The following is a 64,912-nucleotide window of genomic DNA, read 5'->3' as shown; positions in this document are numbered from 1 at the left end:
GCGAAGGCTCTTCTGGCCAGGACTCGACCAGTCCGCAGTGAACACAACCTGCCTCTGAACGGGCCGGCTATTTTTGACAGGGCTCGGTTTCATATTTCAGCTCTGTTGGCAGGTTGTGAATCACTCAAGCAGGTTCAGATGACATTTAGAGGGAGAGAGAGCCCATTTACCCTGCATCATTGCCTAAAGTGGGATTGGGATTCCCTCCTGCCTAAGGCTATGGGTGATCTTTGACAGGTGAAGGGTCACACTGGCTCCGTGTCAGAACCTCGGATTATGCTGGTCATTGACACATATGACCCATTTCACAGTATAATCTGTGGCCACTCCTGTAGTTAATAAAATAGCATATGCCTGTGGCCTTCAAACCACCCCATCTGGCACCGACAATCATTCCATGGTCAAGGTCACTTAGATCACATTTCTTCCCCATTCTGATGTTTGGGGAACAACTGGACCTCTTGACCATGTCTGCATGCTGTTATGCATTGAGTTGCTGCCACATGATTGGCTGATTAGATACTTACATTGACAAGCAGCAGATGTACCTAATAAAGTGGCCACTGAGTGTATGTTTCCATGTTTTGACAGATGAAGGTAACCTAATCTAAATCCTTAGCTGTCAAGTGGGGCAAAATACGAGTGATGTTTTGGTGGGGGTGGTTTGGGGTGGAGGAAGGTTGGGGACCGATGGAAGATGTATAACCTCCTCATTAGGGCAGCAGAAGACAGGTTTGGAAACTGTGAAAATCGACCTGTGGAAACTGGGAACCCGAATTCCTCAAAGGCTCAGATCCCTGACTCTACCGAGAGAGAACCACAGCAGAACAGACACCTTTCCAGACATCAGTACCGAATCAGAATCAGGTTTATTATCACCGGCATGTGACGTGAAATTTGTTAACTTAGCAGCAGCAGTTCAATGCAATACATAATCTAGCAGAGAGACAGAAAAATAATAAATAAATAAGTAAATAAATCAATTGCAGTATAGGTATATTGAATAGATTAAAAATCAGGCAAAAAAACAGAAATACCAGTTTCCTGGTTACATCGGAAACACTGATCCGATAAATTTGGATTTAATTTATTTATTTTTTGTGGTGTAATATATAATTGATGTAGAAAATTATACTGCACTAATCTTAACCGAACATTTATTGTATTTGTCATACTATCAAGACATAGTCTTGACCAATTTGTTTCTTCAATTTTAATATTCAAATCACTTTCCCATTTTTGTCTTGACTTATGGACTCCTTGTTTAATTGCCTGTTTTTGAATCAAATTATACATGCAAGATATAATTTTTTAATATTTCCTTTTTGAATTAAAATTTCTATTTCATTAGATTTCGGCAATAACATTGTTTGACCTAATTTTTCTCTTAAATAAGCCCTTAATTGAAAGTAACAAAATAAAGTGTTATTTGATACTTTATATTTATTCTTTAATTGATCAAATGACATTAATATACCTCCTTCAAAACAATCTCCTATATATCTAATCCCTTTTTGAATCCAATTATATAAAAGTTGATTGTCCATTGTGAAAGGAATAAGTCTATTTTGAATTAAAGATCTCTTTGCTAATAAAGATTTTTTTGTTTTTGTTTGATATGTCTGGAGTGTATTATATTTTAACTTCTTATTAATAAGTTGTCTTCGTTTTTCTTCTGTCATATTTCTTTGAGATTCTTTTTCTAATTTTATAATCTCTTTTTCCAATTGATCTATTTCTATCATATATTCCTTCTTAATTTTAGAAGTATAACTTATTATCTGGCCTCTCAAATATGCTTTCATTGCTTCCCATAATATAAATTTATCATCAACTGAATGTAAATTTGTATCTAAAAAGAACTGAATCTGCTTTTTCATAAAATCACAAAAATCTTGGTGTTTTAGTAGAATTGAATTAAATCTCCATCTATAAATTAATTCTATAAATAAAAAATACTTTTTTACATTCTACATGGTCTTGCTCTAAAATTCAACCTTTTTGGACATATTTAAGACTTTTATTGGAACAAATTACAGGAACACAATTTCCTCATAATCCAATACTACTCTTACTAGGTGATATTGAAGGGATAAAACCTAAATAAAACCTAATAAATTTATTTAGATCAAACTAAATAAATACCAGAAAGAATTCATAAAAATTGCACTGGCAGTAGCCAAAAAAGCTATTGCAATTACTTGGAAATTGGATACATATTTAAGTATAGACTCTTGGAAGAAAGAAATCGATGGTTGTATTCCATTAGAAAAAATTACTTATAATTTAAGAGATAAATATGAAACATTTCTGAAAATTTGGAGCCCTTATTTACAAAAGACAGGGCTAAATATATAGATGCTCTGAAGATGAAACAATTGGTTATTTGGGGAAAGAAATAAATATACATATTAAAGTTATTACGAACTCTGTGGAGCATGTGGGGATCTTCTAACAACCAGGCACTCTTTCTTTCTTTCTTTTTTTTCTCTTTCTTTCTCTTTTTTTTCTATAGGGTAGTCAGGGGGGAGGGGTTAAGGGGAGGGGGGAAGGGTTATATACATATTTTTTTCATATTTCACTCTGTAATTACTTAAAAATGCAATAAAAAAGTTTAAAAAAACCAGAAATAATAGGTATTTAAAAAGTGAGGCAGCATTCAAGGGTTCAATATCCATTTAGGAATCGGATGGCAGAGGGGAAGAAGCTGTCTCTGAATCGCTGGGTGTGTGCCTTCAGGCTTCTGTATCTCCTGCCTGATGGTAACAGTGAGACAAGAGCATGTCCTGGGTGCTGGAGGTCCTTAAAAATGGATGCTGCCTTTCTGAGACACCGCTCCCTGAACATGTCCTGGGTACTTTGTAGGCTGGTGCCCAAGATGGAGCTGACTAGATTTACAACCTTCTGCAGTTTCTTTTGGTCCTGTGCAGTAGCCCCTCCATACCAGACTGTGATGCAGCCTGTCAGAATGCTCTCCACAGTACATCTATAGAGGTTTTTGAGTGTATTTGTTGACATATCAAATCACTTCAAACTCCTAATGAAGTATAGTCACTGTCTTACCTTCTATCTAACTGCATTGATACGTTGGGACCAGGTTAGGTCCTCAGAGATCTTGACACCCAGGAACTTGAAACTGCTCACTCTCTCCACTTCTGATCCCTCTATGAGGATTGGCATGTGTTCCTTCATCTTACCCTTCCTGAAGTCCACAATCAGCTCTTTCTCTTACTGACGTTGTGCCAGGTTGTTGCTGTGGCACCACTCCACTAGTTGGCATATCTCACTCCTGTACGCCCTCTCGTCACCACCTGAGATTCTACCAACAACGGTTGTTTCATCAGCAAATTTATAGATGGTATTTGAGCTGTGCCTAGTCACGCAGTCATGGGTATATCCTAAGCACACACCCCTGAGGTGCACCAGTGTTGATCGTCAGCGAGGAGGAGTTATTATCACCAATCTGCACCGATTGTGGTCTTCCGGTTAGGAAGTCAAGGATCCAATTGCTGAGGGAGTTACAGAGGCCCAGATTCTGCAACTTCTCAATCAGGATTGTGGGAATGATGGTATTAAATGCTGAGCTATAGTCAATGAACAACATCCCGATAGGTGTTTGTGTTGTCCAGGTGGTCGAAAGCCATGTGAAGAGCCATTGATGTTGTGTCTGCCGTTGACCTATTGTGGCGATAGGAAAATTGCAATGGGTCCAGGTCCTTGCTGAGGCAGGAGTTCAGTCTAGTCATGACCAACATCTCAAAGCATTTCATCATTGTAGATGTGAGTGCTACCGGGCGATAGTCATTAAGGCAGCCCATGTTATTCTTCTTAGGCACTGGTATAATTGTTACCTTTTTGAAGCAAGTGGGAACTTCTGCCCGTAGCAATGAGAGGTTGAAAATGTATTTGAATGCTCTCACTAGTTGGTCGGCACAGGTTTTCAGAGCCTGACCAGGTACTCCATTGGGACCTTCTGCCTTGTGAGGGTTCACTCTCTTTAAAGAGACTAACATCAGCTCTGAGACAGAGATCATCAGGGATCAGGGATCATCAGGGATCTTCACAGCTGTAGTTGTGTTCTCCCTTTCAAAGTGAGCATAGATGTTGAGTTTATCTGGTAGTGAAGCATTGCTGTTGGGTTTTGCTTTGTAGAAAATAATGTCTTGCAGACCCTACCAGAGTTGTCGTGCATCTGATGTTGCCTCCAACCTCATTCAAAATTGTCCTTTTGCCCTTGAAATAGCCCTCCGCAAATCATACCTGGTTTTCTAGTACAGGCCTGGGTTGCCAAACTCAATTAACCGAAGTTTCATGGAAGTGGTTAAAAAGATAAACTACCATTTAACTGAGAAACAAATTATATATTTAAATGAAGTGCAGAACAAATTGGAACACTATCAATACTGTACTATAAAACTGTGTACAGTTCCTAATAGTTATCGATGGAGGAATTCATCCAGTGTACGCTGCCATGTTCTGTTGATTGACTGTAAATGAACAAAATCTGTGCACTCAGTGGACTGTCTTCACACAACGGTTTTGCTATTTGCATCCTTCAAATCTTCATTTTCAATGTAACATTCAAGATGGTTGTAGATACCTTCAAATTCTTCATAGTTTCGAACTGGAGTATTTGTGGTTTGGGGCCTGTACTGGCTGGCACAGACTCCCCCACTGTTGGAAGCATCCTGTCATGCAACCCTTTCTGTCTATCTATACTCTGTTTATTTATTTGTAACCCTCAGATTCTGTCAGCGGCGTCAGTCTGGGGAAGACCGTCTCTGGCCCCACCAAACGTGTGAAGGCTGGGGTGTAAAATCTCCTGCTTGTGTGGATGCTATGGGATGTGTTCCCGTTACAATTCAGTACCACACAATAACAGACAGTACACCGTATGCAATTAAACGATTTAGCTTTATAATTTGTAATTTGACTAGAGTTAGTAAAATAAAACAAAAAGAAAAGTGCCCATTTTAATGAAAGTCTAACGTGCACAAGTTGGAGCTCACAGTTTCCCTTCCGCTGCTCCTCCATCAATTTTCCTGGGCTTTGTCGACCCCTGGCCCCACTCCAAGTCCACTTCGTCCTGCTGTCTATGACCCTCCTTTCTGGCATCTCCTCTCTCCATCTTCCGCCGAGCAAAAGACCCAGATCACCCTGGTGCAGCAGACAGCATGAAAAAACTCTCCCGTTCCAAAGCCCCCGTTCTCTCTGGCCATGACCCAAACACTGCTGCTACAGAAAGACCATGACGTCAGCAGTGGAACCTCTCCCAGGGGTCACATATCGATTGAGATACAGTGCGGATTTGGCCCTTTGAGCCTCACCACCCAAGTAACCCTAATCGATCATGGGACAATTTACAGTAACCAATTAACGGGTGTCTTTGGGCTGTGGGAAGGAACTGGAGCACCTGGAGAAAACTCGACGCATTCCACGGAGAGGATGTACAGTTATCCTTACAGAGGGCGCCCGATTTGAACTCTGAGCTGTAATTCCACCGTGCTAACCGTTCCTCCACCATGGTGCCTGATCTACTGGGGTAACGATGTGACTGCAGGACCCTGCTGGACGTGGGTAACGTGGAATCCTTCCTCATCGGTGAGACCGACTGCTGGGGAGGTGTGTGGCCTTCGCTCCTCCCCGGACCAGGGCCTGGTGCCACGGTGTTGCCCATTGCAGCCGCCCAGGGAAGGAGACGCTGTGTGAGGGGGTGGGTTGGGGGATGGTCCCCCCTTTCGGTGCTTCTCTCCAGCAGTTGCTGGGTGGAAGAGGAGTTCGACTGCATTCAGCTGTGGCTGCAGTAGCATGTGATGTGGAAATGCTGCTCAATTGATCTGCAGGCCATGCTGCTCAGGGACCGGACTCCCTGGTATCGTAATTGTATGTGCTGTGTGCTGTTGGCACTGGGTTTTGCAGCTTGGCCTCAGAGAAACGGTGTTTTGTTTGGCTGTGTGCGGTTGAATGACAATTAAACTTAAACTTGTACCTAAAGGACTAATCCTCTCCCAATCCAGACACAGGCTTGCTCCAGTTAGTATCCAGAAAGGGGTTGGGGGGGGGGGGAGATTGGGATTTGTGACCTGGGTGAATGTCTCCCAGAGTTGCTAGCTCTCATTCCTCTCAGGTAACCAACCCCCTCAAACAGATCCCAGGTCTGTAACACTCAGAAACCCCTCCACAGCCTCTGCTGGTCTCTCCTGAGTCTCTAGGCTCTGCATTTCTCTTCTGCAGTTGAATGAGACTCTTCTGGGTCAAAACTCAGTATATGACCTCCATCGCTCCGCTCATAGTGATACTTATAGTTATATAATATTTCAAAAACAAGATTATTACAGAGTAAAACAGGCACAAAATGCTGGGGAACTTGTCAGGTCAGGCAGCATCTAAGGAGAGGAATAAACAGATGACGTTCCAGGCCGAGACCCTTCTTCAGGACTGGAAAGGAAGGGGGAGATGTCGGAATAATGCAGGGGTGGGGAAGGAGGACAAACTAGAAGCTAACAGGTGAAGCTAGTTGGGTGGGTCGGGGGGGATGAAGGGGGATTAGAGAGAAAGGCAAAGGGCTAGAGAGGAAAGAATCTAATAGGAAAGCAAAGTGGCCCACGGGAGAAGGGTCACCAGGGAGAGGCGAAGGGCAGGGGAGGGGAATAGGTAGGAGGCCAGAGTAGGGAATAGAGGAAGAGGGAAGGTGGAGGAGAAAAAAGAAATTACTTGAAGTTGGAGAGGTCAATGTTCATGCCATCAGGTCACTGGTTACCCAGATGGAACATGAGAGTGGCCTTGTTGTGGTAGGAGAGAAAGTTATGGACTGACATGTTGGAATGGGGATCTGATACAATATGGTTGGCCACCAGGAAATTTCACTCTTTGCAGATGAACAAGGAATTGATGGTGGACTTCAAAAAGGGGAGAGTCTATTTTTTGGGGGAAGACACACCAGTCCTCACTGAGGGGTCAGTAATGGAAAGGGTGATGCATCATCCGTCCTGTGACCCGTGACCCGTCCCGTGACCTGTGACCTGTCCCGTGACCTGTGACCTGTCCTGCGATGTGTCGCCTGTGCCGTGACCTGTGACCTGTCCTGCGATGTGTCGCCTGTGCCGTGACCTGTGACCCGTCCTGCGATTCCTCACGCCTGTTTGATCCCCATGAACATGTGGATCCACCAGTTGGCCTGCACGGTCCAGCCCAGGTTCTCACAGATACTGATCTGGTTGAGAAAGTGCTGCCGTGCCTCCTGCTCCCCGCTCCCCACCGCCAGTGCTTCCCGCAGGTAGCCGATGTCCCGTGTGCAGCTCAGCTCCGGAATCCCTGTCAGGAGCATCAGGGAGAAGAGGTTGATCAGGAGCTGGGAGTGGGTCCACAGACTCATGTAGGCCTGGAGACAGGTTTCCTGGAAAAAAAGGTCAGAGGTTACAGTGCCACTGTCCACAACAGGTAAACCACTACTGTTAAACTGACTCAGGACACAGTCATCGAGCACAACACAGAAACAGGCTACAAACAAGCTGGATGAACTCAGCAGGTCGGGCGGCATCCGTTGAAACGAGCAGTCAACGTTTCGGGCCGAGACCCTTCTTCAGGACGAAGTCTGACACATCACGGGACGGGTCACAGGTCACAGCACAGGCTTACTCCTGACGAAGGGTCTCGGCCCGAAACGTTGACTGCTCATTTCAACGGATGCTGCCCGACCTGCTGAGTTCATCCAGCTTGTTTGTACGTGTTGATTTGACCACAGCATCTGCAGTGTTCTTTATGTTTACAGAAACAGGCTGTTCAGCCCATCACATCCATGCTAATCATTTTGCCTATCTACACTAATCCTGTTTGCCCAAATTAAAACCACGCATAAGACCATTTTCTAAATGAGAACAAAATTCAAAAATCAGAGCTGCAAAGGGACTTGGGAGTCCTTGTGCAGGATCTCCCGAAGGTTAGTTTGCAGGTTGAGTCTATGGTGAGGAAGGCAAATGCAATGTTCGCATACGCTTTGAAGGGACTAAAATATAAAAGCAAGGGTATAATGCTGAGGCTTTATAAGGTGCTGGTGAGGCCTCACGGAGTATTGTCTGAGAAAAGATGTGTTGACATTGGAGAAGAACAAGCAGGTTCATGAGAATGATTCTGGGAGTGAAAAGGTTAACATAAGAGGAGCCCTTGACGGCTCTAGGCCTGTTCTTGCTGAAGTTTAGAAGAATACGAGGGATCTCATCGAAACCTAAAGGCCTAGTTAGAGTGGATGTGGAGAGGATGTTTCCTATAGTGGGGGAGTCTAGGACCAGAGGACACAGATAGAGTGGATGTGGAGAGGATGTTTCCTATAGTGGGGGTCTAGGACCAGAGGACACAGATAGTGGATGTGGAGAGGATGTTTCCTATAGTGGGGGAGTCTAGGACCAGAGGACACAGATAGAGTGGATGTGGAGAGGATGTTTCCTACAGTAGGGGAGTCTAGGACCAGAGGGCACAGTCTCAGAATAGAGGGGCATCCACTTAGAACAGAGACAATGTGGAATTTCTTCAGCCAAAGGGTAGTGAATACGTGGAATTCATTGCCACAGACACTTATGCAGTCCAAATCATTCAGTATTTTTAAAGCAGAGGTTGATAGGTTCTTGATTAGTCAGGGTGTCAAAGGTTACAGGGAGAAAGCAGGAGAATAGGCTAGAGACAGATAAAAATGGAATAAAGGGGCAGACTCGATGGGCTGAATGGCCTATTTCTGCTCCTATGTTTTATAGTCTTACATTTTTCAATACTTTGCCTATTTTTAGTGTCTGCCTAAGTGTCTCTTAAACGCAGAACCTCAGCCCTGATCTTTTAGAGTCACAGAGTATGACAGCACAGGAACAGGCCCTTCAGCCCATCTAGGCTGTGCTGGACTGCTAGTCTGCTGAGTATTGTGGGCTACCATTCAGTATCGAGGGTGGGACAGTCATCTGACTTGGAAACAGGCCATTCCGCTTGACTCGTCGTTGCTGGCCAACAGTTTGAGGAGATTCAGTACGTCATCAAACGTTGGAAATGTCTACAGACGAGGAGCTGAGAGTCGTTACGGTTGAGATTGGTTGCATCACCATCTGGTATGACGGCTCAAAGACCGAGAATTGAAAGAAACTGCAGAGGGTAGCAAACCCAGTTTCCCCAGCCTCGAGGACATCTTCAAAAGGCCGAGCCTCAAGAAGACCGCATCCTCACTATCCAGGACAGGCTTACTACCAGCAAGGAGGAGGCACAGGACCCTGATAACACAAACTCAGCAAGGTCCCACTTGAAGGCTGCTCAAGAGCATTTAGATGCCTGACAACCAGGATGAGTGAGAGAGACGGTTGCCCCTCTGACTGGAAATTTTTGACCAGTAGTGTGTGGGAGGGATCAGTGTTGTTTGTCAATGACCTGGATGACAATCTGGTTAACTGGATCAGCAAATTTGCAGATGATACCAAGGTTGGGTGTGCAGTGGATAGCGAGGAATATCTTGTAGGAGTATCTGCATCAGCTGGAATAATGGGCTGAAAAATGGCAGAAGAAATTTGATGTGGACAAGAGGGAAGTGCTGCACTTCGCTGGGACCAACCAGGGTAGATTCGACACTGAGGAAGCTGGTAGAACACAACAGGCTTTTTGCCTTTTCCACCTACAGCTGTTCAGAATCATCCCCGGATATCGAGGGAGTCGGTGAGTGGGGGTGATGGGGTGGGAAACTCCCTCCCGACGTCCTGGCACCCGCTACCGTGGCTCGCTCACCTTGAACCTCTGGAAGTACAGACTCGGTCTCCTGTTCACCCGTCCCATCACGTAGAGGAAGTCCGGAGTCAGGACGAAAGGTACCCGCTCCCGGTTTACCCCCAGAATCTGCTTCCTGTTGCCCAGGATGTGACCAAAGTCAATGTGGAATAAATTCCCTGTGGCAGGAGGAACAATGAAAGAAAAATAGATGTTTGCTTTTGAATCTCCTCCCAAATCTCTTTCAGGGCATCCCAACGCACCTGGTGACTGAGAACGTAGAATGCAGAACACAGATCAGGAATGGGTCCCTCAGCCCACTTTGTAACAAATTAAGCTAATCATGGCCAATTTTTATTATCCTCAATATTATTTATTTACTTATTTTGTTGTATTTGCATAGTTTGTCTTCTTTTGCATGTTGGTAGTTTGTCAGACTTTGTGTGTGGTTTTTCATTGATTATACTGTATTTCTTTATTTTCCTGAGAGTTCCTGCAAGAAAATGAATCTAAGGGTTTTTTATGGTGAAAAATATGTACTTTGATAATAAATTTACTTTGAACTTTAATTTTAAAAAATCTCTTCTGTCTGTACATGGCCCATATCCCTCCCTTCCCTGTGTGTTTAAGTGCCTGTGTAGGAGCTACATAAATCCAAACAGTCGAAGTACATTTATTATCAAAGCATGTATATCGTATACAGCCCTGAGATATGTCTTCCACAGACAGCCTCTATTGTATTTGCCTCCTCCATCAGGGCATTCCAGGCCCCAAACACTCTCTGAATAAAAAAATTTGCTCTGGACATCTCACCTTAAATGCTTGCCCTCTGGAGTGGGACATCTAGACTCTGGGGAAAGATACCAGACCTCCATCCTACCTCTGCTACTCGTAATCTTATAGAATTCCATCAGGTCTTCCCTCAGCCTCCAACACTCGAGAGAAAGCAACCCAACCTCTCGAGTGGTGAACGTCTTCTGTGCCCTCTCCAAAGCCTCCAGGTTCTTCCTGTAACAGGGCAAACCAGAACTGAAAGCGTTACTCTAGATCTGGTCCAACTAGAGTTTTACAGAGCTCTAGACGTGGTCCAACTAGAGTTTTACAGAGCTCTAGACGTGGTCCAACTAGAGTTTTATAAAGCTCTAGACGTGGTCCAACTAGAGTTTTATAGAGCTCTAGACGTGGTCCAAGTAGAGTTTTATAGAGCTCTAGACATGGTCCCACTAGAGTTTTATAGAGCTCTAGACGTGGTCCCACTAGAGTTTTATAGAGCTCTAGACGTGGTCCAACTAGAGTTTTACAGAGCTCTAGACGTGGTCCAACTAGAGTTTTATAAAGCTCTAGACGTGGTCCAACTAGAGTTTTATAGAGCTCTAGACGTGGTCCAACTAGAGTTTTATAAAGCTCTAGGCGTGGTCCAACTAGAGTTTTATAGAGCTCTAGACGTGGTCCAACTAGAGTTTTATAAAGCTCTAGGCGTGGTTCAACTAGAGTTTTACAGAGCTCTAGACGTGGTCCAACTAGAGTTTTACAGAGCTCTAGACGTGGTCCAACTAGAGTTTTATAGAGCTCTAGACGTGGTCCAACTAGAGTTTTATAAAGCTCTAGACGTGGTCCAACTAGAGTTTTATAGAGCTCTAGACGTGGTCCAACTAGAGTTTTATAAAGCTCTAGACATGGTCCAACTAGAGTTTTATAGAGCTCTAGACTGGTCCAACTAGAGTTTTATAGAGCTCTAGACGTGGTCCAAGTAGAGTTTTATAGAGCTCTAGACATGGTCCCACTAGAGTTTTATAGAGCTCTAGACGTGGTCCCACTAGAGTTTTATAGAGCTCTAGACGTGGTCCCACTAGAGTTTTACAGAGCTCTAGACGTGGTCCAACTAGAGTTTTACAGAGCTCTAGACGTGGTCCCACTAGAGTTTTATAGAGCTCTAGACGTGGTCCAACTAGAGTTTTATAGAGCTCTAGACGTGGTCCAACTAGAGTTTTACAGAGCTCTAGACGTGGTCCCACTAGAGTTTTATAGAGCTCTAGACGTGCTCCAACTAGAGTTTTATAGAGCTCTAGACCTGGTCCAACTAGAGTTTTATAGAGCTCTAGACGTGGTCCAACTAGAGTTTTATAGAGCTCTAGACGTGGTCCAACTAGAGTTTTATAGAGCTCTAGACGTGGTCCAACTAGAGTTTTATAGAGCTCTAGCCGTTGTCCAACCCAACTAGAGTTTTATAGAGCTCTAGACGTGGTCCAACTAGAGTTTTATAGAGCTCTAGACGTGGTCCAACTAGAGTTTTATAGAGCTCTAGACGTGGTCCAACTAGAGTTTTATAGAGCTCTAGACGTGGTCCAACTAGAGTTTTATAGAGCTCTAGACCTGGTCCAACTAGAGTTTTATAGAGCTCTAGACGTGGTCCAACTAGAGTTTTATAGAGATCTAGACGTGGTCCAACTAGAGTTTTATAGAGCTCTAGACATGGTCCAACTAGAGTTTTATAGAGCTCTAGACGTGGTCCCACTAGAGTTTTATAAAGCTCTAGACATGGTCCAACTAGAGTTTTATAGAGCTCTAGACTGGTCCAACTAGAGTTTTATAGAGCTCTAGACGTGGTCCAAGTAGAGTTTTATAGAGCTCTAGACGTGGTCCCACTAGAGTTTTATAGTGCTCTAGACGTTGTCCAACCCAACTAGAGTTTTATAAAGCTCTAGATGTGGTCCAACTGGAGTTTTATAAAGCTCTAGAACTGGCCAAACTAGAGTTTTATAGAGCTCTAGACGTGGTCCAACTAGAGTTTTATAGAGCTCTAGACGTGGTCCAACTAGAGTTTTATAGAGCTCTAGACGTGGTCCAACTAGAGTTTTATAGAGCTCTAGACCTGGTCCAACTAGAGTTTTATAGAGCTCTAGACGTGGTCCAACTAGAGTTTTATAGAGCTCTAGACGTGGTCCAACTAGAGTTTTATAGAGCTCTAGACGTGGTCCAACTAGAGTTTTATAGAGCTCTAGACCTGGTCCAACTAGAGTTTTATAGAGCTCTAGACGTGGTCCAACTAGAGTTTTATAGAGCTCTAGACGTGGTCCAACTAGAGTTTTATAGAGCTCTAGACGTGGTCCAACTAGAGTTTTATAGAGCTCTAGACCTGGTCCAACTAGAGCTTTATAGAGCTCTAGACGTGGTCCAACTAGAGTTTTATAGAGCTCTAGACCTGGTCCAACTAGAGTTTTATAGAGCTCTAGACGTGGTCCAACTAGAGTTTTATAGAGATCTAGACGTGGTCCAACTAGAGTTTTATAGAGCTCTAGACGTGGTCCAACTAGAGTTTTATAGAGCTCTAGACGTGGTCCAACTAGAGTTTTATAGAGCTCTAGACGTGGTCCAACTAGAGTTTTATAGAGCTCTAGACGTGGTCCAACTAGAGTTTTATAGAGCTCTAGACGTGGTCCAACTAGAGTTTTATAGAGCTCTAGACGTGGTCCAACTAGAGTTTTATAAAGCTCTAGACGTGGTCCAACTAGGAAGTTTTAAAACACAACTTCCTGACTCTTCACCTCAATGCTTTGGTAACAGTGCAAGCATGCCATATTCCTTCTTCAGCACCCTATCACCCTGTGCAACAAATACAAACACAGGTCAGGTGACAGCTGTTTCTGCAGCGTGCCGTGCGAAAACGTCCCACAAGCTGCTTTATGATTACAACCAATTCAGCTGCCTCTGTGAATGATCTTGGCCAAAGGATAATTATTGCAAAGAACTAGTCTGTCCGGGGAGTGGGTGGGGGCACAGGGCTTCACTGGGACATAGCAGTTGGCATAAAACTATTACTGCACCAGCGACCCGTGTTCAATTCCGGTAAGGAGTTTGTACTGTGACTGTGTGTGTTTCCTCTGGGTGCTCCGGTTCCCTCCCACAGTCCAAAGGCATTTGGGTGAGTGTTTCTGAGTTGTGGGCTTGCTGTGCTGGTACTGGAAGTGTGGACTGTGTTGGTCGTTTTTGTTTTACTGTATGTGTGACGAAGCAAGCTGATCTTTACACCTTTTACAACTTTCATTTTTAAGAAGGCATAGGAAGCCCGAGGTGATGGCTGACTGTGGAATGCCTGGGAGGTGGGACTGAGTTGGGGAGGTGTGTGGGTAGGCGTACCACCAGCAGATTAGCCCATCCACTCAACCAACCAACTTATCCACCAGCCCAAAAACCAAATCAACACATCTGTTTACCAACTAACCGGCTGATCAACCATCCATTCCAATTAACCAACTGATCAACTAACCAACCAATCAACTGACCACTCCACCAACTAACTAACTGAACAACTGACCACTCCACCAACTAACCAACCAATCAACTGACCACTCCACCAAATAACCAACCGATCAACTGACCACTCCACCAAATAACCAACCGATCAACTGACCACTCCACCAACTAACCAACTGATCAGCTGACCACTCCACCAACTGACCGCTCCACCAACTAACCAACCGATCAACTGCCCATTCCACCAACTAACCAACCGATCAGCTGCCCATTCCACCAACTAACCAACCGATCAGCTGACCACTCCACCAACTAACCAACTGACCGCTCCACCAACTAACCAACTGACCGCTCCACCAACTAACCAACCGAACAACTGACCACTCCACCAACTAACCAACTGAACAACTGACCACTCCATCAACTAACCAACCGATCAACTGACCACTCCACCAACTAACCAACCGATCAGCTGACCACTCCACCAACTAACCAACCGATCAGCTGACCACTCCACCAACTAACCAACTGAACAACTGACCACTTCACCTACTAACCGACTGACGGACCAACCACTCCAGCAACTAACGAGCCCACTGATTTATTTATTGAAGCAGAGGGCGAGTTGGCCTTTGAGCCACAGCACCCGACCTGGTCACAACAACCGATACGTCCCTGGACTGTGGAAGGAAGCCAGAGTACCCGGGGAAAATCCATGCACTCCAGGGGCAGGATGGGCAGAGGACACCAGAAACTCCAATGCCCCGAACCTTGCACTAAGCACCCCATTACGGTGGCACCCTCACAGCCACCCACAAACCCAGCCAACCATCAACCAATCCAGACATCTGAGTGGTACAATTAGACAGACCCTCAATCTCGTTATGACTTCACACCTTGTTGTCTGCCTGCACTGCACTCTCTCTGTGACTGTAACACTTTGTTCTGCATTCTGTTGCTGTTTCACAGCCCCTCAGTGCTGTGTGTAATGATCTGATCTGTATGAACAGCTTCTCACTGTATCTTGGTAGTTCAATTCCATTCTCAGAGACCCAGGCTGGAGGGTCTGTTGCCAATGTCAAAGGTCATAGGTTGTACCTTTCTCCGTGATCATAATGTTGTCGTTGTGTCGGTCACCGATGCCCAGGACGTAAGTAGCCACACAGTAGCCAGCACAGGAGGTGACAAAGGTCTCCATTGCACGGTGGTACTGAGGAGCAGAGGTAGTCAGAATGGGCAGCACAAAACCCCCACCAAACCCTGCAAATTACCCTGGGATCTGCCCTCGATCTGCTCCATGGGAGGGGCGGTACCGAGGGAGAATCATACTGTGCGAGGGGCAGTACTGAGGGAGAATCACACTGTGAGGGGTGGTACTGAAGGAGGGTCACACTGTGGGGGGGGGGTGGTACTGAGGGAGGGTCACACTGTGGGAGGGGTGGTACCGAGGGAGGGTCACACTGTGGGGGGGGGGATGGTACGAGGGAGAATCACACTGTGGGAGGGGTGGTGCTGAGGGAGGGTCACACTGTGGGAGGGGTGGTACTGAGGGAGGGTCACTCTGTGGGAGGGGTGGTACCGAGGGAGGGTCACACTGTGGGAGGGATGGTACTGAGGGAGGGTCACACTGTGGGAGGGGTGGTACTGAGGGAGGGTCACACTGTGGGAGGGGTGGTACTGAGGGAGAGTCACACTGTGGGAGGGGACGTAGTGAGGGAGGGTCACACTGTGGGAGGTGGTAGTGAGGGAGGGTCACACTGTGGGAGGGGTGGTACTGAGAGAGTCAAACTTTGGGAAGGGCAGTATTGAGGTACAGTCGCACTGTGGAGGGGCGGTACCGAGGGAAGGTCAACCTGTGGGAGGGGCGGTAGTGAGGGAGAGTCACACTGTGGGAGGGAGGGTCACACTGTGGGGGGGGGTGGTACCGAGGGAGAATCACACTGTGGGAGGGGTGGTGCTGAGGGAGGGTCACACTGTGGGAGGGATGGTACTGAGGGAGGGTCACACTGTGGGAGGGGTGATACTGAGGGAGAGTCACACCGTGGGAGGGGCGGTACTGAGGGAGAGTCACACCGTGGGAGGGGTGATACCGAGGGAGGGTCACACTGTGGGAGGGGTGGTACCGAGGGAGGGTCACACTGTGGGAGGGGTGGTACTGAGGGAGGGTCACACTGTGGGAGGGGTGGTACTGAGGGAGTGTCACACTGTGGGAGGGGTGGTACTGAGGGAGGGTCACACTGTGGGAGGGGTGGTACCGAGGGAGGGTCACACTGTGGGAGGGGTGGTACTGAGAGAGTCAAACTTTGGGAAGGGCAGTATTGAGGTACAGTCGCACTGTGGGAGGGGCGGTACCGAGGGAAGGTCAACCTGTGGGAGGGGCGGTAGTAAGGGAGAGTCACACTGTGGGAGGGGTGGTACTGAGGGAAGGTCACACTGTGGGAGGGGCGGTAGTGAGGGAAGGTCACATTGTGGGAGGGGTGGTACTGAGGGAGAGTCACAGTGTGGGAGGGGCGGTACTGAGGGAGAGACATGGATGAGCAGAGGGTATGATGGAATGAGAGGGGATGATAATACGAGGGGGTTGGAGGGTGAGGTAATGAGAGACTTACATCTTCCTCCACCGGCAGCTTGTCCTTCAGCCAGTCGTGCAGTGCATCGTTTTTGAATGCTCCGCTGTTGCCGCCCTTCATCCTCTGTACGGCTGCGATGGTGGCTGCATCTCTCACAGCCTCGATCATCCCTGCATCACACATGCAGCCACGTGTGGTGGGACAACAGTACCCCCAGCTTCTCCCCCACCCCAATGCATCGGCACCAAAAGCAGCTGGAACCACTCGCGATGCATTAGCACCAATGCATCTGGTGCAACTGAACAACATTAGCAATAATGCAAAGTGCACAGACTTCATCAGCTCAATTGCATTGCATGCACAAGCACTAATGCAGTTGGAAGCATGCATCAATGCATGAGCTCTGCTGAGGCTGAAACCACAAAACCATGCACTAGCAGTAACAAATCATCAACAACATTGCTGGAATTAAGCAGCAACACCTCAGCACATGCAATTCAAATTACACTGCAGGGATCAGCACCAGTGGTCCAATGGGACAACCGAGCGGCTGAGTACATTCTGTCCCAGTGAGGGACAGTGTCCGAAACCCGTCCAGCAGGGGACAGTGTCCGAAACCCGCCCAGTGAGGGACAGTGTCTGAAACCCGTCCAGTGGGGGACAGTGTCTGAAACCCGCCCAGTGAGGTACAGTGTCTGAAACCCGTCCAGTGAGGGACAGTGTCCGAAACCCGTCCAGTGAGGGACAGTGTCCGAAACCCGTCCAGTGAGGGACAGTGTCTGAAACCCGTCCAGTGAGGGACAGTGTCCGAAACCCGTCCAGTGAGGGACAGTGTCCGAAACCCGTCCAGTGAGGGACAGTGTCCGAAACCCATCCAGTGAGGTACAGTGTCCGAAACCCGTCCAGCAGGGGACAGTGTCCGAAACCCGTCCAGTGAGGGACAGTGTCTGAAACCTGTCCAGTGAGGGACAGTGTCTGAAACCCTCCCAGTGAGGTACAGTGTCCGAAACCCGTCCAGTGAGGTACAGTGTCTGAAACCCGTCCAGTGAGGGACAGTGTCTGAAACCCGTCCAGCAGGGGACAGTGTCCGAAACCCGTCCAGTGAGGTACAGTGTCTGAAACCTGTCCAGCAGGGGACAGTGTCCGAAACCCGTCCAGTGAGGGACAGTGTCTGAAACCTGTCCAGTGAGGGACAGTGTCTGAAACCCTCCCAGTGAGGTACAGTGTCCGAAACCCGTCCAGTGAGGTACAGTGTCTGAAACCCGTCCAGTGGGGGACAGTGTCTGAAACCCGTCCAGCAGGGGACAGTGTCCGAAAACCTCCCAGTGAGGTACAGTGTCCGAAACCCGTCCAGTGAGGGACAGTGTCCGAAACCCGTCCAGCAGGGGACAGTGTCCGAAACCCTCCCAGTGAGGGACAGTGTCTGAAACCCGTCCAGTGAGGGACAGTGTCTGAAATCCGTCCAGTTAGGGACAGTGTCTGAAACCCGTCCAGTGAGGGACAGTGTCTGAAATCCGTCCAGTTAGGGACAGTGTCTGAAACCCGTCCAGCAGGGGACAGTGTCCGAAACCCGCCCAGTGAGGTACAGTGTCCGAAACCCGTCCAGTGAGGGACAGTGTCTGAAACCTGTCCAGTGAGGGACAGTGTCTGAAACCCTCCCAGTGAGGGACAGTGTCCGAAACCCGTCCAGTGAGGGACAGTGTCCGAAACCCGTCCAGTGAGGTACAGTGTCTGAAACCCGTCCCAGTGAGGGACAGTGTCTGAAATCTGTCCAGTTAGGGACAGTGTTTGAAACCCGTCCAGCAGGGGACAGTGTCCGAAACCCGTCCCAGTGAGGGAGAGTGTCTGAAACCCGTCCAGTGGGGGACAGTGTCTGAAACCCGTCCCAGTGAGGTACAGTGTCTGAAACCCGTCCAGCAGGGGACAGTGTCCGAAACCCGTCCCAGTGAGGGACAGTGTCTGAAACCCGTCCCAGTGAGGGACAGTGTCCGAAACCAGTCCAGTGAGGTACAGTGTCTGAAACCCGTCCCAGTGAGGGACAGTGTCCGAAACCCGTCCCAGTGAGGGACAGTGTCTGAAACCCGTCCCAGTGAGGGACAGTGTCCGAAACCCACCCAGTGAGGGACAGTGTCCGAAACCCGTCCCAGTGAGGGACAGTGTCCGAAACCCGTCCCAGTGAGGGTCAGTGTCTGAAACCCGTCCAGCAGGGTACAGTGTCTGAAACCCGTCCCAGTGAGGGACAGTGTCCGAAACCCGTCCCAGTGAGGGACAGTGTCTGAAACCCGTCCCAGTGAGGGACAGTGTCCGAAACCCGTCCCAGTGAGGGACAGTGTCCGAAACCAGTCCAGTGAGGTACAGTGTCTGAAGCCCGTCCAGTGAGGGACAGTGTCCGAAACCCGTCCAGTGAGGTACAGTGTCTGAAACCCGTCCAGTGAGGTACAGTGTCCGAAACCCGTCCAGTGAGGGACAGTGTCCGAAACCCGTCCAGTGAGGGACAGTGTCTGAAACCCGTCCAGTGAGGGACAGTGTCCGAAACCCGTCCAGTGAATGACAGTGTCCGAAACCCGTCCAGTGAGGGACAGTGTCCGAAACCCATCCAGTGAGGTACAGTGTCCGAAACCCGTCCAGCAGGGGACAGTGTCTGAAGCCCGTCCAGTGAGGGACAGTGTCTGAAATCCGTCCAGTGGGGGACAGTGTCTGAAACCCGTCCAGCAGGGGACAGTGTCCGAAACCCGTCCAGTGAGGTACAGTGTCTGAAACCCGTCCAGCAGGGGACAGTGTCCGAAACCCGTCCAGTGAGGGACAGTGTCTGAAACCTGTCCAGTGAGGGACAGTGTCTGAAACCCTCCCAGTGAGGTACAGTGTCCGAAACCCGTCCAGTGAGGTACAGTGTCTGAAACCTGTCCAGTGAGGGACAGTGTCTGAAACCCGTCCAGCAGGGGACAGTGTCCGAAACCCGTCCAGTGAGGTACAGTGTCTGAAACCTGTCCAGCAGGGGACAGTGTCCGAAACCCGTCCAGTGAGGGACAGTGTCTGAAACCTGTCCAGTGAGGGACAGTGTCTGAAACCCTCCCAGTGAGGTACAGTGTCCGAAACCCGTCCAGTGAGGTACAGTGTCTGAAACCCGTCCAGTGGGGGACAGTGTCTGAAACCCGTCCAGCAGGGGACAGTGTCCGAAAACCTCCCAGTGAGGTACAGTGTCCGAAACCCGTCCAGTGAGGGACAGTGTCCGAAACCCGTCCAGCAGGGGACAGTGTCCGAAACCCTCCCAGTGAGGGACAGTGTCTGAAACCCGTCCAGTGAGGGACAGTGTCTGAAATCCGTCCAGTTAGGGACAGTGTCTGAAACCCGTCCAGTGAGGGACAGTGTCTGAAATCCGTCCAGTTAGGGACAGTGTCTGAAACCCGTCCAGCAGGGGACAGTGTCCGAAACCCGCCCAGTGAGGTACAGTGTCCGAAACCCGTCCAGTGAGGGACAGTGTCTGAAACCTGTCCAGTGAGGGACAGTGTCTGAAACCCTCCCAGTGAGGGACAGTGTCCGAAACCCGTCCAGTGAGGGACAGTGTCCGAAACCCGTCCAGTGAGGTACAGTGTCTGAAACCCGTCCCAGTGAGGGACAGTGTCTGAAATCTGTCCAGTTAGGGACAGTGTTTGAAACCCGTCCAGCAGGGGACAGTGTCCGAAACCCGTCCCAGTGAGGGACAGTGTCTGAAACCCGTCCAGTGGGGGACAGTGTCTGAAACCCGTCCCAGTGAGGTACAGTGTCTGAAACCCGTCCAGCAGGGGACAGTGTCCGAAACCCGTCCCAGTGAGGGACAGTGTCTGAAACCTGTCCCAGTGAGGGACAGTGTCCGAAACCAGTCCAGTGAGGTACAGTGTCTGAAACCCGTCCCAGTGAGGGACAGTGTCCGAAACCCGTCCCAGTGAGGGACAGTGTCTGAAACCCGTCCCAGTGAGGGACAGTGTCCGAAACCCACCCAGTGAGGGACAGTGTCCGAAACCCGTCCCAGTGAGGGACAGTGTCCGAAACCCGTCCCAGTGAGGGTCAGTGTCTGAAACCCGTCCAGCAGGGTACAGTGTCTGAAACCCGTCCCAGTGAGGGACAGTGTCCGAAACCCGTCCCAGTGAGGGACAGTGTCTGAAACCCGTCCCAGTGAGGGACAGTGTCCGAAACCCGTCCCAGTGAGGGACAGTGTCCGAAACCAGTCCAGTGAGGTACAGTGTCTGAAGCCCGTCCAGTGAGGGACAGTGTCCGAAACCCGTCCAGTGAGGTACAGTGTCTGAAACCCGTCCAGTGAGGTACAGTGTTTGAAACCCGTCCCAGTGAGGGACAGTGTCCGAAACCCGTCCAGCAGGGGACAGTGTCCGAAACCCGTCCCAGTGAGGGACAGTGTCTGAAACCCGTCCCAGTGAGGGACAGTGTCTGAAATCCGTCCAGTTAGGGACAGTGTCTGAAGCCCGTCCAGTGAGGGACAGTCTGAAACCCGTCCAGTGAGGTACAGTGTCCGAAACCCCCCCAGTGAGGTACAGTGTCCGAAACCCGTCCAGTGAGGGACAGTGTCCGAAACCCGTCCAGTGAGGGACAGTGTCCGAAACCCGTCCAGTGAGGTACAGTGTCTGAAATCCGTCCAGTTAGGGACAGTGTCTGAAACCCGTCCAGCAGGGTACAGTGTCTGAAACCCGTCCAGTGAGGGACAGTGTCTGAAACCCGTCCAGTGGGGGACAGTGTCTGAAGCCCGTCCAGTGAGGGACAGTCTGAAACCCGTCCAGTGAGGTACAGTGTCCGAAACCCGCCCAGTGAGGTACAGTGTCCGAAACCCGTCCAGTGAGGTACAGTGTCTGAAATCCGTCCAGTGAGGTACAGTGTCCGAAACCCGTCCAGTGAGGTACAGTGTCTGAAATCCGTCCAGTGAGGTACAGTGTCCGAAACCCGTCCAGTGAGGTACAGTGTCTGAAACCCGTCCAGCAGGGGACAGTGTCCGAAACCCTCCCAGTGAGGGACAGTGTCTGAAACCCGTCCAGTGAGGGACAGTGTCTGAAACCCGTCCAGTTAGGGACAGTGTCTGAAACCCGTCCAGTTAGGGACAGTGTCTGAAACCCGTCCAGTGAGGTACAGTGTCCGAAACCCGCCCAGTGAGGTACAGTGTCTGAAACCCTCCCAGTGAGGGACAGTGTCTGAAACCCGTCCCAGTGAGGGACAGTGTCTGAAACCCGTCCAGTGAGGTACAGTGTCCGAAACCCGTCCAGTGAGGTACAGTGTCTGAAACCCGTCCCAGTGAGGGACAGTGTCTGAAACCCGTCCAGTGGGGGACAGTGTCTGAAACCCGTCCAGTGAGGTACAGTGTCTGAAACCCGTCCAGTGAGGTACAGTGTCCGAAACCCGTCCAGTGAGGGACAGTGTCTGAAACCCGTCCAGTGGGGGACAGTGTCTGAAACCCGTCCAGTTAGGGACAGTGTCTGAAACCCGTCCAGTGAGGTACAGTGTCCGAAACCCGCCCAGTGAGGTACAGTGTCCGAAACCCGTCCAGTGGGGGACAGTGTCTGAAACCCGTCCAGTGAGGGACAGTGTCCGAAACCCGTCCAGTGAGGTACAGTGTCTGAAACCCGTCCAGCAGGGGACAGTGTCCGAAACCCGTCCAGTGAGGTACAGTGTCTGAAACCCGTCCAGTGGGGGACAGTGTCTGAAACCCGTCCAGTGAGGTACAGTGTCTGAAACCCGTCCAGTGAGGTACAGTGTCCGAAACCCGTCCAGTGAGGGACAGTGTCTGAAACCCGTCCAGTGGGGGACAGTGTCTGAAACCCGTCCAGTTAGGGACAGTGTCTGAAACCCGTCCAGTGAGGTACAGTGTCCGAAACCCGCCCAGTGAGGTACAGTGTCCGAAACCCGTCCAGTGGGGGACAGTGTCTGAAACCCGTCCAGTGAGGGACAGTGTCCGAAACCCGTCCAGTGAGGTACAGTGTCTGAAACCCGTCCAGCAGGGGACAGTGTCCGAAACCCGTCCAGTGAGGTACAGTGTCTGAAATCCGTCCAGTGGGGGACAGTGTCTGAAACCCGCCCAGTGAGGGACAGTGTCTGAAACCCGTCCAGTGGGGGACAGTGTCTGAAACCCGTCCCAGTGAGGGACAGTGTCTGAAACCCGTCCCAGTGAGGGACAGTCTGAAATCCGTCCAGTGAGGTACAGTGTCTGAAACCCGTCCAGTGGGGGACAGTGTCTGAAACCCGTCCCAGTGAGGGACAGTGTCCGAAACCCGTCCAGTGAGGTACAGTGTCTGAAATCCGTCCAGTGGGGGACAGTGTCTGAAACCCGCCCAGTGAGGGACAGTGTCTGAAACCCGTCCCAGTGAGGGACAGTGTCTGAAATCCGTCCAGTGAGGTACAGTGTCTGAAACCCGTCCAGTGGGGGACAGTGTCTGAAACCCGTCCCAGTGAGGGACAGTGTCTGAAACCCGTCCCAGTGAGGGACAGTGTCTGAAATCCGTCCAGTGGGGGACAGTGTCCGAAACCCGTCCAGTGAGGTACAGTGTCTGAAATCCGTCCAGTGAGGGACAGTGTCTGAAACCCGTCCCAGTGAGGGACAGTGTCTGAAACCCGTCCAGTAGGGGACAGTGTCCGAAACCCGTCCAGTGAGGTACAGTGTCTGAAATCCGTCCAGTGGGGGACAGTGTCTGAAACCCGCCCAGTGAGGGACAGTGTCTGAAACCCGTCCCAGTGAGGGACAGTGTCTGAAACCCGTCCCAGTGAGGGACAGTGTCTGAAATCCGTCCAGTGAGGTACAGTGTCTGAAACCCGTCCAGTGGGGGACAGTGTCTGAAACCCGTCCCAGTGAGGGACAGTGTCTGAAACCCGTCCCAGTGAGGGACAGTGTCTGAAATCCGTCCAGTGAGGTACAGTGTCTGAAACCCGTCCAGTGGGGGACAGTGTCTGAAACCCGTCCCAGTGAGGGACAGTGTCTGAAATCCTTCCAGTGAGGTACAGTGTCTGAAACCCGTCCAGTGGGGGACAGTGTCTGAAACCCGTCCCAGTGAGGGACAGTGTCTGAAATCCGTCCAGTTAGGGACAGTGTTTGAAACCCGTCCAGCAGGGGACAGTGTCCGAAACCCGTCCCAGTGAGGGACAGTGTCTGAAACCCGTCCCAGTGAGGGACAGTGTCCGAAACCTGTCCAGTGAGGGACAGTGTCCGAAACCCGTCCAGTGAGGGACAGTGTCTGAAACCCGTCCCAGTGAGGGACAGTGTCTGAAATCCGTCCAGTGAGGGACAGTGTCTGAAACCCGTCCAGTGAGGGACAGTGTCTGAAACCCGTCCAGTGAGGTACAGTGTCTGAAATCCGTCCAGTTAGGGACAGTGTCTGAAACCCGTCCCAGTGAGGTACAGTGTCTGAAATCCGTCCAGTTAGGGACAGTGTCTGAAACCCGTCCCAGTGAGGGACAGTGTCTGAAATCCGTCCAGTTAGGGACAGTGTCTGAAATCCGTCCAGTTAGGGACAGTGTCTGAAGCCCGTCCAGTGAGGGACAGTCTGAAACCCGTCCAGTGAGGTACAGTGTCCGAAACCCGCCCAGTGAGGTACAGTGTCCGAAACCCGTCCCGGTGAGGTACAGTGTCCGAAACCCGTCCAGTGGGGGACAGTGTCTGAAACCCGTCCAGTGAGGGACAGTGTCCGAAACCCGTCCAGTGGGGGACAGTGTCTGAAACCCGTCCAGTGAGGTACAGTGTCTGAAACCCGTCCAGCAGGGGACAGTGTCCGAAACCCGTCCAGTGAGGGACAGTGTCTGAAACCTGTCCAGTGAGGGACAGTGTCCGAAACCCGTCCAGTGAGGTACAGTGTCTGAAACCCGTCCAGCAGGGGACAGTGTCCGAAACCCGTCCAGTGAGGGACAGTGTCTGAAACCTGTCCAGTGAGGGACAGTGTCCGAAACCCGTCCAGTGAGGGACAGTGTCTGAAACCCGTCCAGTGAGGGACAGTGTCTGAAACCCGTCCAGTGAGGGACAGTGTCTGAAACCTGTCCAGTGAGGGACAGTGTCCGAAACCCGTCCAGTGGGGGACAGTGTCTGAAACCCGTCCAGCAGGGGACAGTGTCCGAAACCCTCCCAGTGAGGTACAGTGTCCGAAACCCGTCCAGTGAGGTACAGTGTCTGAAACCCGTCCAGTGGGGGACAGTGTCCGAAACCCTCCCAGTGAGGTACAGTGTCTGAAACCCGTCCCAGTGAGGGACAGTGTCTGAAGCCCGTCCAGTGAGGGACAGTCTGAAACCCGTCCAGTGAGGTACAGTGTCCGAAACCCGCCCAGTGAGGTACAGTGTCCGAAACCCGTCCAGTGGGGGACAGTGTCTGAAACCCGTCCAGTGAGGGACAGTGTCCGAAACCCGTCCAGTGAGGTACAGTGTCTGAAACCCGTCCAGTGGGGGACAGTGTCTGAAACCCGTCCAGCAGGGGACAGTGTCCGAAACCCGTCCAGTGAGGTACAGTGTCTGAAACCCGTCCAGTGGGGGACAGTGTCTGAAACCCGTCCAGCAGGGGACAGTGTCCGAAACCCTCCCAGTGAGGTACAGTGTCCGAAACCAGTCCCAGTGAGGGACAGTGTCCAAAACCCGTCCAGCAGGGGACAGTGTCCGAAACCCTTCCAGTGAGGTACAGTGTCCGAAACCCGTCCAGTGAGGTACAGTGTCTGAAACCCGTCCAGTGAGGTACAGTGTCCGAAACCCGCCCAGTGAGGTACAGTGTCTGAAATCCGTCCAGTTAGGGACAGTGTCCGAAACCCGCCCAGTGAGGTACAGTGTCTGAAACCCGTCCCAGTGAGGGACAGTGTCCGAAACCCGTCCCAGTGAGGGACAGTGTCTGAAATCCGTCCAGTTAGGGACAGTGTCTGAAACCCGTCCCAGTGAGGGACAGTGTCCGAAACCCGCCCAGTGAGGTACAGTGTCCGAAACCCGCCCAGTGAGGTACAGTGTCTGAAGCCCGTCCAGTGAGGGACAGTCTGAAACCCGTCCAGTGAGGGACAGTGTCTGAAATCCGTCCAGTTAGGGACAGTGTCTGAAACCCGTCCCAGTGAGGGACAGTCCGAAACCCGTCCAGTGAGGGACAGTGTCCGAAACCCGTCCCAGTGAGGGACAGTGTCCGAAATCCGTCCAGTGAGGGACAGTGTCCGAAACCCGTCCAGTGAGGGACAGTGTCCGAAACCCGTCCAGTGAGGGACAGTCTGAAACCCGTCCAGTGAGGGACAGTCTGAAACCCGTCCAGTGAGGGACAGTGTCCGAAACCCGTCCAGTGAGGGACAGTGTCCAAAACCTGTCCAGTGAGGGACAGTCCGAAACCCGTCCAGTGAGGGACAGTCTGAAACCCGTCCAGTGAGGGTCAGTCTGAAACCCGTCCAGTGAGGGACAGTGTCCGAAACCCATCCAGTGAGGGACAGTGTCCAAAACCGGTCCAGTGAGGGACAGTCCGAAACCCGTCCAGTGAGGGACAGTGTCCGAAACCCGTCCAGTGAGGGACAGTGTCCGAAACCCGTCCAGTGAGGGACAGTCTGAAACCCGTCCAGTGAGGGACAGTGTCCAAAACCCGTCCCAGTGAGGGACAGTGTCTGAAATCCGTCCAGTGAGGGACAGTGTCTGAAATCTGAAAGAGAGGGGGGCAGAGAGGAAAGGGGTCAAGGAAGAGAGAGGTAGGGGAAGTGAGAATTAGAGAGGGAGAGAGAAAACCAAAGAGAATGAAAATGAAAGAGAGAGCAGAAAAGATACGAGAGATGGAAGGGAAAATGAGAGAGGGGACGAGTGTGAGAAAGTGAGGGAATGAGAAAGCGAGAGAGTGTGACAGAAATTGGAGGGAGAAAGGCAGAGAGGGAGAGGGAGCGTTTACCCATGTTGTATCCTGTGGCGATGCAGCCGTAGGGAATGAGGTTCAGATCCAGTGCATTCTCCTGCCAGATGGAATCCATTATCACCAGCGTCTGTAGGTGAGAGGGAAGGGGGAGGGAGGGGCAAGGGGAGAGGGGAGAGTGGAACAGTATTCACCCTGTGTTGACCACTGGTCTGACTTTGACCTTGGTGCGGGTCCATCCCTGAGAGCCGGGGTTGCCCTGGAGTCCAGCACTGAATTGTCCCCCCCAACCCAAAATTAGTGCTGACACTCACAAATGTTGCCTTCCCCACCACACCCCGAACCCCCCACCCTCCCACCTCATACCCTCCTCTAAGCTCCCGTTTCCCAACCCTCTCGATCCCTCCTCATTCCCTCCTTTTGTTTCCCTCATAGTCAGCTGCCCCCCCGACCCTCCCTGGTGTTGGTGGGGAGGATGCGGTTGGCGCCTGCAGGGGCGTTACCTGGAGGATGAGCATGTCCTGCCGCAGGTCGTCACCGTGTTTGAAGATGATGACGACGGGTGTCTGTGCCGGGGTCTCGGGATCGGCTCGGCTGAACTCCAACCACAGCGGCTTCTGCTTGGACGCCAAAACCCTACAGCGGTCGACCTGGAGAGGGGCAGGGGACAGGCAGCTCATTCACTGACCCCCAACTCACCATCCCATGCATGCCCCCTCCCAGCCCATACAAAACCCTGCCAGGGTCAACCCAACCCGAGCTCCGCACCAGGATGTGACCGGCTCTGATGTGTGGGTCGTAGGGCGTCACGAAGTCCTGGGGTAGCTCGGCCGTTCTCAGCAGCTCCTGTAGCAGAGGGGCAGCTGCAGAGACAGAGAGATGTCAATGACCCCAGTGTAGCCCTCCCCTCGCACCCTCTCAACTCAACATCTCCCCTCCCCTCACACCCTCTCAACTCAACATCTCCCCTCCCCTCACACCCACTCAACTCAACATCTCCCCTCCCCTCACACCCACTCAACTCAACATCTCCCCTCCATTCACACCCTCTCAACTCAACCCCTCCCCTCCCCTCACACACACTCAACTCAACATTTCCCCTCCCCTTGCACCCTCTCATCTCAACATCTCCCCTCCCTTCACACCCACTCAACATCTCCCCTCCCCTCACACCCACTCAACTCAACATCTCCCCTCCCCTCACACCCACTCAACTCAACATCTCCCCTCCCCTCACACCCTCTCAACTCAACATCTCCCCTTCCCTCACACCCACTCAACTCAACATCTCCCCTCCCCTCACACCCTCTCAACTCAACATCTCCCCTCCCCTCACACCCTCTCAACTCAACATCTCCCCTTCCCTCACACCCACTCAACTCAACATCTCCCCTCCATTCACACCCTCTCAACTCAACCCCTCCCCTCCCCTCACACACACTCAACTCAACATTTCCCCTCCCCTTGCACCCTCTCATCTCAACATCTCCCCTCCCTTCACACCCACTCAACATCTCCCCTCCCCTCACACCCACTCAACTCAACATCTCCCCTCCCCTCACACCCACTCAACTCAACATCTCCCCTCCCCTCACACCCTCTCAACTCAACATCTCCCCTCCCTTCACACCCACTCAACATCTCCCCTCCCCTCACACCCACTCAACTCAACATCTCCCCTCCCCTCACACCCACTCAACTCAACATCTCCCCTCCCCTCACACCCTCTCAACTCAACATCTCCCCTCCCCTCACACCCACTCTACTCAACATCTCCCCTCCCCTTACACCCTCTCAACTCAACCCCTCCCCTCCCCTCACACACACTCAACTCAACATTTCCCCCCCCGCACCCTCTTAACTAAACATCTCCCCTCCCCTCGCACCTTCTCAACTCAATCCGTCCCCTCCCCTCGCACACACTCAACTCATTTCCCCTCCCCTTGCACCCTCTCAACTCAACGTCTCCCTTCCCCTTGCACCCTCTCAACTCAACATTTCCCCTCACATCCACACAACTCAACCCCTCCCCTCACACCCTCTCAACTCAACACCTCTCCTCCTCCCCTCTCCGATGTCCCTCACCTGCCCTCAACCCTTGCTGCTCCCTTCCTTTCTCCTCTTTTCACCTGCCCTCGACTGAAATCAGACGTTTCCATGGACGCCTTGCCTAATGGTATTGGCCCATGGCTTAAAAAGGTTGGGAACTCCTGCCTGAAACCCTTCACTCTTCTGACCTCCTGTCCTCCCCTAACCCTTTCCATTACCCCCTCCCACCACCTCCCTCTGCTTGCACTCATCCCAATATAACTACCTGAGCTCAAATTCACTGACCAATCAGGGAAGCGAAATAACTGAGCTCAAATTCATTAACCAGTCAGGGAGGGGCACTTCTTGGACTGGGGTTGACTGTGTAATTAGCGAGGGGAACAGAGACATGTTGGACCTGACCCACCTGGTTATGACGTTGCATTGACCTCGTTGTGGGCCTCGCACCCTATTGTCTACCTGCAGTACCTTCTCTCTGTAACTGTAACGCCATATTCTGCATTCGGTAACATGGGAGATTCTGCCGATGCTGGAAATCCAGAGTAACTGACACAAAACACTGGAGGAACTCAGCATGTCAAGCAGAATCCATGGAGATGAATAAATGGTTGACATTTCAGACCGACACCCTTCCTCGGCTCCTGTTTATTCCGTTCTGCTCCTGTTATTGTTTTACCTTGTACTCTCTCAACAACACACACAAAATGCTGGTGGAACACAGCAGGCCAGGCAGCATCTATAGGGAGAAGCACTGTTGACGTTTTGGGCCGAGACCCTTCGTCAGGATGTATGATAGTCTTCTTTTCTTAATAGGATCTGTTGGTTTTCTTTGTTTTATGGCTGAGACCCTTTGTCAGGACAGACAACACACACAAAATGCTGGTGGAACACAGCAGGCCAGGCAGCATCTATAGGGAGAAGCGCTGTCGACGTTTCGGGCTGAGACCCTTCGTCAGGACAGACAACACACACAAAATGCTGGTGGAACACAGCAGGCCAGGCAGCATCTATAGGGAGAAGCGCTGTCGACGTTTCGGGCTGAGACCCTTCGTCAGGACAGACAACACACACAAAATGCTGGTGGAACACAGCAGGCCAGGCAGCATCTATAGGAGAAGCACTGTCGACGTTTCGGGCTGAGACCCTTCGTCAGGATGCTTGAATTTCCAGCATCTGTAGATTTCCTTGTGTTGACTATCTCAGCAGGTTGACTATCTCCACCAAAGGAGGTGGGAGGTGCTCCTTCCCTCCACTAGCCTGCAGGGCACCCTTAGGCAAGGTGTAGCACCTGCTTAGTCCCCCCCGCCCCTGATCCTCCTGCCCTGGATCAGGGTCACGTGAAGCCATGGGAGCAGGTGGTGGATGGTCGTATGAGCAGCCGGTGCAGATCACAAGTCCTGGTTATGTGACCACTGACCCCAGGCAGACAATCTCTGAAGAGTGTTGATAATGGCTGAGGTCACCCATCTTGTAAAGACACTGCCCAGAAGGAGGCAATGGCAAACCACTTATGCAGAAAAACTTTCCAAGAACAATCATGGCTGTGGAAGGACCAGGATCACCCAGGATATACAGCACGGCTCATAATGAACAGAGGAGCTCCCTTAAGGCACCGTGTAATCATCTGTTCTGTATGAACAACATACAAGACAAGCTGTTCACTGGAGGAAACCAATTTAACACAGACCCTCCCCCACCACCCTGGGGCAGATTGACCCCACTGCTGGTGGAGGAAATGGCCATTGGGCCCCCACAGGGAAGGTATGGATCTGACGGAGTCTCATTCCTGAGCACAGCTCAGGGTGGGACATTCGTTGGTCCTCTGGCCCTGAACAGGGACCTCTCCCCTTGAGATAACTCCTTCCCCTGCACCCACTGCAGTCAGGAAGATGTGTGACGTGTTGGCCTTTATTAGTCGGAGGTCTGAGTTCAAGAGTTGTGAGGTAACGTGGCAACTCTATGGTCAGACCACACTTGGAGTATTGTGTTCAGTTCTGCTCTCCTCATTAGAGGAAGGATGGGGAAGCTTTAGAGAGGGTGCAGAGATTGACCAGGATGCTGCCTGGATTAGAGAGGGTGCAGAGGAGATTCACCAGGATGCTGTCTGGATTAGAGAGGGTGCAGAGGAGATTTACCAGGATGCTGACTGGATTAGAGAGGGTGCAGAGGAGATTCACCAGGATGCTGCCTGGATTAGAGAGGGGGCCGAGGAGATTTACCAGGATGCTGTCTGGATTAGAGAGGGTGCAGAGGAGATTCACCAGGATGTTGCCTGGATTAGAGAGGGTGCAGAGGAAATTCACCAGGATGCTGTCTGGATTAGAGAGGGTGCAGAGGAGATTCACCAGGATGCTGCCTGGATTAGAGAGGATGCAGAGGAGATTGACCAGGATGCTGTCTGGATTAGAGAGGGGGCTGAGGAGATTTACCAGGATGCTGACTGGATTAGCGAGGGTGCAGAGGAGATTCACCAGGATGCTGTCTGGATTAGAGAGGGTGCAGAGGAGATTCACCAGGATGCTGCCTGGATTAGAGAGGGGGCCGAGGAGATTGACCAGGATGCTGTCTGGATTAGAGAGGGTGAAGAGGAGATTCACCAGGATGCTGTCTGGATTAGAGAGGGGGCTGAGGAAATTTACCAGGATGCTGACTGGATTAGCGAGGGTGCAGAGGAGATTGACCAGGATGCTGACTGGATTAGCGAGGGTGCAGAGGAGATTGACCAGGATGCTGTCTGAATTAGAGAGGGTGCGGAGGAGATTCACCAGGATGCTGTCTGGATTAGAGAGGGTGCAGAGGAGATTCACCAGGATGCTGTCTGGATTAGAGAGGGTGCAAAGGAGATTCACCAGGATGCTGTCTGGATTAGGGAGGGTGCAGAGGAGATTCACCAGGATGCTGTCTGGACTAGAGAGGGTGTCTTATGAGGGTAGGCTGAGGCAGCTGGGGATTTTCTCTGTGGATTGAATGAGGATGAGATGTGACAAGATAGAGGTGTACCAGATGCAGAGATCCAGTGGACTGCCAGAGTCTTTTCTCTCAGGGTGGAAATAAATAGGAGGAAGATGTAATTTTAAGGTGATTGGAAGAAAGTATATCTTTTTTAATTTTTACATGGGTGATGGGTGTGTGGAAGGTGCTGCCGGGGGTGGTGGTAGAGGGAGATAGAGGGTGGGAGAGGGGCATTTCAGAAACCCTTACACAGACACGTAGATGAAAGAAAAGTGGGAGGGTGAGATTGATCTGAGATTAGAGCTATCACAACGATCTCTCCAACCTCCACCCTTTCTGCCCAAACGTCCCCGCCGCCTCACCACCCCAAGATGGCCCCAACTTCCTGATCGCCTTGCCTGCCAAAAATCGCCCCCTTCCCCGCGGCCCCTGCATGGGCCGCCCTCACCTGCGGCTGACCGGTTTGCGGAATGTCGCTCCTCTGGGCGATGGCCGCCTTGACCTGGCCGGCCACCTGGCCGAGGGCCGTCACCAGCCGGACCTGGTGCTCGAGGTCCCGGAGCGTCGGGCCGCTGCAGCCCAGCAGGTACGCCTCGAGGATCACCGCGTAGCGGTCCGCGAAGTGCGGGGAGGCCGCCACCTCGCCGCGGCAGTACCAGAAAAAGAAGTGGCCGATTCTCTTGCTCTGAGGGGAGGGCAAATGGGGTGGGGGTTCGTTACACAGAGCGATCCCACAAACTGTGAACCCCCACCCTCCGTTTGTAACAGCGGATGCCTATCCCGTTCGGAGTGCCTATCCCAGGGTGACAGGGTGAAGAGGGTTTGGGAGCAGGGACGTTTCGGAGTGCCTATCCCAGGGTGACAGGGTGAAGAGGGTTTGGGAGCAGCGACATTTCGGAGTGCCTATCCCAGGGTGAAGAGGGTTTGGGAGCAGGGACGTTTCGGAGTGCCTATCTCAGGGTGAAGAGGGTTTGGGAGCAGGGACGTTTCGGAGTGCCTATCCCATGGTGACAGGGTGAAGAGGGTTTGGGAGCAGGGACGTTTCGGAGTGCCTATCCCAGGGTGAAGAGGGTTTGGGAGCGGGGACGTTTCGGAGTGCCTATCCCAGGGTGAAGAGGGTTTGGGAGCAGGGACGTTTCGGAGTGCCTATCCCATGGTGACAGGGTGAAGAGGGTTTGGGAGCAGGGACGTTTCGGAGTGCCTATCCCAGGGTGAAGAGGGTTTGGGAGCGGGGACGTTTCGGAGTGCCTATCCCAGGGTGAAGAGGGTTTGGGAGCAGGGACGTTTCGGAGTGCCTATCCCAGGGTGAAGAGGGTTTGGGAGCAGGGACGTTTCGGAGTGCCTATCCCAGGGTGAAGAGGGTTTGGGAGCGGGGACGTTTCGGAGTGCCTATCCCAGGGTGAAGAGGGTTTGGGAGCAGGGACGTTTCGGAGTGCCTATCCCAGGGTGAAGAGGGTTTGGGAGCAGGGACGTTTCGGAGTGCCTATCCCAGGGTGAAGAGGGTTTGGGAGCAGGGACGTTTCGGAGTGCCTATCCCATGGTGACAGGGTGAAGAGGGTTTGGGAGCAGGGACGTTTCGGAGTGCCTATCCCAGGGTGAAGAGGGTTTGGGAGCGGGGACGTTTCGGAGTGCCTATCCCAGGGTGAAGAGGGTTTGGGAACAGGGACTTTTGTAACAGCGGAAACCCATCCTGTTGGGAGTGCCTATCCCAGGGTGTCAGGGTGAAGAGGGTTTGGGAGCAGGGACGTTTCGGAGTGCCTATCCCAGGGTGACAGGATGAAGAGGGTTTGGGAACAGGGACGTTTCGGAGAGCCTATCCCAGGGTGAAGAGGGTTCGGGACTTTGGAACGGCCAGAGGAACAGCCCAGGAAAAGCATTCATTGTTCCCCGCTACACAGACGGTGCTGAGGTTTTTAACACAACACGGACTTCCCTGCCTGTCCTCTCCTTTTCTCCCTCCCATCCCGTCCCGTCTCTGAACGGCTCCTTTTTGACTGTTGCTGGTGTTCCGCTGGGTGTAGACTGTGTAATATCCCAGCGGTGGTGTTGATGTTTTGAATTTGACTGCGGGGTCGGGAGTTCCAGCTCAGCAAGATACCCACCCGTTCAAATCCCTGACTTTAAAGAACATTGTGCAGTGTACTGTGCCCACTTCAGTCGGTAGGAATGCTGACTAAAGGCCACGGCGGAGACTGTTGGAGGCCGTGAGGGTATCGTTGTGTCAGCGGTATTGAACGGGGAAACCCTGTTTTATCTGAAGTCACCGCGGGGTGAGTCAGCGGTTGAGGGTGGGGAGGGTTTTTATGCAGGTGGAGCCGGTCCTGGGCCCCGTGCAGTCGGTTATCCTCTCAGATGTCCACCCCCACCACCCTGATGAGGCCCTATTCCCCAATCTGCGCTGCATCGCGAGGTGCGTTCAGAAATAACCCCTATACGGTACAGGGGACCTCCCCGGGGTTATGAGCACCTATTCTCATTCCAGCACCGTCTGCTGATGCAGCTGGAGCAGGGTGTGGATGCCCAGGGGCAGCATCAGGTTTATTTTCATGGGCTACACTATACCGTCCCGTGGGCTACGGGTCACTCGCAGTGCCAGGCGTGTAAGGAGTTTGGGCATGGGTCTAGGCAGCAAAGGGCCGAATGTCCGCCCCTCTTCCGAGGGTACGTTCGTGCCCGGCTGTCGGTGGAGAGGGAGCATGCGGTTGCAGTGGGTATATTGGGGGATTTCCGGGAGCAGGGAATTGACAGTTTTGTAGACGATAGTAATCATATTTTAATTTCAGTTTATTCACTGTCTTGTAACTACTGAATGTTTGTACTTTGTGTATTTGTTGGGTAAATAAACTTTTATAGTTTTGTGAACGGGGTGGACTTGTCCTATGGGATCTTGCTGTGCTCTGCTCATGTCCTGTTATGAGACGGAGTTTGTATCAGACTGGATGGGTGGGCTTGGGCGCTGAAAGCAATGAGGGCCTTTGGGTGCTGGTTGGAGGCAGAGACTGCGGTGGAGGAACCGGCACTCTTCCTCCTCATGTGAAGCCGTCCCTCATCAACACTCACCCTCAGAGCCCAGCCGATAAGGAACCTGGCCAGACTGCTGTCGTGGTACGGTTCGAACTTCAGGGCCTAGAGACCAGACAGACATCAGTCAGAGGCCGCTCCAAGCCCGCCCACCAACACCGCACCCCCATTCTTCCCCACACGTCAGTGGTCAGGCGAATTTAGCCCCCGGAGGAGATGATGGCAAATCCGGCCATTAGGAGCCAGGTCTGGGACTGTCAGTGCCCAGTCCGTTCCTGATACCCACTGGGCGTGTCACTCCTCCCTTCCTGAAGATGTGGGGCAGACTGTGATGGATGGTGGAGGTGGCAGGTGTGTGGATGCATTTATCGCGAGTGCACAGGATGTGTTTGGTGAGGTGTGTGTGCGCGCCGTGTGGGGAGTGTGTGCGCGCCGTGTGGGGAGTGTGCGCTCCGTGTGGGGAGTGTGCGCGCTCCGTGTGGGGAGTGTGCGCGCTCCGTGTGGGGAGTGTGCGCTCCGTGCGGGGAGTGTGCGCGCTCCGTGCGGGGAGTGTGCGCGCTCCGTGCGGGGAGTGTGCGCGCTCCGTGCGGGGAGTGTGCGCGCTCCGTGCGGGGAGTGTGCGAGCTCCGTGCGGGGAGTGTGCGCGCTCCGTGCGGGGAGTGTGTGAGCTCCGTGTGGGGAGTGTGCGCGCTCCGTGTGGGGAGTGTGTGAGCTCCGTGTGAGGAGTGTGTGCGCGCCGTGTGGGGAGTGTGTGCGCGCCGTGTGGGGAGTGTGCGCGCCGTGTGGGGAGTGTGTGCGCGCCGTGTGGGGAGTGTGTGCGCGCCGTGTGGGGAGTGTGTGCGCGCCGTGTGGGGAGTGTGCGCGCCGTGTGGGGAGTGTGTGCGCGCCGTGCGAGGAGTGTGTGCGCGCCGTGTGAGGTGTGTGTGCGCGCCGTGTTGGGAGTGTGCGCTCCGTGTGGGGAGTGTGTGCGCGCCGTGTGGGGAGTGTGCGCGCCGTGTGGGGAGTGTGTGCGCGCCGTGTGGGGAGTGTGCGCGCCGTGCGAGGAGTGTGTGCGCTCCGTGTGAGGAGTGTGTGCGCGCCTTGTGGGGAGTGTGTGCGCCGTGTGGGGAGTGTGTGCGCGCCGTGTGAGGAGTGTGTGCGCGCCGTGTGGGGAGTGTGTGCGCTCCGTGTGGGGAGTGTGCGCTCCGTGCGGGGAGTGTGTGCGCGCCGTGTGAGGTGTGTGCGCGCCGTGTGAGGAGTATGTGCGCGCCGTGTGAGGAGTGTGTGCGCGCCGTGTGAGGAGTGTGTGCGCGCCGTGTGAGGAGTGTGTGCGCTCCGTGTGTGTGCGCGCCGTGTGAGGTGTGTGTGCGCGCCGTGTGGGGAGTGTGTGCGCTCCGTGTGAGGAGTGCGTGCGCGCCGTGTGGGGAGTGTGTGCGCTCCGTGTGAGGAGTGTGTGCGCTCCGTGTGGGGAGTGTGTGCGCTCCGTGTGAGGAGTGTGTGCGCTCCGTGTGAGGAGTGTGTGCGCTCCGTGTGGGGAGTGTGTGCGCTCCGTGTGAGGAGTGTGTGCGCGCCGTGTGAGGTGTGTGTGCGCTCCGTGTTGGGAGTGTGTGCGCTCCGTGTGGGGAGTGTGTGCGCGCCGTGTGGGGAGTGTGCGCGCCGTGTGGGGAGTGTGTGCGCGCCGTGCGAGGAGTGTGTGCGCGCCGTGTGAGGTGTGTGTGCGCGCCGTGTTGGGAGTGTGCGCTCCGTGTGGGGAGTGTGTGCGCTCCGTGTGGGGAGTGTGTGCGCTCCGTGTGAGGAGTGTGTGCGCTCCGTGTGAGGAGTGTGTGCGCTCCGTGTTGGGAGTGTGTGCGCTCCGTGTTGGGAGTGTGTGCGCTCCGTGTGGGGAGTGTGTGCGCGCCGTGTGGGGAGTGTGTGCGCGCCGTGTGGGGAGTGTGTGCGCGCCGTGTGAGGTGTGTGTGCGCTCCGTGTGAGGAGTGTGTGCGCTCCGTGTTGGGAGTGTGTGCGCGCCGTGTGGGGAGTGCGTGCGCGCCGTGTGGGGAGTGTGTGCGCTCCGTGTGGGGAGTGCGTGCGCTCCGTGTGAGGAGTGTGTGCGCCGTGTTGGGAGTGTGTGCGCGCCGTGTGGGGAGTGTGTGCGCGCCGTGTGAGGAGTGTGTGCGCGCCGGGCGGGGAGTGTGTGCGCGCCGTGTGAGGAGTGTGCGCGCTCCGTGCGGGGAGTGTGTGCGCTCCGTGTGAGGAGTGTGTGCGCGCCGTGTGGGGAGTGCGTGCGCGCCGTGTGGGGAGTGCGTGCGCGCCGTGTGAGGAGTGTGTGCGCCGTGTGGGGAGTGTGTGCGCCGTGTGGGGAGTGTGTGCGCTCCGTGTGGGGAGTGTGTGCTCCGTGTGGGGAGTGTGTGCGCTCCGTGTGGGGAGTGTGTGCTCCGTGTGGGGAGTGTGTGCTCCGTGTGGGGAGTGTGTGCGCTCCGTGTGGGGAGTGTGTGCGCTCCGTGTGGGGAGTGTGTGCTCCGTGTGGGGAGTGTGTGCGCGCCGTGTGAGGTGTGTGTGCGCTCCGTGTGGGGAGTGTGTGCGCCGTGTGGGGAGTGTGTGCGCCGTGTGGGGAGTGTGTGCGCTCCGTGTGAGGAGTGTGTGCGCGCCGTGTGGGGAGTGTGTGCGCTCCGTGTGGGGAGTGTGTGCGCTCCGTGTGGGGAGTGTGTGCTCCGTGTGGGGAGTGTGTGCGCGCCGTTTGGGGAGTGTGTGCGCGCCGTGTTGGGAGTGTGTGCTCCGTGCGGGGAGTGTGTGCGCGCCGTTTGGGGAGTGTGTGCGCGCCGTGCGGGGAGTGTGCGCTCTGTGTGAGGTGTGTGTGCGCTCCGTGTGGGGAGTGTGTGCGCGCCGTTTGGGGAGTGTGTGCGCGCCGTGCGGGGAGTGTGCGCTCTGTGTGAGGTGTGTGTGCGCTCTGTGTGAGGTGTGTGTGCGCTCCGTGTGGGGAGTGTGTGCGCTCCGTGTGAGGAGTGTGTGCGCGCCGTATGGGGAGTGTGTGCGCTCCGTGTGGGGAGTGTGTGCGCTCCGTGTGGGGAGTGTGTGCGCGCCGTTTGGGGAGTGTGTGCGCGCCGTGTTGGGAGTGTGTGCTCCGTGCGGGGAGTGTGTGCGCGCCGTTTGGGGAGTGTGTGCGCTCCGTGTGGGGAGTGTGTGCGCTCCGTGTGGGGAGTGTGTGCGCTCCGTGTGAGGTGTGTGTGCGCTCCGTGTGAGGTGTGTGTGCGCTCCGTGTGGGGAGTGTGCGCTCCGTGTGAGGTGTGTGTGCGCGCCGTTTGGGGAGTGTGTGCGCTCCGTGTGGGGAGTGTGTGCGCTCCGTGTGGGGAGTGTGTGCGCTCCGTGTGGGGAGTGTGTGCGCTCCGTGTGAGGTGTGTGTGCGCGCCGTTTGGGGAGTGTGTGCGCTCCGTGTGGGGAGTGTGTGCGCTCCGTGTGAGGTGTGTGTGCGCGCCGTGTGAGTTGTGTGTGCGCTCCGTGTGAGTTGTGTGTGCGCTCCGTGTGGGGAGTGTGCGCGCCGTTTGGGGAGTGTGTGCGCGCCGTTTGGGGAGTGTGTGCGCGCCGTGCGGGGAGTGTGTGCGCTCCGTGTGGGGAGTGTGCGCTCCGTGTGAGGTGTGTGTGCGCGCCGTGTGGGGAGTGTGCGCGCCGAGTGTGGGGGCTGTACACGCAGGGTTCATGGTGTGGGGAGTGTGTGCGCGGAATGTGTGTGTACGTTGTGTACGGGCTGTGTCATTTCGAGGACTATAATACAAGACAAGGATGAAATGTTGAGGCTTTAAAAGACATCGGTCAGACAGCACTCGGGGGCACTGTGAGCAGTTTTGGGTTCCTTATCTAAGAAAGGATGTGATGGCGTTGGAGAGGGTTCAGAGGATCAGGAGAATGGTCCCAGGAATGAAAGGGTTAACGTGTGAGGAGTGTTCGATGGCAGAGGGTCTGCACTCAGTGGATTTCAGAAGGATGGCGGGGTGGGGGGTGGTCTCATTGCAAACTATCGAATATTGAAAGGCCTTGATAGAGTGGATGTGAAGACGATGTTTCCTCTGGTGGGGGAGTCTCGGACCACAGGGCACAGCCTCAGAGTAGAGGGGTGTCCACGTAGAACGCAGATGAGGAGGAATTTCTTTAGCCAGAGAGTGGTGGATCTGTGGAATTCGTTGCCACAGAGCCCAAGTGACTGGATGTATTTAAAGCGGAGTTTGCTAAGTTCTTGATTAGTCGGTATCAGAAGTTACAGGGGGAAGGCAGGTGTGTGTCTGGGGTGTCTTGCGGGGCGTGTTCAGTGTGTCGGGGCTGTGGTGGTTCGGCTGAGCTGTGTGTCTGTCGTGTGTGTTCAAAGTGTCCGGGCTGAGAGGTGTGTCACGGTGTGTGTGTGTACTGTGTCCGGTGTGACGTGTCGTGTACTATGTCCCGCGCGCGCGCGTGTGTGTGTGTGTGTGTGTGTGTGTGTGTGTGTGTGTGTTGGTGTGACGTGGTGTGTACTATGTCCCGTGTGTGTGTGTGTGTGTGTGTGTGTGTGTGTGTGTTTGTGTGTGTTGGTGTGACGTGGTGTGTACTATGTCCCGTGTGTGTGTGTTTGTGTGTGTTGGTGTGACGTGGTGTGTACTGTGTCACGGTGTGTGTGTGTTGGTGTGACGTGGTGTGTACTGTATCACTGTGTGTGTGTGTGTGTGTGTGTGTGTGTTGGTGTGACGTGGTGTGTACTGTATCACGGTGTGTGTGTGTGTGTGTGTGTGTGTGTGTTTGTGTGTGTTGGTGTGACGTGGTGTGTACTGTGTCCCGTGTGTGTGTGTATGGTGGTGTGTACTGTGTCCCGTGTGTGCCTCGACGTGTTCCCTGGGGTGTTTGTTGGTGGGTTGCGGTGCGTGTCGAGAGTATGGGTTGGCGTGTCGAGGTGTGTGTGTGTGTGTCACGGGGTGTGTACAGTGTGCCATGGGTTGCTTGGCGGGACTGTGTGCGGGATGTGCGTGGGGTGCTGGTGTCGTAGACCGAGGTGTGTGTTCGGTGTCGGGGGGGGGTGGTGTTCTGGTGGGTTGAGCTGGGATGCCTGTCGTAGTGTGTGTTGGTTTGTTGGGGTGTGATGGTGGTGTTAGGGGCGTGAGTCCAGGCCTCCCCCTCACCTGCACCAGCTGCAGCAGGAGCCTGAGTACCGTGCCGCCGGCCAGCTGCTCCAGGCGCCGCACCGCCAGCTCCCGCACCCTCTCGTCCGCGACGCGCTCGCCCAGCAGCTCCAGCGCCACCGGCAGCTCCAGCTCTCCGGGGTCCCAGTGGCGGATCAACCGGTGCAAATCCCGCACCGCCCGCTGCTCGGCCCAGCGCACCGTGGCCAGGAAGGCGGGCAGCGAGCGGCTGTAGCGGCCGCATTCCTGGGTGAAGCGGCGGAAGGCGGCCCTCTGCCTGGCCGCCGCCTCCTCCATTTCCCCCTCCTCCTCCTCCTCGCTGGACAACACGACCGAGCGGTCGTAGCTGTCGAGAAGCAGGCAGAGGGCGGCCGAGCCCTGCAGATCGGGGTTGGTGGCGGAAGAGAGAAGCCCCGCGCCGTGCCCGGAGCCGGGCCACAGGTGCAGCACCCTCTGGCCCTGCTGCAGGCGCCGGTGGTGGTCGATGAGCAGGAGGCTGGCGTGGTAGAGCAGGAGCCCGGCCTCCCCGTTCCCATCGCCGGCGTCGGACGGCGGGGAGTTCTCCAGTGCGTAAACTCGCAGGCCGAGCCGGGAGCCCCGCGGCAGGTCCCGCACCTGGATGTCGAAGCGAAGCCAGGCGTTCCAGAGCACCTCTTCGGCCAGCGGCCGGGCGATGGAGCGGGCGCTGCACAGGGTGAGGCTGCCGTGCATGACCGCCCCCACCACGTACACCCGCACCGGTCTCTTGCCGGGGGTCCCGGGAGCGTCCAACCCCAGCAGTTTGACTCGGAAAGGATGGCGGCAGTCAGAGAGGGGGAGAGCGGCCGCCCGCGCCTCCTCGCCCTCGCCCAGGCTCGGCCCCGAGTCCTCCTCTACCAGTGGCCAGTCCCGGGCGACCTCTTGCTCCTGGTCCGGCTCCGGGCCTGGGGCGCTCACCAGCGCCAGGCGCAGCTCCTCCCGCATCTTGAGGCAGCGCCGGACCCAGCAGAAGTCCACCAGAGACCAGTTGCCGATCAGGTACTCCTCCCGGCCGCACACCCTGAGCGCCAGCTCCTCGCCGAGCTCCTCCCCAGTCTGCCGGCCGTAGGCGCGGATGACCAGCTCGGGCGTGTGGCGGCCGCACACCTTCAGCCTTTGGCTGCTGCCGCCCCGGTAGATCGTCACCCCGATCTCCTGGGTGGCCACCGCCTGCAGTGCGGCAGGAAGGGGGCTGGAGTTCAGGCGGGGCTCGGCGGAGTGGCGGCGCCCGAGGTTTGCTCTCCGGACCGCGGCGAACCTCCTCCGGGCTGTGTTCAGCTCGCCCTGCCGCTGCCCGTTCACCAGAGCCCTGACATCGCGGCCTATCAGGCTGGCCACGGTGTCCCAGAGAAGCCGGCCCGCCTCGGTGTCCCTAGAGTTAGGCCGCAGGTAGATATGGCCCCTCTGGTGCCCCAGGCTCTGCCAGTACCTGACCGCGCCGAGCGCCAGCAGGATCTCCTCGTCGTCCAGCATCTCGTACCAGGCGGGGCCCTTCCTGTACAGCAGCTGGAAGGAATCGGGGCCGCAGGGCTGGTAGGAGCCGGGTCTGGCGCTCTCGCTGGCCGCTTTCGCCCAGGCCAACAGGCGGAGGGAACGCACCGTGCCGAGAGCCGGCAATTCCAGCTGGATCACCTCGGGCTGCCCGCTGGCCGGGCACTGGGTGGGCAGCACGCAGACGAAGAGCAGGGTGCCGCAGCTGGTGAGGGGGCCAGCAGGGCATAGCTCGCCTTCCTCGTCCGAGTTCATGTCCCGCACACCTGTGGGGGTAATGAAGGGAGTAAATGGGGAGAGCTCCCTTCACACTGAACGCACACCACCAGCTCCAGTAACATCATAAAGGATCCCACACACACCGCACATCGACTGTTGGTCCCACGACCATCAGGGCAGAAGCGCCCGAGCACCTACGCTGGGACCACCAGGCTCTTTGACACGGAAGTCTTTATCTATTGATCGGTGTCAAAAAATTAAACCCACTGTGCTTCAACAATAAAACATACAAACTTCCCAGGGGGTGACTGCTTTTTACAGACACTGTGTAGAAACTAATTTATCAAGACGAGAAAGTCTGTGTTTGGTGGAAATCTGGACCATCACACGCAAAATGGTGAAAAGCTCAGCAGGCCAGACAGCATCTGTGGGAATGAATGCTTCAGGCCGAGACCTTTCATCAAGACCGAGGAGGAAGGGAGAAAATGCCGGATTAAGAGGGCGGGCGGGGTAGCTAGAGAGTGACAGATGGATCGGAAAGGCTGGAGAGGAAGGAATCTGATAGGAGAGGAGAGTGGACCACGGGAGGGGTAGGAGGTACCCAGGGAGAGGTGATAGGCAGGTAAGGTCGGAGTAGGGAGTAGAAGAGGGGAGGGGAGGGAGGCTCCCAAGCAGAGTACAAGGCGTTGCTTCCCCATCCTGAGGACATGGACTGACACGTTGGAACGGGAACGGGGATGGGAATTAAAATGTTTGGCCACCGGGAAACCCCACTTCCGGCGGGCGGTGAGGAGGTGTTTAATGAAGCAGTCTCCCGGTCTACAACGGGTCCCATCAGGCCGCATCGGGAGCGCCCGACACGGTAGACGACCCCAGCAGGTGAAGTGTGGCCTCACCTGGAAGGACAGCTTGGGGCCTGAATGCGGGTGAGGGAGGAGGTGAATGGGCAGGTGTGGCACTTCGGCCGCTTGCCGGGAGGGAATAACGGAGAGTAGGGGAAGAGGAGGTGAAATTGTGTACGGATTGTGTTTTATTATTATTATATTCTTTACCTTACTGCGTTTTGTGCTGCATCGGATCCGGAGTAACAATTATTTCATTCTCCTTTACATTTGTGAACTGGAAATGGCATTAAACACTCTTGAAGTTATAGGGGCAGAATTAGGCCATTTGGCCCATCGAGTTTGCTCTTGCATTCCATCATGGCTGATTTATTTCCCTCTCTCCCTGCCGACTGTTTTCCAACCCCCTAACTTTTTCCCATAACCTTTGACATCCTGACCAATCAAGAACCGATCACTTCTGCTTTAAGTGTGCCCTCTGACTTGGCCTCCACAGCTGCCTGTGACCATGAATTCCACAGATTCACCACTCTCTGGTTAGAGACATTTCTCCTCATCTCCATTTTAAAAGGACGTTCCTGTTCTGAGGGTGTGCCCTGTGTCCTAGATTCACTCACGATAGGAAACACTCTCACCATGTTCACTCTATCCGGGCCTTTAAATATTCAATGGATTTCAATGAGGATCCCCCCAATCCTCTCAATTCCAGCGAACACAGGCACTCCTCAGATGTTAACCCAAACTTGTCCAGGATCATTCTTCTGAACCTCCACTAAACCCTCTCCAAAGCCAACACATCCTTTCCAGCACTCTGACCAATGTCCCATCACACACTCCCGGGGTCAGACAGAGTGAATCTCCCTCCACACCGTCCCATCACACACTCCCGGGGTCAGACAGAGTGAAACTCCCTCCACACTGTCCCATCACACACTCCCGGGGTCAGACAGAGTGAAACTCCCTCCACACTGTCCCATCACACATTCCCGGGGTCAGACACAGAGTGAATCTCCCTCCACACTGTCCCATCACACACTCCCGGGGTCAGACAGAGTGAATCTCCCTCCACACCATCCCATCACACACTCCCGGGGTCAGACACAGAGTGAATCTCCCTCCACACTGTCCCATCACACACTCCCTCCACACCGTCCCATCACACACTCCCGGGGTCAGACAGAGTGAAACTCCCTCCACACTGTCACATCACACATTCCCGGGGTCAGACACAGAGTGAATCTCCCTCCACACTGTCCCATCACACACTCCCGGGGTCAGACAGAGTGAATCTCCCTCCACACCGTCCCATCACACACTCCCAGGGTCAGACACAGAGTGAATGTCCCTCCACACCGTCCCATCACACACTCCCGGGGTCAGACAGAGTGAAACTCCCTCCACACTGTCCCATCACACACTCCCGGGGTCAGACAGAGTGAAACTCCCTCCACACTGTCCCATCACACATTCCCGGGGTCAGACACAGAGTGAATCTCCCTCCACACTGTCCCATCACACACTCCCGGGGTCAGACAGAGTGAATCTCCCTCCACACCGTCCCATCACACACTCCCAGGGTCAGACAGAGTGAAACTCCCTCCACACTGTCCCATCACACACTCCCGGGGTCAGACTGAGTGAAACTCCCTCCACACCATCCCATCTCACACTCCCGGGGTCAGACAGAGTGTAGCTCCCTCCACACTGTCCCATCACACACTCCCGGGGTCAGACACAGAGTGAATCCCTCCTCCACACCATCCCATAACACACTCCCGGGGTCAGACACAGAGTGAAACTCCCTCCACACTGTCCCATCACACATTCCCGGGGTCAGACACAGTGAATCTCCCTCCACACTGTCCCATCACACACTCCCGGGGTCAGACAGAGTGAATCTCCCTCCACACCATCCCATCACACACTCCCAGGGTCAGACAGAGTGAAACTCCCTCCACACTGTCCCATCACACACTCCCGGGGTCAGACAGAGTGAAACTCCCTCCACACTGTCCCATCACACACTCCCGGGGTCAGACACAGAGTGAAACTCCCTCCACACCATCCCATCTCACACTCTCGGGGTCAGACAGAGTGAATCTCCCTCCACACCATCCCATCACACACTCCCGGGGTCAGACACAGAGTGAATCTCCCTCCACACCATCCCATCACACACTCCCGGGGTCAGACACAGAGTGAATCTCCCTCCACACAATCCCATCACACACTCCCGGGGTCAGACAGAGTGAATCTCCCTCCACACCGTCCCATCACACACTCCCGGGGTCAGACAGAGTGAAACTCCCTCCACACCGTCCCATCACACACTCCCGGGGTCAGACAGAGTGAAACTCCCTCCACACTGTCCCATCACACACTCCCGGGGTCAGACAGAGTGAATCTCCCTCCACACCGTCCCATCACACACTCCCGGGGTCAGAGAGAGTGCAACTCCCTCCACACTGTCCCATCACACACTCCAGGGGTCAGAGACAGAGTGAATCTCCCTCCACACCGTCCCATCACATACTCCCGGGGTCAGACACAGAGTGAAGCTCCCTCCACACCGTCCCATCACACACTCCCAGGGTCAGACACAGAGTGAACCTCCCTCCACACCGTCCCATCACACACTTTTGGGGTCAGACACAGAGTGAATCTACCCCCACACCGTCCCATCACACACTTTTGGGGTCAGACACAGAGTAAATCTCCCTCCACACCGTCCCATCACACACTCCCTCCACACCGTCCCATCACACACTCCAGGGGTCAGACACAGAGTGAAGCTCACTCCACACTGTCACTTCACACACTCCTGGGTCAGATACAGAGTGAATCTCCCTCCACTCCGTCCCATCACACACTCCCGGGGTCAGACACAGAGTGAAGCTCCCTCCACACCGTCCCATCACACACTCCCGGGGTCAGACACAGAGTGAATCTCCCTCCACACCATCCCATCACACACTCCCGGGGTCAGACACAGAGTGAAACTCCCTCCACACCGTCCCATCACACACTCCTGGGGTCAGACACAGAGTGAATCTCCCTCCACACCATCCCATCACACACTCCCGGGGTCAGACACAGAGTGAATCTCCCGCCACACCGTCCCATCACACACTCCCGGGGTCAGACACAGAGTGAATCTCCCTCCACACTGTCCCATCACGAACTCCCGGGGTCAGACATAGAGTGAAACTCCCTCCACACTGTCCCATCACACACTCCCGGGGTCAGACACAGAGTGAAACTCCCTCCACACTGTCACATCACCCACTCCCAGGGTCAGACATTGAGTGAATCTCCCTCCACACTGTCCCATCACACATTCCCGGGGTCAGTCACAGAGTGAATCTCCCTCCACACTGTCTCATCACACACTCCCGGGGTCAGACAGAGTGAATCTCCCTCCACACCGTCCCATCACACACTCCCAGGGTCAGACAGAGTGAAACTCCCTCCACACTGTCCCATCACACACTCCCGGGGTCAGACTGAGTGTAGCTCCCTCCACACCGTCCCATCACACACTCCCGGGGTCAGACAGAGTGTAGCTCCCTCCACACCGTCCCATCACACACTCCCGGGGTCAGACACAGAGTGAATCTCCCTCCACACCATCCCATAACACACTCCCGGGGTCAAACACAGAGTGAAACTCCCTCCACACTGTCCCATCACACATTCCCGGGGTCAGACACAGAGTGAATCTCCCTCCACACTGTCCCATCACACACTCCCGGGGTCAGACAGAGTGAATCTCCCTCCACACCATCCCATCACACCAGAGGTGAGGAGGGTCCCCACTGGAAGTCCCTTTACGCCGGGGTTCTTCCCATGCACCTGGGGGATCTCGGCTGGAGGGTACTGCATAGGGCAGTGCCCTGCAATAAGTTTTTCAGTTTGTACATGGACTTCCCACCCGCATGCCACTTCTGCGGGCTGGAGTGTGTACATGGAGTGTGTGAGGCTGCAGCCTCTTTTTGCATATTTGCGTGGGCTGCTTCTCGCCTTCTGGCTGCATTTTAGTCCCACCCTGTTTATATATGGTCATCCAGTAAGGAAGGGGGCATGGAGGGATGAGGATGTCCTAGTCAACTTGCTCCTGGGGCTGGCGAAATCCGCCATCCGAGGGTCTTGGAAACGGGTGGCGGGAGGATCTCTCCGGGCAGACTGCCTGGCAATGTTTAGGGGGTATGTTCGTGCTCGGGTAACTATTGAAAAGGAACACGCGCAGTCCACAGTGGCCTTGGAGGAGTTTCGAGACCGTTGGGCTCCGCGGGGTGTAAATGCCATCGTGGATAGAGATGGCAACATTCTGGTGTAATGTCTATTGTCTATTTGTAGTGCAGTAATTGTGTTTGCCACTGTTTTGTGTATATTGTATAGCACCGAAATTTGTAATAAAAAAAAGGGTCAGACAGAGTGAAACTCCCTCCACACTGTCCCATCACACACTCCTGGGGTCAGATACAGAGTGAAACTCCCTCCACACCGTCCCATCTCACACTCTCGGGGTCAGACAGAGTGAATCTCCCTCCACACCGTCCCATCACGCACTCCAGGGGTCAGACACAGAGTGAGTCTCCCTCCACACCATCCCATCACACACTCCCGGGGTCAGACACAGAGTGAATCTCCCTCCACACCGTCTCATCACACACTCCCGGGGTCAGACAGAGTGAAACTCCCTCCACACTGTCCCATCACACATTCCCGGGGTCAGACACAGAGTGAATCTCCCTCCACACCGTCCAATCACACACTCCTGGGGTCAGACACAGAGTGAATCTCCCTCCACACCGTCCCATCACACACTCCCTCCACACCGTCCCATCACACACTTTTGGGGTCAGACACAGAGTAAATCTCCCTCCACACCGTCGCATCACACACTCCCGGGGTCAGACATAGAGTGAATCTCCCTCCATACCGTCCCATCACACACTCCCGGGGTCAGACACAGAGTGAATCTCCCTCCACACCATCCCATCACACACTCCCGGGGTCAGACACAGAGTGAATCTCCCTCCGCACTGTCCCATCACACACTCCCGGGGTCAGACACAGAGTGAATCTCCCTCCACACTGTCCCATCACGCACTCCCGGGGTCAGACACAGAGTGAAACTCCCTCCACACTGTCCCATCACACACTCCCGGGGTCAGACACAGAGTGAATCTCCCTCCACACCATCCAATCACACACTCCTGGGGTCAGACACAGAGTGAGTCTCCCTCCACACCATCCCATCACACACTCCCGGGGTCAGACACAGAGTGAATCTCCCTCCACACCGTCCCATCACACACTCCCGGGGTCAGACACAGAGTGAATCTCCCTCCACACTGTCCCATCACGCACTCCCGGGGTCAGACACAGAGTGTAACTCCCTCCACACTGTCCCATCACACACTCCCGGGGTCAGACACAGAGTGAAACTCCCTCCACACTGTCACATCACCCACTCCCAGGGTCAGACATTGAGTGAATCTCCCTCCACACTGTCCCATCACACACTCCCGGGATCAGACACAGCATGAATCTCCCTCCACACCGTCCCATCACATACTCCCGGGGTCAGACACAGAGTGAAGCTCCCTCCACACCGTCCCATCACACACTCCCAGGGTCAGACACAGAGTGAACCTCCCTCCACACCGTCCCATCACACACTCCCGGGGTCAGACAGAGTGAATCTCCGTCCACACCGTCTCATCACACACTCCTGGGGTCAGACAGAGTGAAAGTTGGCACGGCAACTTCAAGAAACTGCAGAGAGTTATGGACACAGCTAAGCACGACACAGAATGCACCTTCCCTGCCCCCGCATGGACCCTCTCTACACTTCCTCCTGCCTCGCTAAGGCAGCCAGTATAACCAGAGACACTCTCTCTGCGACTTTCTCTCTTCTTCCATCAGGCAGAACATACAGAAGCCTGATAACGTACAGCACCAGGCTCAGGGCAGCTTCTACACCATTGTAGAATTTTAAACATTGCCTAAATGGCCACTTGACCTCACAATCAGCTCCTTACGGCCTTGCACTGTATTGTCCACCTGCACTGCACTCTTAGTGACTGTAACACTCTATTCTGTATCCTGTTGTTGTTCTCCCTCAGTATATTGATGGAATGAAATAGTCTGTGTAGATGACATACTGCACCTTGATGAAAATAAACCAACTTACCGATATTTTGTTCTAAAATCGAGTATTTCTTTCGGTGGATTGAGATGCTTCACGTTACCTGATCGTGGGGGTGTACTCTGTCCACGCTCCCTCACTGTTGAAAGGCCAGGAATGGAGCTCGCACGCGTCCCTGGGTCTGCCTGAGGTTCTGACAGGGACTGAGATCACTAAGGTCTGTTGCTGCTTCGGGCAGCAGTCCATGGATTACCCTGCACTTCCTCATTGCTGGTTAACCACTAGTTACCTGTACCACCAGTTTCGCAACACAGTACAGCAGTAAATGGGACTGCACACTTCCTCCCAGTTAATTCTAACGTTCCCTGCCCCCATATAGGTGGTATTTCTGGAATCTGACCCACCTTCGAGTTGTTAAAGACCATTGTGTGGTGATAATGTGATAGGGAACATAAATGTGACTGAACTAAATTGAGAATCAGGAAATAAAACCTCTGCACAATTTATCAGAACTTTCTAATTCTCCCCATTGAAACTACGCAGAGGAAGGAGTAGATCGTTCCTACTATTAGAACACAGTACAGACCATTTGGCCCACCCTTTAACCTACTGTAAGATCAATCTAACTCTTCCCTCCCTCAGAGCCCTCCATCTTCCCCTCATCCATGTGCCTATCTAACTTTCTTAAATGTCCCTAATGTATCTGCCCCTACCACAACCCTGGCAAGACATTCCACACAGCCTGTGTAAAAAAAAATACTCACCTCTGACATTCCTCACTGTACCTCTAATCACCTTAAAATTATGGCCCCTCCTATTAGCCATTTCTGTCCTGGGACAGAGTCTATAGCTTTCTACTCAACCTATGCCTCTAATCATCTTATCCATCTCTTATCACCTCCTTTGCTCTAAAGAGAAAAGGCCCGGCTCACTCAATCTATCCTCATAAGACATGCTCTTAAATCCAGGCAGCGTACCAGTATGTCTCCTCTGTACCCTCTCTAAAGCTTTCTCACCCTTCTTATAATGAGGCAACCAAAACTGAACACAATATTCCAAGAGTGGTCTAACCAGAGTTTTACCCACAACTCCAACTTCACATTATCTGCACATTGTTAACGGTGCAAACCTACCACTTAAGGCATAGTTTAAGACTTACCGGTTCCATCAATTAACATTCTAGTTAGTTGTATATTTGTAACGTGCTGTAATGTTTCACTGCTAAGGCAATGGTTTCTCTGTAGCAGCAAAGTTTGGGTGATGACTGGAGATAATGGGGTTTTGGAATGTATGCCAGCTAATGAGAGGCATGTTGTTCTTTCTTGTAGGTCTGGGAGCAGGGACTTCGCGGTCTTTTGTCAGTGACAGATGAAGAGAGAAGGTTGGTAGACCACCTGACAGATTGGACTTGGAGCGAGGGTCCGACAGTCAGCGATGCTCGGAGGAGGTCGATGGGGGATGGATGGATGATTCTGTGAGCACCAGTGTGCACTTTAGACTGTTTCATTGAAATGAGCCCTTTCCCTTTTTATTTCCTTTACTAACCCTGTATTAGTATTAAGATGTATAAAGTTCAGTCGTTTAATTGCATATGGTGTACTGTCTGATGTTTTGGGGATCGGATTTGTAACTGGGCAACACATCTCACAGCATCCACACAAACGAGATTTCTCAGCTTGGTGGGGCCAGAGACTGTCTTCCCCTAGACAAACGCATGCTGGCCGAACTTCAGGGTTACACATTCATGCTGTCATCACTCAGGGGATATTTGAGCTGGTTGGAGTTTGCAACGTCACATGATGTGGACAATGATGATCTTTCATCTGGGAAGTAGTGAGGGATTGGTGCCTGTGGGAAAGACCCCCTCTGCCCATGTCCCCTTGCTGCCACCCCTCACTCTCCTCCCCAGACACAACCATGATCATTCTTGGCAAATTTTTCTACAGCAGTGGTTTGCCATTGCCTTCTTCTGGGCAGTGTCTTTACAAGATGGGTAACCCCAGCATTTATCAATACTCTTCAGAGATTGTCTGCCTGGTGTCAGTGGTCACATAACCAGGACTTGTGATCTGCACCGGCTGCTCATGTGACCATCCACCACCTGCTCCCATGACTTCACATGTCCCTAATCGGGGGCTAAGCAGGTGATACACCTTTCCCTCCAGCAGAGGGGTGTGCCTTACACCTTCTGTGGTAGACACGTATCTCCACCCCACTACGACTGTGCAATAGATGCTAGTATTGAATAGTTAAGGAATTTCTGTGAGTTAGGATGTGCTATCATTGTTAATACGTAAAAATTCACCTGACTATACTCTAAATGATAATGTTATGGCAATTGAAGCTGTCGTTAATCATTTATTGTTATATTTATGTTAAAGAAGTAGAAAAGATCGTCTGCCTCGGGAGTGAGATTCCCTTGCATTCACCTGGAGGTTTACTGTGTAAATAAATACCTCCATAAGGCCATATGGAGCAGAATTAGCCCATCGAGTCTGCTCCACCATTCCATCATGGCTGATTTTTTATCCTTCTCAATCCCATTCTCCCGCCTTTTCCCTGTAACTTTGACTTCCTGATTGCTTTGCTTTAAATATACCCAAATGAGTTGACCTGCACAGCTGTCTGTAGCAATGAATTCCACACATTCACTGCCCCCTAGCTAAAGAAATTCATCCTCATGTCTCTTCTAAAGAGATGCCCTTCTATTCTGAGCCTGTGCCCTCTGGTCCAAGAGTCCCCATTATAGGAAACTTAAGAGCATAAGATAAAAGAGCAAAATTAGGCCGTTCGGCCCATCAAGTCTGTTCCACCATCATAGCTGATCCAATTTTCCTCTCAGCCCCAACCTCCTGCCTTCTCTCCATATCCCTTCATGCTCTGACCAATCAGGACTCTAACAACCTCTGCCTGAGATATACATAAAAACTTGGCCTCCACAGGTGCCTTTGGCAATGAATTCCATAGACTCACTACTCTCTGGCTAAAAAAAAATCTTCCTCTTCTCCATTCCAAAACGACACCCCTCTATTCTGAGGTGATAACCTCTGGTCTTAAACAGTCCCATCAGAGGAAACTCAAATATTAAGGCCTTTTACATTGGATAGGTTTCAATTAGGTCAACCCTTATTCTTCTGAATTCCAGTGAATCCAGGCCCAGAGCCACCAAACTGTTCACAATTCTCCAAGTGAGGCCTCACCAGTGCTTTATAAAGTCTGAACATTACATCCTTGCTTTTATATTCTAACCCTCTTGAAAAGAATGCTAACATTGCATTTGCCTTCCTCACCAATGTCTCAACTTGCAAATAACTTTTAGGGAATCCTGAACAAGGACTCCCAAATCTCCTTGCACCACAGATTTGTGTATTTTCTCTTGATTTAGAAAATAGTCCACCCTTTCATTTCTTCTACCAAAGTGCATGTCATACACTTCTCCACACTGTATTCCATCTGCTATTTCTTTGCCCATTCTCCTACTCCAAGTCCTTTTGTAGCCTACTTCCTCAAAACTACCTGCACCTCCACCTATCTTCATATCATCTGCAAACTTTGGAACAAAGCCATCAATTCCATCATCTGCAGGTTTTCTCTTGTTTGTAATTCCATTATCCAAATTATTGACATATAAGAAGAATTGGTCCACAGACTCCTGTGGACCACCCCTAGCCACCAGCAGCCAACCAGAAAAGGTTCCATTTATTCCCACTCTTTGCCTCCTACCAATCAGCCACTACTTTATCATTGCTAGAATCTTTCCAGTAATACCATGGGCTTGTAGCTTGTGAAAGTCTCACGTTTGGCACCTTGTCAAAGGCCTTCTGAATTGACTCCAACATTTTCCCAACCACTGAGGTCAAGCTAATTGGCCTGTAGTTTCATTTCTTCTGCCTCTCTCCCTTCTTGAAGAATGAAGTGACTTTTGCAATTTTCCAGTCTTCCAGAACCATTCCAGAATCTTGTGGTTCAAAAAAGATCATTACTAATGCCTCCACAATTTCTTCAGTCCCCTCTTTCAGAACCCTGGGGCATACATCATCTAGTCCAGATAACATAACTACCTTCAGATCTATCAGTTTCCCAAGAACCTCTCTCTGGATGTGGCAACTTCATGACTCCTGAAATTTTCACCATAGTGCTCGTGTCTTCCATAGTGATGGAAAATACTTATTCAGTTCATCTGCCATTTCCTTGTCTGGCATTACTACCTCTCCAGCATCGCTTTCTAGTAGTTTGATACCCACTCTCACCTCTTTTACACATCATGTATCTGAAGTTTTTGATTTTCTTTTTGGTGCTTCAGCATGTTGTGGCCAAGTGGCCTGTTCCTCTGCTGTACGTTCCAAAATATATAAAAACGAATAGTGAGTTCCATTCAGAAATCTGATGGTGGGGGGGGGGGGGGCCGAGAAGTATTCCTGAAACGTAGGAGAATGCAGAGATTGATAGAAGTATGCGTTATTATGGGGAGTAGAGATAGTGAAAATCCGAGCAGACTTATTCCCCTCAGGGAATAAACAGTTGATGTTTTGGGCCGAGACCCTTCCTCCCCAACTTCTTATTCTGCCTTCTGCCACCTTCTTTTCCAGTCCTGATGAAATGTCTCGGCTTGAAACTTCATCTGTTTATTCATTTCCATGGATACTGCCTGATCTGCTGAGTTCCTCCTGCAGTTTTTGTGTGTGTCAGAGTTTACTTTGGACTGCAGTCACTCTCCTCGGTGTGGTGTTCCCACCTGGCTGAGCCCAGGTTTTGGTGCCCCCCCACCCCGTGTCTGAACATTGAGAGCCTCCAGAACCTCTCGTAGGGAGGGGCACTCATCTTGTGATTGACTGAAACTGTAACTGGGAATATGAATATGTGGAGAGGATGGCTGAAAGAAGATTATAGCAGGAATACAGAGGGGTGGTGTTGCTCTGTTGGCAAAAGTGAAATCAAACCATTAGAAAGAGGTGACAGGGTTGGAAGGTGTGGGATCATTGTGGAGAGAGTGAACGAACTGCAAGGGTGAGAAAATCTTGTTGGAAGGCCCCCGAACAGTAGGAAGTAAGCAATCTACAAACTACAACGGGAGATAGAAAATGCATATCAAAAAGGCAATGTTACAAAAGTCATGGGGAATTGCAATATGCAGGTAATTTGGTAGATCAGGTTGGTGTTGGATTCCAGGAGATGGAATTTCTAGATTGCCTGTAAGATGGGTTTTTAAAACAGCTCATGGTAGAGCCCACTAGGGGAGTTCTAGATTGGGTGTTGTGCAACGAACTGGAATTGAAGAGTTTAAGGTAAAAGAACTCTTAGGAGTAAGTGATCATAATATTATTGAAATCACTCTGAAATTTGAGGAGGAGAGGCTAAGGTCAGGTGTGTCAGTATTACAGTGGGGTAAAGGGAAGGACAGAGGCATGAGAGGGGAGTTGGCCAGAATTGATTGGAAAAGACCACGGGCAGGGATGATGGCAGAGCAACAATGGCTGGAATCTCTGGAAGCAATTAGGAAGGTATAGGATGTATACATCCCAAAGAGGAAGAATATTCTAAAGGCAAGATAACATTACCGTGGCTAACAGAGAAATCAATAACAATATAAAAGACATGTGTATGGTCTTGTACTTTGGAAGTAAAAAAATGAAAGGGTTGATTATAGTGAGGACCTACAAGTACCTGGGGGTGAAACTGGATGACAGACCAACTCAGAGGACGTGAAGAAAAAAGGCCAGAGTCACCTCTACTTCTCGAGGAGACTGAGGTCTCTTGGAGTGTGCAGGCCTCTCCTTCACATCTATCAATGGGAGATAGAAAATGCATGCCAAGCGTGTGATGTGCTGGGGCAATGGCATCAACACGGGTGATGTCAACAGATTCAATTAACCGATTAGAAAGGCTGGCTCTGTTACAGGAGTCAAACTGGAGGCTGTGGTAGAACAAAGGACGCAACAGAAAATCCTGGACAATGTTTCTCACCCTGCATGCCACCTTGTCTGAACAGAGGAGAACCTTTAGTAATAGACTAAGACAACTGCGCTGCTCCAGACTATATGAAATCACTCTCACCCTTGGCCATTAGGTTCTATAAGTCAACCTATAGCCAGGGAAATGATGACCCCCTCCTGTTGGACTGTTCGTGGTAACTTAGTTTTCTATTCTTTCTTACTTCTCTTCTAATATTTGTATATCTGTGCACTTGTAATGCGACTGTGATACTGCAATTTCCTTTGGGATCAATAAAGTGTCTATCTGTTTTCTAAATGGAGAGGAAATGGAAAGAAACTGAGGTGCAAAGGGATTTGGGAATGCTTGTGCAGGGTTCCCAGATAATTGCAGGTTCTGTCTGTGCTGAGGAAGGGAAATGCGATGTTAGCATTCATTTCAAGAGGACCAGAATATAAAATCAAAGATGTAATGTTGAGCATTTGTAATACATTGGTGAGGCCTAACCTGGAGTATTGTGAGCAGTTTTGGCTCCTTATCATGGAAGGAACTTGCTGAAACTGGAGAGAGTTCAAAGGAAGTTTACGAAAATGATTCCATGATTGAACGGTTTGTCACATGAAGAGCGTTTGATGGCTCTGGGCCTGAATTAATGAGAACTCAGAAGAATGAGGGGTGACCTAATTGAAAATTATCGAATGGTGAAAGGCCGTGATAGAGTGGAGGTGGGGAGGATGTGCAGTTGTGAGGGCAAGACTTTATGTATATTTAAGGCAGAGGTTGACAGATTGTTGGTCAGGGCATGAGGGGATATGGGAAGGGGGTGGAGGAAGACAGGAGACTGGGGCCGAGAGGAAAAATGGATCAGCCATGATGCAATGGCAGAACAGACTTGATGGGTCAAATGGCCTAATTCTGCTTCTGTATCTTCTTACACCCCCCCCCCCCACCAAAGCTAATACCTCCATCTTCCTCATATTTGTATGCCTATCTAAACATCTCTTAAAAGCTTCTATTGTGTTTGCCTCTACCACCATCCCAGGCAGTGTATTCCAGGCACCCACCACGCTGAGTAAAAACTTACCTCTTGAACCTACCCCTCTCACCTCTGGTATTAGAATTTTTCAACCCAGAGAAATAGATACTCCGTCTACTCTGTCTATGCCCCTCATAATTTTACAAACCTCTCTCAGATCTCCCCTCAGCCTCCGCCGCTCCAGAAAAAACAACCCAAGTTTATCCATCCTCTTGTGATAGCACATGCCCTCTAAATCAGGCAACATTCTGGTAAACCTCTCCAAAGCCTCAACATCCTTCCCATAATGGGGCAACCAGAACTGTACGCAATATTCCTGAAATGGTCTGACCAGAGTTCCATAAAGTTGCAACATAACCTCTTGACTTTTGAACTCAATGCCTCAACTAATAAAAGCCAAGCATCCATAAGCTTCTTAACCACCCTTTCCACTTGTGTGGCCACTTTCAAGGAGCTGTGAACTTGGACCCCAAGATCTCACAGCTCAGCAACACTGTTAAGCTCTATATCATGCTGTATTCTTTGTCAGTCTTCTACACTATCCACAACTCCGCCAATCTTGGTATCATCTGCAAACTTACCGAGCCACCCATCTACATTTTAAGTCATTTATATACATCGCAGACTATAGAGGTCCCAGCAGAGATCCCCGGAGACATCTCTAATTACAGACCTCTAGATTGAATAAGTCCCTTCAACTACTCCTGTCTTCAATGCATGAGCCAGTTCTGAATCCGAACAGCCAATTCACTGTGGACTCCATGCATCTTGATCTTTTGGATTAATCGCTCATAAGGGACTTTGTCAAAAACCTTACTAAAAATCCATCGCCCTACCCTCAACAATCTCTCTCATCACCTTGTCAAAAAACACAAATTGGTAAGACACGACCTGACCCACACAAAGTTATGCTAGCAATGGGTTTCCAAATGCTTACATATCCTATCCCGAAGAATTTTCTTCGGCAATTTCCCTACAACTGACATTACTTGGAGGTCTGTATCTCCTAGGATTTTCCCTTGTTCCATTCTTAAATAGAGGTAGAATATTTGCCACAAACCAGTCCTCTGGGACTTTGCCTGTGCCTAGAGAGCACATGAAGATACTGGTCAAGGCCCGAGTAATCTATGCCTCTTTCAATAACCTGGCATAAATACCATCAGGCCTTGTGGATGAATCTATCTTAATACTCATTTGGAGACCCAACACTTCTTCCTCCTTGATCTCTGAACACCCTAATGTATTCATACACTCTGCACTGATCTCCTGGTCCTCCATATCTTTTCCTTGGTAAATACTGAAGCCAAGTACTCATTAAGTACCTCACTCACATTCTCCACCTCCAAGCCAATGCCCTCCCCCGTCTTTATCCTTGTTATCCTCTTGCTCCTGATGTATGTACCAAATGCTTTGGGATTCACCTTAGTCCTACTTGCCAAGGCCTTTTCATGGCCTCTTTAGTTCTTTTCTGGCTCCTCATGTGCTTCATTTGTTCCTAACTTCCTAAGTTTTACATACTTTTTCTCCTCCACTAAATTCATCACCTTTCTGCACCACCAAGGTTTTCTTATCTTTTTATCCCTCTCCTTCTAACAGGAACACACCTTTCCTGTACCCTGTGCAATTGACCTTCAAACCCCCTCCGCATGTCTGATGTGGATTTGCCAGTGGAACACTGTTCCTGCCTAATGTCCTTGGAATTTGCCCTACTGCAATTTTTACCTCTCCCACAAGGACCAGGCCTACCCTGGAAGATAAGGAGTTCAGGTCACTGTTCCCTAACTGCTCACGTGCTGGAAGGTCCATCGCCTGTCCAGGTTCATTATCCAAACCATGTCCAACCCGGTCCCTCCTCTCATTGGACCATCTGCATACTGATTTAAGAAACCCTCCAAAGCCTGCCCCATCTAAACTCCTTACACTAAGAGAAGTGTATATATATTAGAGAAGTTGAAATCCCTCAGGACAACAACCCTGTTATTTTTACATTTCCTTACTCTGATTACATAACTGTTCCTCAATGTCCCAGAAACTATTGGGGGGGTGGGGGGGTCACAATCCCATCAGCGTGATTGCATACATCCTATTCCCAAATTCTACCCAAATGAACTCAGTATCTGACCCCTCCACTATGTCTCCCGAGTGTCCCTGATTCGTTGGGCAACTACCCCCCCACCTCCTTCTCTAACTTTGCTACAACTTTGAAAACCTGGAACATTAATCACCCATTCTTGCTGCTTTCTCAAGGAAATTTCAGTGATGGTTACATCGTAGTTCCATGCCCTAAGTTCATCACCTTTACCAATAATATTCCTTGCATTAAAATACACACGGTTCATCTATCTGACCTGTTATTTTGAATTTCCCTACATCTACCTTCTTGTTCAATCCCTCACTTACTGATCTGGTCCCAGCACCTGCAAAACTAGTTTAAACCCTCCCAAGTAGCAATATAACCATATAACAATTACAGCACAGAACAGGCCACCTCGGCCCTTCTAGTCCATGCTGAATGCTCACTCTCACCTAGTCCCACCTATCTGCACTCAGCCCATAACCCTCCATTCCTTTCCTATCCATATACCTATCCAATTTTTTTTTAATGACAAAATCGAACCTGTCTCTACCACTTCTACTGGAAGCTTGTTCTACACAGCTACCACTCTCTGAGTAAAGAAGTTCCCCCTTGTGTTACCCCTAAACTTTTGCCCCTTAACTCTCAATAGCAAACCGTCCAGCCACAATATTGGTTCCCCTCCAGTTCAGTTGCAACTCTTTCCTCTTTCCTCTCTTTCCCAGAAAAGGTTCTGATGATCCAGGAACCTGGAGTCCTGTCCCCTGCACCATCTCTGCAGCCACCCGTTCATTTGTGGTCACCCCATTCCTACCTGCCCTAGCCTGTGGCCAGAGAAAGTAGGGATGGGATAATAGCAGATATTATAATTTATAGTGATTATATTGTGATTTTTTTATGTATTGCTGTGTACTGCTGCCACAAAACAAATTTCACAACATAATTTTAAAGTGATTGTTGGAAGGTGTTGGGGGGGATATCGGAGGTAGTATTTTTTTTAACACACAGAGTGGTGAGTGTGTGGAACATGTTGCCAGTGCTGGTGGTGGAGGCAGCCACATGGATGATAGAAAATGGAAGGTTATGTGGAAGGGAAGAGTTAGATTGAGTCTGATCAAGTTAACAGGTTAGCAGAACATTGTGGGCCGAAGGGCCTGTACTGTGCTGCTCTATGTTTTACTTGTCAGTGATAATAAACCTGATTCTGACCTGCTTTCCCCCCTCACTCTGAGGCCTGCTGCCATCCCTCTGCCTCTGCATGGTGGGCTGCAGGGCCTGTACTGCACAGCATGGTTCAGTATTCCCATTGCTCGGATAACTGCCAGATACTGAAACACCCGAGGTCACACCGGGGGGGGAGGGCGTTAAACCAAGCCATCCTGTGTCTGCTGGGCAGGGGTTGGGAAGGATTGACTCGTCACCAACACCCATCCCAAGCATCGGAAATAAAATCCTGTCTTCCACACAAACACTGCCCTCGATCTAACGCCCCACTGCAATCGGCAAAACACTCACATTCCATCATAAAGTTATTGCAAAAACATTTAAAATATTGGCACAAATATCTTTAAAAACATTTAAAATCACAAATCCAACTTTCTGCCGGCTAGTTGATAAGTCACAGTGATTTTGTTCATAATACAGCTGAATTATATAATTTATAATCGTACAAAGAATGATTAAAACCCATTAAAGCTGGAGTAATACAGTTCACATTTACAGAGGCTAGAGACATACATTAAAGTGGTCCGAGATGCACAGAATATTTCTTTTTTTCTTTCAATAATATTTCAGATCTTCACCCTTAATTCTCAGAATTGTGGGTTTTCAAAGGCCAGTTGCTGAATTAGAACTGAGGTCATTACCAATGTTTCAGACATTTAAAACGTTGACACTACTCCCCTTGGGCGACTCGAGTTGCTGAAACCCCTCCATGCTGGAAATCCTTCATGGACTGTGAGGCACAAAACTCCCCTCCTATTACTGGTGATGGCTTTCGGTCCCTTCGCCCATGACCCCCCCCAATGGCTGTGGTTACTCAGGAGTTACAAGTACTGTTTGCCAAGGAGTGACCAGTACATCAGTCTAGGTTACGCTGGAGTTAAGAATACTGTTTGCCATGGAGTGACCAGTACGTCAGTCCAGGAGATGCCCCCACCCCTGGAGGACTAGTTAACCTTGGGCCGCATAACATTCACAACCCGCAGAAAGCATCTCTTGTTGTGAGGGATGGATTTGGAATGGCAGCTGGATCTTGGACTGTGCTCCATCGTCAGGAATCCTCAGCTGGGGGAGTTGGGTTGATGCTAACTGTGAGACCCCATTACTGCAGTAGTTATTACAGTCACAGACAACAACAGCACAAAGCAGGGGTTTTTGGCCCACCTAGTCCGTGTCAAACTGTGATTCCACCTGTCCCATCGACCTGCACCTGGACCACTGCCCTCCCATCCAAATTTCTCTTAAATGGTGAAACTGGACCTGCATCCCTCACACCGACTGGCAACTCACTTCAGACTCTCAACACTCTCTGAGTGAAGACGTTCCTCCTCATCCTGCCTTTAAACACTTCACCTTTCACCCTTAACCCATGACCTCTAGTTTTAGTTTCTTCCAACCTCAGTGGAAAAATCAAGACGTACAAACAAGCTGGATGAACTCAGCAGGTCAGGCAGCAACTGTTGAAAGAAGCAAAGTTTCGGGTCGAGACCCTTCGTCAGGACTGGTGTTTACTCAGTGCGAAAAGCCTCCTTGCATTTACCCTGTGTTTACCCCTCATAATTTCTCTTTCCAATCTCCCCCCTCTCTCCTACACTCCAGGGAATAAACCCCGAACCTATTCAGCCTCTCTCTATAACCCATGGACGTGATGGGCTAGCCAGCATGTCTCTGCGCTCTTCATCTCCAGGAACCCAACAGGGACAGTCTGAGGAGGAAGGAACACAAACGGCAGAAAGTTGTGAGCGCAGGGTTCGGGAGGGGGCTGGTGGGTGCGTGTGGAGAGGGAACAATGATGGAAACCGATTATGTTTGGTAGTAGCACCATCTTCAGTGGCCGTGAACCTCCAGAGTAAAGGTGACACAGGCGGCCTAGCTAACCACATCTCAGTTGACAAGCGGCTCCCAGTTTTCTATCACAAACCCAGCAGTGGAAGCCCTGATCAAACACATTCACTCCACAGAAGGCAGCAGTAGTAACCAAACAGGTCATTTAGGAATTTATGGAACCGGGAGCAAAACGGGCTTCTGTTGGTAAAACCTCTGCAGAACAATCAAGCATTAACGAGCTAAAAATGGGCTTTGCCCGAGTACTTTGGAGACAAACTCTACTCTCAAGTACGACTGGAGCTATTTTCCCACGGTCAAGTGTCCGCTTTAAGCCAGAGGGGGATTGATTTTGTGCTCTATTATATGAAAAAATATGTTGTGGAAAAAATGGTTTATGCATCCTTGGAGTCGTATCTATGGAGATGACCCACACTGGAAGCTGAGGTCAGGTGTGAGTGTACCTACACTGCGAGGCGGAAGCACAGGTACAGGAATTTTGGCACTTTCCCTACAGCCAATGAGAACTCGGTAATTTTCTATCAAGTACTAGAAAATTCAAAACCTGACTCCTGAGCAGGTATGGTGGCACAGAGGCAAGAGCTCCCTGAACCTGGACAGGACAAGCCTTCATCTTATTCCCAAGTGCCAAAACTACATCTGAATCACCAAGACAAATTAAAGTGCGAAAGGGAATAGCAATGGACAATGGTCGACTAGAATCCATTGGCAGGAGATGTCCACCAAGAGATGAAGCCCCATGTCATTCGACCAGAACCTTGCTGCCACCTTGCTGGGCCTTTGCAGATGTTTCAAGTCCCAGGTCTTTGACCCATTATCGTACAGTTCCGGAGGCTGTAGGCCCCAAGTGCCTGCCCCAATGACATGCAGGTTCAACGTTACCACTTCACAGAACATATCCTGATGTTGCAGGCCCTGCGTCTTTGCCCCAGTGACACACAGTTCCAAATGCTGTAGTTCCTGAGCCCTTATCCCACTGCTCTGTACCTCCAAACATGCCAGGTCCGGATCATTGCTCCCTGGTGCCATGGAGGGTTTCGAGAATCCCGAGGAGATGTCCCACTGCTGCAGCCCACCTCCCCATGCTAGGTGGGGTAGGTGATGGGCCTGATCTTCACCACGGGTGACAGGTTGACCCTCAGGATCCTCTGCGCCTTCCTCCTCACCTCCTCGTCCGAGGACGGCTCGTCCACCTTGATCACCTTGGACCTCAGCAGCTGCAGCCTGTTGGCCGACTTGTCCTCCACGGCGGAGCTCCTGTCCCCGGGGTGGGGCTCCCGGCTCGGCTTCTTGACCCCAGCCCTCCTGTCGGGATAGCGGTGCCTGCGGGATTCCCGGCAGGGGACGGCGCGCAGCCTGACCCCAGAGGCCGGCGGGCGAAGCCAGCCTCTGCGCGGCGGCGGCCTGGGACTGGCCTGGGGCTTGGGCTGCCGGGGACTGGGCCTGGGCTGCGACGAGGAGGCGACGGGGGGCACCCGGCAGGTGCTGGAGGTGTAGCCGTAAACGTCCTGACTGCGGAGCACGGTGGGCAGGCAGCCCTCCTCCCTCAGGCCCTGCACCAGGCTCAGCAGCTGCCTCTGCGAGTCCCGGCACTCGGGCGCCAGCACGGCCAGCGCGTCCCGCAACGCCCGCGGGCCCACCACCGACACCCGCGACCAGGCCTGCACAGCCGGCCCTTCAGGGGCCAGAGCCATGGGGCCGAACCCGGGACGGAGGCCAGAAGTTCCGGATTGGGTCTACGGCTGAGGATGGGGCCCAGAACCCGAGGCCTGGTCCTGGGGCCCGCCACTGAAGCCTAGGGCCGTGTTCTGAGGATAGCCGGTATCTGCCGTCCGAGACCGAGGCAGCTGTCTGGGTCAGGCCGAATTCGGGGACTAGGGGGCTTTGCCGACTCTTAGCCTCCGCCGACACTGCGCGGCATCGCTCCCAGCCTGCAGCCTAGCGGCGGCGCCACAACTCCGATCTCTCACCGAAAGGCTGGCAAACTTGAGCCCGAGGCTTCGGGCCTTCGGGGTCGATCCGACCGGAAGTTCACGGTCAGTCCCCGCCCCTTGGCGGGCCCCGTATGACCTCATGTCCGGTCTCAAACGTCACACGTGTTCAGTTTGCAGAACGGGGGGGGAAGCGCCGTCTGGAGGGGTCAGTGAGGGAGCGTTTCTCTGTGGATGGGATCGGTGAGGGAGCGTCTGTGGTGAGGGGGCAGTTAGGGAGCGTTTCTATGTGAATGGGGCCAGTGAGGGAGCGTCCATTTGGAGAGGGGCTCAATGAGAGAGCGTCTCTCTGTGTGAGGGGTCAGTGAGGGAGCGTCTGTGAGGGAGGGTTCAATGAGGGAGCGTTTCCATGTGAATGGGGTCGGTGATGGAGCGTCTATGTGGTAAGGTGATAGTGAGGGAGCGTTTCTATGTGTATGGAAGTCAGTGAGGGAGAATCCATTCAGAGAGGGATCCAATGAGGGAGCGTCTCTGTGTGTGATTGGGTCACTGAGGGAGCGACTCTTTGTGGTAGGGGTCAGCGAGGGAGAGTTTATGTGGAAGAGGGGGCAAAGAGGGAGCGTCTCACTCTGTGTCGGTGAGGGAGCGTCTGTAGGGGGTCAGTGAGGGTGAGTCTGTTGCAGGGGTCAGTGAGGGCGTCTCTCTGTGGGGGGTCAGCGAGGGAGCCTCTCTGTGGGAGGGGTCAGTGAGGGCGTCTCTGTGGGAGGGATCAGTGAGGGAGAGTCTGTGGGAGGTGTCTATGAGGGAGCGTCTCTGTGAGGGGTCAGTGAGGGAGCATCTCTGTGGGAGGGGTCAGTGAGGGAGCATCTCTGTGTGAGGGGTCAGTGAGGGTGCATCTCTCTGTGGGAGGGGTAAGTGAGGGCGTCTGTGGGAGGGGTCAGTGAGGGAGAGTCTCTGTGGGAGGGGTCAGTGAGGGCATCTCTGTGGGGGGTCAGTGAGGGAGCATCTCTCTGTGGGAGGGGTCAGTGAGGAGTTTGTATGTCCTCTCTGTGATTGTGTGGGTTTCTTCTGGGTGCTCCAGTTTCCTCCCACAGTCCAAAGATGTGCCGGTTAGTAGGTTAATTGGTCATTGTAAATTGTCCTGTGATTAGGCTGGGGTTAAATAGGGGGGTTGCTGGTCAGCGTGGCTTGTTGGACCGTACAGGCCTGTCCCACTCTGTTTCTCTAAATAAATAAACAGCTCAGTGGGAGAGAGTTCAGAAATTACAGGGGCAAAGGGCCTTGGGCAGGACTCTCTAAATTGTAGGTTGAGTCGATAAGAGTTTTTAAGAGAATAGAGTTTTTATAACTTTTGGTTTAAGGTGACACTGCTGAAGGTAAGCAACTGCTTGCTGACGTTTAACAAAACAAGGAATACAACTGAATATTTTATTAACAAAACTTTTTCTGTAAAAAATTATGGTAAATGACCACTGCAAACATTGAAAAGGTGAATGAAGACAAGGTTGAGTCGATGGTTAAAGTGTGCGGGTGCGAGGTGAAGGCGTGAGGTTGAGGCTATATTTGAGACAAAATTGGGGCGTACAGAGCGGAGGAGAGGCAGATTTGAGGCCTGTCCACCTAAACTGAGAGTGAAGTTTGATCAATCTTAAGTGCCGGGCTAATTGGGAAAGGTCGTGTATAAGCGGAAACGTGGAAGTGGGGTCCAGGCCCAGGGCGTATTGATACAACAGGGCCGGGGTCCTGCTGCGAGGAATGACCTGATGTTCCGGCGATTTAAATGCCAGATGGATTGAAAAGGCAGGGTGTCGAGGCAAGGATCAGACCAGTTCTGCTCCTGCTCTGCTCTGAGGCTGTGGCCTGCTCCAGGCTCACAACATTTCGCCTGCTCCAGGCTTTGTAGCTGATGGCTCCGTGACATTTAGTCCGCTAAGCGCTGAACTACGTTTGAGGCTGTGGCCTACTCCAGCTGGTCTTGAGTTTTGTGTCTGAGGACTCACTTTCATTTTGAGTGCTGTTCGCTAACTTTTATTGTTTGCACATGTGCTTTTTCCTCTCTCTGCACGTTTGGTGTTTGATGGTCTTTTTTAAATTGGGTTCTGTTGGGTTTCTTTGTCTTGTGGCTGCCTGTAATGAGACAAATCCCAAGGTTGTATATACATACTTTGATAATAAATGTACTTTGAACTTGTACATTGAGACATCCAGTGAAATGCATTGTTTGTATCAACAACTAACATAGTCCGAGGATGTGCTGGGGGCAGCCTGCAAATGTCGCCATGCTTCCAGTGCTAACATAGCATGCCCACAATTTACTCACTCCAACATGTAAATCTTTGGAATATAGGAGGAAACCTAGGGAGATTCCTTACAGACAGGTAAGTCACCTGGCCTCCCCTATCACCCGGCAGCTTGTTCTCCCTCCCCTGCCAGCACCTTTTCATTCAGGATTCCGCCCACTTCCTTTCCAGTCCCGACGAAGCGATTGTTTATTCCTCTTCGTCGATGCTGCCCAACCTGCTGAGTTCCTCCAGCATTTTGTGTGTGTTACTCTGTTCTACACAATCCGACTATCAACCCTATCAATTTCCTTTAAGTTGGGGCTTTTCGGAGCTTGTTATCCATTGAAGGAATGTGGGGAACTTGCCTTCTTCACCGTGCCCTC

General features: G+C 52.2%; 2 protein-coding genes across 3 annotated transcripts; both read right to left on the bottom strand.

Moving 5' to 3' along the window:
- Positions 1–4,895: 4,895 nt before the first annotated feature.
- On the bottom strand, positions 4,896–48,602 carry LOC132377679 (phosphatidylinositol 4,5-bisphosphate 3-kinase catalytic subunit gamma isoform-like). Of its 2 annotated transcripts, none has more exons than XM_059943906.1 (11): positions 48,255–48,602; positions 39,486–41,260; positions 34,429–34,494; positions 31,828–32,053; positions 27,136–27,230; positions 26,871–27,017; positions 26,407–26,497; positions 16,596–16,726; positions 15,085–15,196; positions 9,754–9,911; positions 4,896–7,396 (listed from the first exon to the last, which is right to left on the bottom strand). In XM_059943906.1, exons 2-11 carry the CDS (start codon positions 41,247–41,249, stop codon positions 7,133–7,135), a joined length of 3,054 nt encoding a protein of 1,017 aa, XP_059799889.1. In that variant the 5' UTR covers positions 41,250–41,260; positions 48,255–48,602; the 3' UTR covers positions 4,896–7,132. The 2 variants fall into 2 exon arrangements, with proteins under 2 accessions (XP_059799889.1, XP_059799890.1); XM_059943907.1 differs by having other exon boundaries at positions 48,313–48,602.
- A 10,198-nt stretch (positions 48,603–58,800) lies between these two features.
- Positions 58,801–62,989, bottom strand: LOC132378133 (coiled-coil domain-containing protein 71-like). The gene is made up of 2 exons (XM_059944872.1): positions 61,403–62,989; positions 58,801–61,056 (listed from the first exon to the last, which is right to left on the bottom strand). Exons 1-2 carry the CDS (start codon positions 62,008–62,010, stop codon positions 60,807–60,809), a joined length of 858 nt encoding a protein of 285 aa, XP_059800855.1. The 5' UTR covers positions 62,011–62,989; the 3' UTR covers positions 58,801–60,806.
- Between the last annotated feature and the right edge of the window lie 1,923 nt (positions 62,990–64,912).

This window comes from Hypanus sabinus, chromosome 19 (assembly GCF_030144855.1).
Source record: "Hypanus sabinus isolate sHypSab1 chromosome 19, sHypSab1.hap1, whole genome shotgun sequence".
Lineage (NCBI taxonomy): Eukaryota > Metazoa > Chordata > Chondrichthyes > Myliobatiformes > Dasyatidae > Hypanus > Hypanus sabinus.
This window is presented reverse-complemented; position numbering and strand designations above follow the sequence as displayed.

What these genes read in the sequence shown, in the direction of transcription:
- LOC132377679 (XM_059943906.1), bottom strand. Translation starts at nt 41,249, where the DNA reads ATGAACTCGGACGAGGAAGGCGAGCTATGCCCTGCTGGCCCCCTCACC. An exon ending in TCCTGCTGCAGCTGGTGCAG is followed by an intron (nt 34,495 to 39,485) that starts GTGAGGGGGAGG and finishes TCTGGTCTCTAG; the next exon opens with GCCCTGAAGTTCGAACCGTA. An exon ending in GAGCGACATTCCGCAAACCG is followed by an intron (nt 27,231 to 31,827) that starts GTCAGCCGCAGG and finishes CTGTCTCTGCAG; the next exon opens with CTGCCCCTCTGCTACAGGAG.
- LOC132378133 (XM_059944872.1), bottom strand. Translation starts at nt 62,010, where the DNA reads ATGGCTCTGGCCCCTGAAGGGCCGGCTGTGCAGGCCTGGTCGCGGGTG. An exon ending in CCCATCACCTACCCCACCTA is followed by an intron (nt 61,057 to 61,402) that starts GCATGGGGAGGT and finishes GGTCGAATGACA; the next exon opens with TGGGGCTTCATCTCTTGGTG.